Genomic DNA, 72,089 nt, shown 5'->3' with positions numbered 1-72,089 from the left:
TCTGAAAGTAACGGAGCCTCCACCTCTCAGACAGACTCTACCACAGAAACCAAGGAGAAAGAAGAGGACGTAGCTTACCACATTAAATATGAAGAGTGAGTAATAGCTTCTTATGCTGCCCATCTGCTCCTTAGAAGTAATATACTTTCTGTAGTGACATCTACTGTTTAACTAAACAACTGCTAGCTGGCTTATTTCTAACTAAAATAACTTCTAGAGGTGACATTGATTTGGTTAAAGGTGGCATTCCATTATATCATTTCAAGGAGGTTTGGTAGTATCAAAAAATGGATACTAGACATGTGATTCTCACTATAATGTATAGCACAATCTAATCGCTTCTACTTATGTTTTATGTTTTCTTGTCACTTGTGGTTGCCAGCTGCAGTGTTAAAAACCTTTGCTGCCTTAATTAAGAGTGATGGGTGGCACTCCTTTAGTTCCACGCTATCACTGTCCATGTTTTTCCATTAAATATTTCCAAACAGACAAGTTGCCCTAACCAACTGACCAGCAGTGCACAGCCAACATGTGGGGGAAAGGGGAACGCTCTGTCTCGGTGTCTCCATGCAGCCAGAGAAAACTCCAGTTACTCCATCGCTTTCTCTGGCATATTTTAAAAGGATTTACAACCCTAGGAAATGTGTTGTTGGAAAAGTGTTGCGGTTTTGAGAAAGGTGGCTTCAGAAATTGACAGTTATGACTAAGATTTTTTTTTTTTACTACAGAAAGCCTAGTAAGCATAGATACAATTGAAACCAGATTCTTACATATACTTTAAAGAAGATACAGCCTCTTCTTTCTTCGCTGTTTGACACTGAATCAGACTAAGCCTTCCTGTTCTAGGTCAGTTCGGATTACTGACATTGTGTCAACATTAGGCTTATTTGGACATGCTTGTTCAGCTTTATTAGTTTGGGTACATTGTGGATGCGAAAATACACAGCATCCACACTTTTCGTACATATCCGTCCTAAAATCGGCTTATCAACAAATTCCCGACCCTTTTTTTTTTTTTTTTTTAGCTGAGGAGGATGCAACGTAAATGGTACACCGGAACAAAAATAATGTCTTCACAATATTGCAGATAGATTATCTGACAGCAGCAGTGATTTTGGGAACTGCCTTTTACATTTTGTATTTACTGAGATTTGTCTAGGTAATTTGCTGCTTGAGGTGGTGTCAGATGGTGACACTGGATGGTCTTTCAGTGTATCCCAGGATGATTTCAGACTTCAAACCCACTGCATTCACAGATGTCCTGGGGTATCTCAGAAGGTAATTTACGAAAACGTGAATGCATCTTTAGTGTGTTTACACTAAAGGTGCACCGATCAATCAGCCCAAAATTCCTTAATTTTGGGCAATTGGCCGATACTTTTATGTGAAACCGATCTTATCCACCGATCTCATCCCCTGATCTTATCTACTGATCTTATCTACTTGTCTAAACCGCAAATTTTGTTTGTTTTTAAATGTGAAAAATTAAACCCTAAAGGAACTGCAGTGGTCTAAACTTTTCATTTATATTTGAGAGCACTACCTCATGTGCAGTTAAAACAAGTTTTTATTGTTTCACGGGTATTATTAAGTTTTTTTCAATAAAATACGATTGGAACATTGAAGATGTATTGTGACCTTATAACACCTGACAGTGTCAGTTATAAGAATTCGGTTTCGGCCAAAATCGGTCACGCTTTTTAAAGATCAGTGATTGTAACTGGCCAGAAAACTGCAATCAGTGCACCTCTAGTTTGCCCCTGTGTTTAGCACTTTTCAGATATGATCACATCACTCAGGATGCACATTAATGCCAGGTGTGAACAGGACCATTGACTTCGTTTTCTTTAAGGTACTTTGGAACTAATTTGGTGGTATTAGTGTAATTTTACATTTGGAAGACCTTTGCTTAAATTTCTGGTTAATGCCTTGAGTTGTTTCTTCAATATTTCTACATAATGTTCTCTGCTACCAGCTCTATACTTCACAGTTGGGATGGTGTACCCAGGCATGCAAACTTTCCCACACATTTTTTCCTCCAGATAACAGATAACTTCAGATGTAACGGTGATCATTATTGCCAAACACTTCAATTTCAGTTTCATCAGACCACAGAACATGTCTCCAAATTCTAAGGATTTTTTGCCTGAGTGAAGCTGCTAATTGTAATCTAGCTATTTATGTTACTTTTGGAGGAATGGCTTCTTCTCTGAATGGCCGTTCAGCTCAAGTTGGTACAAGACTCGTTTCCTTGTGGATAATGACTCTCTTTGACCATCTTCAGCCAGGATCTTCACAAGGTCTTTTGCTTTTATTCTCTGGGATACCTTCAGGCGTCTGGCAATTGTACCCAAGCGTCGTCCACAGTTGTCCTCCTGATATCCTGATTTCTTTTAATTTTACATGATGTCACACAAAAAAGCAGTGCGTTTCAGGAATTGCCTTAAAGTACATACAAAAGTGTGTACCGATGTGACTTAACCGATCATCTGATTTTTCACAAATTGTTTAAAGGCCTAGTATATTTGGTGTAAACTTCAGACTTTTGAAGAGAGTTATATAAAGTAAAAAAAAAAAAAAACTTTCTCTTGTTATTCTGGCATTTACCAAATATAAATAGTTTTGGTAATTTAAACTGATTTGAAACAGGATTTAGTTTCAGACAGTAAAAAAAAAAAAAGGTTATGTGTATGTAAATACCTGGTTTCTATGTTGTGTGAAGTATTTATGGCCTTTGTAGCTGAGACCATCTGTAATGATGGCTTTGCTGGAACTGCAGGCAGCTTTTATTTTTTCTGGCGGCGTAAAAAGATGGAAAACATGGGTTTGTGTTGTTGATGCTGCAATAATTTGAACTCTCTCGCATTCCCCTTTTCCAGCGACTTCATTCAGAAGCCGATGTTTCCATGGTAACCCGAGTTCTCCGGAGCATTACTTCTTCGCTTGCCTCCTTCAGCTTTGTCTGTAATTGCTGTGAACATGAGACCGGTGAGACGTTGCCTCCTCGCTCTCTCTCTGTCTGTCTTTGGCAGGGCGCGAAGGTGTTTCTGCCAGAGATTGTTATACCACAGTAATTATATCAAGGTTGGTTTGCGCATCACTTTGTGTTTTTTTTTTAATTTTTTATGTAGACTTCATTTTTCCTTTGACGTTTCTCAATTGTCCATTGAGTTTTATTTGTTGTGCTGTCAACAGAAGGACTGGAGAGGTCCTGCGGTGAAAATCCTCATATCCACGCTATCAACAGTTTTATTTTCAGAATGCATTTATATCTTTGATTTTTGCTTCATTTGTGTAATCTGTTGCTCCTGATTTGCTATATTAATTTTGCAATAAGTCAGTAGAAACAAGAGCATTAGAGAGGGCTTATAGACGATCCAAAACCCAAAGATCCCTGAATGTGACAGTTTCTTATTACAGTTAATCATGGGACAAAGTGCGTACTCTGAAGAAGCAACAAGTAAACTTAAATTATATAATAATTCTCATCTTACACTCTAGTAGCAGCCTTCTTAACATAGTCTTTTGCTTTCTCGGGGTGTTGTGTACTTATCTTTTCTGCTACGAGTAACTGGGTTTTTTCCATCACTTTGACTGCTTGAGAGAGAATAAAAATGGAGGGTGGGTAAGATTTCTCCATTTTCTCACACCATCGCACTTCCTCCACCACTCTAACACCTGCCGGCGTACTCTTGAGAGAAACAAACCAGTCCTTCCCATTAAACTGCCATGTCTTTGGCAGCTTTTCCACTGAACATAATGAGCCACAAAAACAAAGGGAGCAACACGTTCGGAGAATGTTCGCACTGTATGTTGTGTGTGCACGAAACTTTTAAATATTTTGGCATGGTTAGATTTTTTGCCTGAACTGAAGATCTGGCCCAGTCTCTTTGTGAAGAAAGTAATAGGCACAAGTTTTATGTTTGTATTTCAATGCCTTACAAAGGGATTCATACCTATTCAACTTTTCAACATTTGTTACACTGTATTTTATCTAAATTAAAACATTAACCATTTAAAGGAAACCATTGGCTTCGGACAGAATTTATTTCTGCAGGTTGTGTTGCACAATCTGTTGTAAATGGCTTTAAAAGTAGACAACTTGACAGCTGCCATTTGTGAATATTTGCCAACACTTCATTCAAATTCAGCTCTTCCAGACAAATTAAGATGGCCTTTTGATTAAATCAAGTACTTACTTTTTGCTTTTTTTATTGGAAACACACAACTTTGTAAATATTTCCAATAAATAGCTGTATGAGCAGATTTTTATGAGTATCTGCTAACAGATCACGAATGTGTTTGTTGCTATGTTCGAACATTTTCTTCATTTTGTTTTTGTTTGATTTCTCAAGAGATCTACCAGATGTCTGGTTGGCTTCAAAATCCCCACAAAAGGGAATGTTCTGAACTATTAAACAGGTTAGAATAGTGACATTTAGCTCCCTTGTGATACAAAGGCATAGCTGGAGGATTCGTATGTAAAGTCTTGTAAACTTGTAGTTATGCAACAAGTTTTTTTTTTGTTTTGTTTTACAAAATACAGCAGTCCAACATTCAAAATCCTTGTATGGAAAACAAACCATTTCTCATAGCAATTAAACTCATCTACACCAATTTAAAAAGATTTTTTACAAATAAATAAACAGACACTTAGACAAACGGAGTCAGATAAACAACAGTTTGTTTTCTGCTACAGCGATGAAGCCAACTTTAGCCAACTGCTGTATCTGTAACATCATCCTCCTTGTGAGTGTGTGTTTTCATTGCACTGTTAAAGTGAACTTTTCCGACCTTAGTTGGCTGTATTACGAAACACTGTTTGGTGCTGCCTTCCCTCTTAAAACTGTTCTAAAGTCAAGCTGATACTGTGAGTCTGGGATACTTTATTCTCTGATTTAAATCAATCAAGACTAAAATGCGTTTAGAGGTTTCTAGTTGTTTGAGAGTGATCAAAACTGGATGTCATTGATAATGGTGCCATTACTTTTATTTTTAACAGTCTAGTTAAGATTTGGTGGGACTGTTATTGTTATACAGTTATTGTTATAATATAAAGCACTTAATATATCAATACCAGTCAATCGACTTCATGTTCTCACATCCACACTGATGCCCATTAGCTCATTCATTAAACACAAGTTACAGAAGTAAGAGGTGTATCAGCCAAGAGGAATACACTGCTTTAAAATTCTAGACGTTCAATAGGGATGATTTAAAAGTGCTTAGTTTTTCTGGAAATAATTCTTTTAGAGTCAGGTAAATGTTTTTGCTCAGCCTGGATTGCATATAACCAATATAGAGTCAAATTTGAACGATTCAATTTAGCTTCCTAAGTTTTAGTCTCCAGCAATTCTCACTTTAATTATCTAAATTGACTTAAATACGCCCACTCTCAACCCTTACTGCAAGTGTAAAACTGACATTTAGTCGTGTCATATGACTCTGTAGTAGCTGCAGATATTAACTGACAACAATGTTGTTTGACATTAATGAAGGCATGTATAATAGTGAAGCTGGACAGTGGATTAAACAACTCTTTCACTGATAGGAGTGTCCCTATAAGGCAGCAGTTTTGAAACTGGAAATGCTCATCGGCCAGGTTAACTTCGATTAGCAGTACAAGACTATAACAATTTCTTAGCTTTTTGCACATTCAAACACTGAATCAACATATGTACTAGTGTACAGTATTGGGAGTACAAAACGAAGGCACTAATTTGAAATGGTAACTTTGTTGATAAAAACTGTAGAAAACAGCCTAATACTATGTAGACATTGTAGCAGTTTTTAGTGTTGATCTGGGAGGAAATATTTACTCTAGGTAAGTTAGGTTTAGTCCAGGTTATTTATATAGGACCAGTTTATAATAAATGCCACCAAGGCACTTTCAAAACAAACCGATCCAGTTCATATACAAAATCCATAATCAAATCAATCAAATGATACAGACAGAAAAAATTCAATGACAAATTTCAATCTCGTCCTAGTTAAAAAACAGTGCGGTCAAATTCAGTTGGTAAAACGTGATCTATTTAAACAGTAACCAAACCCCAAATCAGCTTTTTTTGCAGATAAACTAAATAAATTGGGCTTTAAGGGTGTTACTGTGCAATTTTTTACATTGTCATGTAAACTTGTTTAATTTTGCAATATTTGTACCAGCCCCGTCTTCGAGTATAAAACCATCTCACTCAGACACGACCCCAGCATCACTCTGCTCTCTCTCTCCTTGTTTAAATATGTCAAATTAAGCTATCTGCCACTTTCCCTCGTCCCCCTGACGACACCTCCGCTTAACTCCCTCCGCTCATCCCCACACTTGGCCGTGCCAAATCATGTGTAAAGCCTTTAGGTTTTAGTTATATTTAAAGTACCTGTGACATGCTCTTCCCACAAATGCAGAAATAAAGAAAAAAAACAAAAAAAAAACATCTTAATATTGAAGGAATCGGCCAGTAAATGACATGATATCAGGATTAAAGACCTGATAAAAGAAAATTGGGACACAAAATAGGCATATTTCGATGGTAAATTCTGCAAAGTCGCCCGGAAATGTCGTCAAAAGGGAAGTCTGGTCATTTATTGTGTGAGCGTCAATAATAAAGGTTCAGGTAGAAGCCAAGTTGTGTTAAAAACTGCGTTAATATAGCGAAACGGTGCATTACTGGTGGTGGCAGCAATAGTACGACCGCAGCTGTTAGTCTGCAGTATTTTCCTGAAGCAAAGAGGATCAGAGCTGGAAAACTGATGAGGGACAGATGCGCTGGTTCCACCAAGCACAGCCAAGTGTGATCAGAGGACTTCTCGACAAACTGTTTTGAACAAGAAACCTCTGAATTCACAAGAGAAATGATGTTAGAGGTCAGGATATCTAACAGACGAAGGAAAATTTTGAAGCAGATGCTATAGCCACGAAATTATTACTTTTATTATTAACAATAATTCGAAATTATTATTATTTTTATTATTATTAAAATCATATAAATTACACGTCCATACGATATATTTAAATAAATGTTTCTCTAAAGATTGTAACATAATGTTAAAATGACACCAGGTAGTGTCTTCAGATCTTGAATCATCCCTTGTGTCTGCTGCTGCTCCATGCTACTTAGCGTCGCCTCCGGTTGTTTCACTCAGTGCCTTATTTACTGTAACCCTGGGTTTACACTGTATCTGCTCCGGTCCAGTCCGCTGCGATGCCCGGAGGAGCTCCAAGAACCATAAGCAAATCGCGCAATAAAAGCCAGTGATAAATGTGTCAGCAAGTCCAAAACAACTACAGGTCCTTCTCAAAATATTAGCATATTGTGATAAAGTTCATTATTTTTCATAATGTCATGATGAAAATTTAACATTCATATATTTTAGATTCATTGCACACTAACTGAAATCTTTCAGGTCTTTTATTGTCTTAATACGGATGATTTTGGCATACAGCTCATGAAAACCCAAAATTCCTATCTCACAAAATTAGCATATCATTAAAAGGGTCTCTAAACGAGCTATGAACCTAATCATCTGAATCAACGAGTTAACTCTAAACACCTGCAAAAGATTCCTGAGGCCTTTAAAACTCCCAGCCTGGTTCATCACTCAATTAGACGGCCGTCCGCACGCCACAGCACTTGTGTTCCCTCAATCTGATAAAAGATGACTTTCTTCTCCTGACTCTGCTGTGTCTCTCTGTCATAGTGACTAAAATATATCTAAAGAAATATCAGATTCTCTGCTGCTGTCTGTGTTGCTGGCCATTGTAGCAGCAGTCAGTTTACCTGCTGCGGTTCCCCTTTGACGTCATAAAAAAGCGCAACAAAATCGCAAGAGGAGTAGTCTTTTTAGAAAATTATTGTATGACCATATGTCTCAACAACAGTTCATTTCAGTAGAATGAATTTGCTTTATAAAAAAATATTTTATCAATGTTTCGTTTTCATAAATGTAATTGGATGTATCATGAAAATTCGATGTCACAGGCACTTTAAGGAAGCCCAGTTGATTGCATTAAGTCATTGAATCTTTGTAGCAACCTCTGCACTGGAGCAAGCATGTGGTGACAGTGGAAAGAACACGACTGACTTTTACCTGGAAGAATCCTCCAGCAGAACCAGGTTCTGTATAAGCAAACATTTACTGTGACCGATTGGACGCTTAGGCAGAAAATTTACTTGTCTTTAGCCCTAAAAACACATGTTAACTATTTAGCTACTGGCAGCAATGATTGGGGTCAATTTTAATCACGATCATCCCTGCAGTATTGATGTGTGCAACATTGCAATTGGATACAATATTTTTTCACCTGTTAAGTTTCAAATTTCATGCATTGACACTATATTTTGCAGGTCAGATAACCTTAAATGTTATTGGCGGAGATCTTACAACTTAAAGAGAGTGTTGGGCACATTGTTATAATGGAAAAAAGAAAACATGTTGGTTAATAACAGCTGATATTGTCATTGCAATACTTATGGATGGGCTCCTAATATTTTGTAGCAAACGTATCTGGGGGGAGGCAAACTTGGATTGATGAGATCATTTTGGTGTGCAAAATGTATTAGGGGGTAATTTTAATACCAATGTGTTCCTGTTGTAACAAGTCAGCTTGGAGAACAGTCGAACCTGAAGCTCTGCACTTCATATGAGGGCTCGTAATCGTACCTCACTGTTAAGGATTGAAGTGGTTTTAATGTAAGGATCTGCTGAACAAAGAGGCTTAAGCTCGTCTTAATAGGGTCTTGATTTGAATCAGCAAGGACCTAAAATAAAGAGACCTGTCAGTGTATAGAGTGAACAATTTATCTAAGAATGAGCACCTGAGTTTCACAGAAAAAAAAGGGTTTTAGTTGTAACATTGATACTTAATTTATTGTTTTATTTTGCCTTAGATTTTTCTTCCTGGCCCCTGTTTTTGTTTCACCTTTTGCAGAAAGCAAGTAGGATTTATTTGTTGCAACTTATTCAGCAAAGAGCAAATCTTGTTTCAGAATTTATGGCAGAAAAAAGCTGATTTTAAGAACATTTTTGATACAATTTAACTCTTTGTTTTATCTTGCAAATATATGTACAATACTGTATATGTTCATCCAGTAGTTTGTTTAGTATGTCTCTAGTTAAAGACCAAAAGTGGTTAATGGTATTGCTGTGGTTGCAACACTTCACTTGCATGGAATGCATCTGAGAGCAACGGTCCATGCTGTAACCCCGGGCTGCACTGAAGTTCCTGTGAATCTCTGCCAAACCGTTTGGCAGTAGATGCCTTAACCAAAATGTTCTGTAATGACAGCTTTTTTTTCCTCGTGGTTTGGTCTGGTCTGCTTTTCCGTGGATATTAGAACTTATTAGAAAGCATTTTGTTTGTTTTTCTGAAGCCATCATGTCTTAGGTGGGTGTCTTAGTTCTAGATGCACTTAAACTTTGTGAAATTGGTCACCAGCAGACGCTCTTGGTTACATGGGACAGGGTGACCGACTTGATGATCTCCTTGTGCAGACGAACATTTGTAACCATCTGGATTTTCGTACCTCTGTTGAAACTAGATCCATCTGGAGGCCAATGTCTGTTTATTTATATAGCACATAAAAACAAGAAAAAGTTGACCAAAGTGATTTACATTTTAGACAAGTGGACAGATATGAGGACAGTAAGTGCTAGGAAACACAAAACTATTAAAAACCAAGTAAATCCAGAAATACATCATAAAACTATCAGCTTAAAAAGAACCTCAAACTCTGGTAGAATCAAACGATAAGGAATAAAGATGATAAAGATGGATCTTAATTAATTCAGACTCTAGTAATGGAGAAGTGTCCTATATGGGAGATGTAAAATAATCTAAAACACAACAGCTAGGCCTATAACACGCATTTAGCACACTGTAAGCCTGGTAGCATTGACTTGATGAATGTTGAAACGTTGCGTGATTACATTAACCTGTTATCTGTTTAATACTCTATTTATCTGACAGCCATGCAAGGTTTAGCAAGTAACTCTGGGTATTTTTAATCTTCTGAATGTATTTTTTTTAATTGCTTAGGGCTGTAGTGACCACCATCCTCAGAAATCTGACTTGCTGCAGACTTCTCTCTCTGATCAAGGTTTTTGCAAAAGGCCTTCATCATGACATTACAGTGAGAAACATTAGTGTTTTATCCTGCAGATAATGTTTCTCAGATTGTAAAAGCATGAACAATTGTCAAATTTGTAAGGATCAGAAACTTTTGTTTAGACGTTCCTGGTGTCCAGCCTGGTTAAATAGTTTTATTTGAAGCATTGATGCTTCTGAGTAGAACAGGTTCAAAGAGGACCTCTGAGTGCTATGCCTTGGAGCATCGGCGTGCCCACCAGACACAGCAGACATGAGTTGATTCATAGAAAATTTGGGTTGCCTTTAAGAAACGCCCAGAAGCAAAAAGAAAAGCCTCAACTTGTACGTTGCAATGTTTTTTGTTTTTTGTTTTTACACCTAATCTCCTGTGGTAGAGATGAAACACAGCTAATCTAGAAATATTACTCTCTGTACTGTCAAGAATTCATTTCCGGAGTCCAGTCCGCCGAGATATTCAGAGGTTGGTTCCAGGAGAGCAACCTTCCTGGTTGAACAACAGCTGTGTCGGGAAATTCCCTGTCAACAGTCTCCAAGACATGTGGAAACTGATCCAGCTGAGATCCAAATTTTTGTTTGCAGGGGGAGGTGACACAGCAGTCTGGTTTTGGATCAAAGTGAAGAATCCTCTCATCAGTTTTCTTGTAGCGGTTTGGTGACGGACCAAGTTGGCTCCCTTGGAGTCCATTTCTCTTTTATCCTCTCTGAACGTCTCCCTTGGAGTTATGTCCAGTAAAAGAAAGCCAAATCATGTGTAAAACCTTTGTGTTTGAATTTGAAAGATAGAGCCTGTGATAAAGTTAGTCCTTTAATCAGTTTACGGCTCACTAAACGTTCATTCTCAGCTCCCTTCAGAATGTCTCCTTGAGGAATTGCTGGATTTCATGTTTGTTTTTGTTATGTTTTGTTTTTGTTCCTTTCCCCAATTAATCCTTAAAATGAATCCTTAAAATAGATCAGTGTGATTTTTTTTTTTTTTTTTTTTTTTAAAGGTAGTTATTGGTTCTTTTAGTGACAAACTCCAGTATCATCATTCAATTTCAGATGATTTAAATTCTATTAATGTCAGCGATTAAGAAAAAAGATTTTCCCTTACATTTATATTTGATGCACAAGACAAGTCAATTTTTTTTTTCAAGAGACTTATAGGAATGTGTGGTTGCATAAACTATTAGCATAGCCACTGTCCGTTGCTACAGGACCTTGTGTAGCTATAATAATAGCTCAGAATTAATTTGGTATTTATAAGTTGTTCTTGGGTCTGGAGCAGTGGCTGAGAGCTTGTGTGGCATTAAGCTCAGGCCCCTGTCCCTCCATTGTGTTGCTGTCTGTTGTCCGTCCGTTTGTGCCGTTGTTTCAAACTGGATGGCTCTTTTGTTGTTTTTTTGTGTGTTTCATTTTGGCATGTGTCTGTGTGTTTTTGTGTTGCTGCTTTTCAATTCAACCCACTTCTCTCAAAACCATGTTAATCCTTTGGACCTAAAAAAGGAAATCCCTGCGCCATTCCCCGGCCGTCCACTTCCTGGGAATACGCTCATTCTTAAACTCTTATTCAGTGTCGGCTGGTAATCATTAGTTAGTTGAAAGCTGCTTGAATAAAGTCTCTTTCAGCAAGAAGGGCATACTTTACGACCACATCGTCATTATATTCTGGAAAGTAATTATTTTACCGGAGCTGAGTGGTTTACATTGAGTCTGCGTCAATGCAGACTGTAGAAGAACGATATTTAAAAACCGTTTTTTTTGTTTTGACAGAGACTATGTTTGTCCCTATATACAGTTTTTTCACCTTTTTTACTTTAGTCCAGAAACTTTAGTCACGTCGCCTTTACTGCTGTGAATGCTGCTGTCTGAAACATTTCCCAGAAACTGTTTTCGGGTTGTACAGTAGATGACTCAAGCTCAGTCATGACCCTCTGGACTTGTTGCTTACTTGTATGTCTGACTCTGAGCAGGAACAAGAACGCTGGCATGCTGCAGCTGTTGTAAAATAATTTAGATTTTCTTTTTTTTTTTACCTCAGCTGCTGTATTAATATGTCAGTAGTATGTGATTTGTTTTAGAAACAGTATTTCAATATTTCAACATTTTTCCACAGCAATGCATGGGTAAGGTCCGGTGAAAATGGACACACATCCGTAGCTGGCCCAATGTATGATCACCTTAAGACCTTAAGAGTATTGAAAAACAAAAGTCACATGCTAGACCTGTAGACCCCAACTTCAGGTAGTTAAATAAAACGTTGTCAACTTAGGTTTACTCTTTAGACATTAAGTACGTTTTTGAGTAAAGTCACTCAAGTTATGTTTTGATATTTATTCAAATCAAGAGGATCTATAAAATGTGTCAAAAATTCCTAGATTAACTGATGGAAAGTTGCAGAAACCCTCCTAGTGACACCATATAATTTTTGATGGATGGATGTAACTGAAGCAATGCAGGGGCTATACACTATTTTAACAACATTTAGGCTTTTTTAAGTTAATAGTGTGCCGTAAGCAGTATGTGGCTTCTTTTTCAAATCAACACATACTAGAGACAGCTTTCTCTAGTATGAGAGTCCCATACAAGGCCTTAAGAAGGCCTTGTATGGGACTCTGCAGACTAGCATGGGCTTGCATGGTCCTCCAGATGAAGGTTAAAATCTCTTATAAGTCTTTAACTTCATGCATTATACGGTGAAACAGATAGGACAGGAATTATGTCAGTGGTGACATATAAAGCTTCATGTTCCTTTAACTGTATCTCCACTGTTTTCCAGCTACCCAGAGAATGGTGTAGTGGAGATGCGATCAGTAGACGTAAGGCCCCGTGCCAGGACCCTGCTGCGGTGGGACCAGCTCCAGGTGGGCCTGCAAGTGATGGTCAACTACAACATGGAGACCCCAGATGAGAGAGGCTTCTGGTACGATGCAGAGATAGTGGCCATAAATCAAACGTCTCGCACCAATAAGGAGCTTCGAGTCAATATTCTCCTGGGGTGAGGATGTTGCATCCTGAGATCAATACCATTTGGATGTTAGCTGGATTTTATTTTGTTCTCTTGTCATGTTTTGATTCATCTACCTTGTTATGTCTTCCCGTAGGGGCCCCGAAGATGTAATCGGAGATTGTAAGATTCAGTTTTTAGATGAAATCTACCAGGTGGAGAAGCCAGGAGCTCGTCCCCTCTCAAGCGCAGACGGACAGTTTAAACGTATGAACTAGTCTTTCAAAAGTTGTCATGCTCTTTGAAGTTTTTCCGCTGTTCTGTCAGGTATAACGACAAACTAAAAGGTATTTTCCCGGGCTTAGTAGTGTTTAATTGTAAAGTGGATGAACCAGGATACATCTTTTTCAAGGTTTTCTATAAATAAAAATCTGAAGACTGAGGCATGCATTTGTATTTCACCACTGTGAGTCAATACTTTATAGAACTACCCTTCACAGCTTCACAGCAGTTCCCATCACAAGTCTTTTAGTGTATGTTCCTACCAGCTTTGCACATCTATTTTTGCCAATTCTTCTTTGCTAGATAGCCTAGACTCAGTCAGATTGGATAGAAAGCATCTGTTAAGTCTTGCTACAGATTATTAATTTAATTGAATTTAGGTCATAAATTTGACTGGGCCATTCTAACACATGAATATGCTCTGATGTTAACCGTTCCAGTGTAGCTCTGGCTGAATGTTTAAGGTTGTCCTGCCTGAAGGTGATCTTCTATCCTTGTCTCAAGTCTTTTTCAACCTCTGTCGGGTCTAGTTTTAATTAATGCTCTGCAGCTTCATTCATCCTCTGACCCACGTAACTTTATCCCTGACCCGTCTGGTGTGTTCCTTGGTCTTTATTATGCGGTTGGTTCTTTAATGTTCTCTGACAAAGTTCTGAGGCCTTCACAGTACAGCCGTGTTTGCTCTGAAGTTTTAGGGGTATCTGAGTAAAAGGGGGGTGAATTCATTGGACACTTTTCAGAATTATATTAGCAAAAATGCAAAAACCGTGTATTTTACTTCCACTTCACAGTTATGTGCTCCTTTGTGTTGCTATGTTGCGTCAGATACATATAGAAAAGTTCAAATCCTGTCAATACTTTTGCAAGGTACTGTTTATTACTAGTAATAAATATGTGACTATGGGTAATTTCGTCTCGTTTGCGGCTCAAGGGAAGAGTGGACCCGAGTGCAAGCACTGCAAGGCCGACCCTGAGGCAGAGTGTCGATTCTGCTCCTGCTGCGTGTGCGGCGGGAAGCAGGACGCTCACATGCAGCTGCTGTGTGATGAGTGCAACATGGCGTTCCACATTTACTGTCTCAACCCACCGCTGGCCACCATCCCAGATGACGAGGACTGGTGAGAGAGCGACTGAGAGCAGCAACTTCAGTCATTTTACAAATGCTAATTAGATGGAGTTCAGCGTGGGCTGAAGTGTATTTACACCGTAATTAAATGCTGATTGATAGTAAAATCAATTTGAAATAGTTGAATAATTCACCTATAGGTTGCAGTTAATTTAATACTTTGCCATTTGTTGTAACTAAAACAGCACAAATATTAGTTATGATGATATACCACTATAGTTCCAGCTCTTTGTATTTTAATTGCTGTGAAACAATGCTTAGCATTTTATCAACTGGCTTTAAGAGAGCGTAAAAAAACTGAGGATGAAAATAGAAATCCCAACATCTATTCATGTTAAAATTAAGGTTTTATAAAGTTTGACCAAAACAAGTTTGCAATTTGCTAGTGCAGATGACAGATAAAAGATGAAGGCATTTTAGTTGCTCTGTGGTTTGTTACTTAAGTAAGAAGATGTGTTCGGAGAAATTCCTTAAATTCAATTTTTTTTCACCCCAGTGTGTTCCTTATGTGTGCCGATTTTTTTATTTTATATGTGAATCATTTTTCTTTTACATAAGGCAGTGGCTTCATCATTTCATATATTCATAAATATCTGCTTATTCTTTGGTACCTGTATAACCTGACGGTACATAATATGTGCTTTTAACTTTAAAATGTGCTAGATTTTCTACTTAGAATTGCAGTAACTGTCCTGTAAAAACTCTGAGTTTTATACATTTCTCACAGATATAAATTTAATTTCTCAATCTCTTTGTCTCAGAATAACACCAGCATGTACAGCGTCTTCCACAAATATTAGCATATTGTGATAAAGTTCATTATTTTCCATAATGTCATGATGAAAATTTAACATTCCTATATTTTAGATTCATTGCACACTAACTGAAATATTTCAGGTCTTTTATTGTCTTAATACGGATGATTTTGGCATACAGCTCATGAAAACCCAAAATTCCTATCTCACAAAATTAGCATATCATTAAAAGGGTCTCTAAACGAGCTATGAACCTAATCATCTGAATCAACGAGTTAACTCTAAACACCTGCAAAAGATTCCTGAGGCCTTTAAAACTCCCAGCCGGGTTCATCACTCAAAACCCCAATCATGGGTAAGACTGCCGACCTGACTGCTGTCCAGAAGGCCACTATTGACACCCTCAAGCAAGAGGGTAAGACACAGAAAGAAATTTCTGAACGAATAGGCTGTTCCCAGAGTGCTGTATCAAGGCACCTCAGTGGGAAGTCTGTGGGAAGGAAAAAGTGTGGCAGAAAACGCTGCACAACAAGAAGAGGAAGATTGTGGAGAAGGGCCGATTCCAGACCTTGGGGGACCTGCGGAAGCAGTGGACTGAGTCTGGAGTAGAAACATCCAGAGCCACCGTGCACAGGCGTGTGCAGGAAATGGGCTACAGGTGCCGCATTCCCCAGGTCAAGCCACTTTTGAACCAGAAACAGCGGCAGAAGCGCCAGAAGTCCAGTGTCAAGTACCCACAGTCAGTGATGGTCTGGGGTGCCGTGTCAGCTGCTGGTGTTGGTCCACTGTGTTTTATCAAGGGCAGGGTCAATGCAGCTAGCTATCAGGAGATTTTGGAGCACTTCATGCTTCCATCTGCTGAAAAGCTTTACGGAGATGAAGATTTCATTTTTCAGCACGACCTGGCACCTGCTCACAGTGTCAAAACCACTGGTAAATGGTTTACTGACCATGGTATCACTGTGCTCAATTGGCCTGCCAACTCTCCTGACCTGAACCCCATAGAGAATCTGTGGGATATTGTGAAGAGAACGTTGAGAGACTCAAGACCCAACACTCTGGATGAGCTAAAGGCCGCTATCGAAGCATCCTGGGCCTCCATAAGACCTCAGCAGTGCCACAGGGTGATTGCCTCCATGCCACGCCGCTTTGAAGCAGTCATTTCTGCCAAAGGATTCCCGACCAAGTATTGAGTGCATAACTGTATATGATTATTTGAAGGTTGACGTTTTTTGTATTAAAAACACTTTTCTTTTATTGGTCGGATGAAATATGCTAATTTTGTGAGATAGGAATTTTGGGTTTTCATGAGCTGTATGCCAAAATCATCCGTATTAAGACAATAAAAGACCTGAAATATTTCAGTTAGTGTGCAATGAATCTAAAATATAGGAATGTTAAATTTTCATCATGACATTATGGAAAATAATGAACTTTATCACAATATGCTAATATTTTGAGAAGGACCTGTACAGCGTCTTCCACAAATATTGGCTCTCCTGCTGATGATCTATGAAAAATCATTAAGCAAATACTTTTTATGGATACTTTCTGTCCTCTATCAGTGAGCTTTAGAGATATTCTTTACTTCCATTGCCATCGTCTTCACTGTACATAGTGACGTGTGTCAATAATTGTGGAGGGAACTATGTTTTGGATTTTGCATGACTCTTTTCATACCCTAAAGCTGTGAGACATTGAAGACCTAGCAGGAAGTGATTTCCTTTTATTCTGCCAGGTACTGCCCAACCTGTAAAAATGACACCAGTGAGGTCGTCAAGGCAGGTGAGAAGCTCAAAGCCAGCAAGAAGAAAGCCAAAATGCCTTCGGCTACCACTGAGAGGAGAAATTCCTTAAATTCAATTTTTTTTCACCCCAGTGTGTTCCTTATGTGTGCCGATTTTTTTATTTTATATGTGAATCATTTTTCTTTTACATAAGGCAGTGGCTTCATCATTTCATATATTCATAAATATCTGCTTATTCTTTGGTACCTGTATAACCTGACGGTACATAATATGTGCTTTTAACTTTAAAATGTGCTAGATTTTCTACTTAGAATTGCAGTAACTGTCCTGTAAAAACTCTGAGTTTTATACATTTCTCACAGATATAAATTTAATTTCTCAATCTCTTTGTCTCAGAATAACACCAGCATGTACAGCGTCTTCCACAAATATTAGCATATTGTGATAAAGTTCATTATTTTCCATAATGTCATGATGAAAATTTAACATTCCTATATTTTAGATTCATTGCACACTAACTGAAATATTTCAGGTCTTTTATTGTCTTAATACGGATGATTTTGGCATACAGCTCATGAAAACCCAAAATTCCTATCTCACAAAATTAGCATATCATTAAAAGGGTCTCTAAACGAGCTATGAACCTAATCATCTGAATCAACGAGTTAACTCTAAACACCTGCAAAAGATTCCTGAGGCCTTTAAAACTCCCAGCCGGGTTCATCACTCAAAACCCCAATCATGGGTAAGACTGCCGACCTGACTGCTGTCCAGAAGGCCACTATTGACACCCTCAAGCAAGAGGGTAAGACACAGAAAGAAATTTCTGAACGAATAGGCTGTTCCCAGAGTGCTGTATCAAGGCACCTCAGTGGGAAGTCTGTGGGAAGGAAAAAGTGTGGCAGAAAACGCTGCACAACAAGAAGAGGAAGATTGTGGAGAAGGGCCGATTCCAGACCTTGGGGGACCTGCGGAAGCAGTGGACTGAGTCTGGAGTAGAAACATCCAGAGCCACCGTGCACAGGCGTGTGCAGGAAATGGGCTACAGGTGCCGCATTCCCCAGGTCAAGCCACTTTTGAACCAGAAACAGCGGCAGAAGCGCCAGAAGTCCAGTGTCAAGTACCCACAGTCAGTGATGGTCTGGGGTGCCGTGTCAGCTGCTGGTGTTGGTCCACTGTGTTTTATCAAGGGCAGGGTCAATGCAGCTAGCTATCAGGAGATTTTGGAGCACTTCATGCTTCCATCTGCTGAAAAGCTTTACGGAGATGAAGATTTCATTTTTCAGCACGACCTGGCACCTGCTCACAGTGTCAAAACCACTGGTAAATGGTTTACTGACCATGGTATCACTGTGCTCAATTGGCCTGCCAACTCTCCTGACCTGAACCCCATAGAGAATCTGTGGGATATTGTGAAGAGAACGTTGAGAGACTCAAGACCCAACACTCTGGATGAGCTAAAGGCCGCTATCGAAGCATCCTGGGCCTCCATAAGACCTCAGCAGTGCCACAGGGTGATTGCCTCCATGCCACGCCGCTTTGAAGCAGTCATTTCTGCCAAAGGATTCCCGACCAAGTATTGAGTGCATAACTGTATATGATTATTTGAAGGTTGACGTTTTTTGTATTAAAAACACTTTTCTTTTATTGGTCGGATGAAATATGCTAATTTTGTGAGATAGGAATTTTGGGTTTTCATGAGCTGTATGCCAAAATCATCCGTATTAAGACAATAAAAGACCTGAAATATTTCAGTTAGTGTGCAATGAATCTAAAATATAGGAATGTTAAATTTTCATCATGACATTATGGAAAATAATGAACTTTATCACAATATGCTAATATTTTGAGAAGGACCTGTACAGCGTCTTCCACAAATATTGGCTCTCCTGCTGATGATCTATGAAAAATCATTAAGCAAATACTTTTTATGGATACTTTCTGTCCTCTATCAGTGAGCTTTAGAGATATTCTTTACTTCCATTGCCATCGTCTTCACTGTACATAGTGACGTGTGTCAATAATTGTGGAGGGAACTATGTTTTGGATTTTGCATGACTCTTTTCATACCCTAAAGCTGTGAGACATTGAAGACCTAGCAGGAAGTGATTTCCTTTTATTCTGCCAGGTACTGCCCAACCTGTAAAAATGACACCAGTGAGGTCGTCAAGGCAGGTGAGAAGCTCAAAGCCAGCAAGAAGAAAGCCAAAATGCCTTCGGCTACCACTGAGAGTCAACGAGACTGGGGAAAGGTAAGAAAGGGGAGAATAATACGGGTGGGACAGATAGCTGCTCTGTAAGGGAAGGTCTAAGCATTCACTTTAGCAGCAACTGGATAAACTGTAAGGTGAAAACAAATTAGGAGTTGATTACTAGAAAAAGAAGACTCAAGCCATCAGACATAAGCTCAAGATATGAAACAATAGAAACATTTTGCTGGATTCTTATCTAGTCTTGAAAAGTATGGAATAGTAAAGAATTTGCATTTAATTGTGCTAAAACAGAGTATGGACGTTTAGGTTTCCAGGTCTCCGATATCTAAAAGCTAAAAATCTGAATTTCTCAAAAGAAGGACATTTATTTTTTCATTGATTTGCAGCATCAAAATGTAAGTTTTCTTCAGTCTAAGCTTTTGAGTTCTAATTAAATAATAGATGCACACTCATTAACAAAATCAATAAAGGCTGTAGACCCTCGTGGAACATGGTTTAAAACTGGACACTTGGTTCTTAATCTGGGTCTGGTTCAGATGCCAAACCCAACATAGAGATGATTGAACTGTGAAATAGCTCCTTACTGCACTGCTAAATCAGAATCCAGTCTCTGCATTATGGTGTTTATTATTTGTGCATCATGCAAATTATGAAACCCCACGAGATAAACTTTGTGCTAAAATATCAAAGTGTTATAAAAAAAAATTATGCCAATAAATACCTTTAACTAAGGAGGTAGAACATAAATGCTGAACTTTTATTGAAATGAGTTCTTTAAAGAGATTATTTGTTATGCATTTTTCTGAAACCTCCCCAGTCTTCTTGTGTGTACAGTTTTTGGCTCTTTTCGGTCATGAAAATGCCGTCTCCATGACGCTCCTCTTCATGGTGTGATGTGAACAATGCCATTAGGCTCCATTTAGCCACTTTCCTGGAACAGCCCGTGGAAAATAACTCACTTCTTTACCAGAATGTTTTTTTACGTTTACTAATTGAAAACAGCCCGCCTTATTCACTTGGATACATTTAAGTGCTCTGAGTCACACAGTGTTCATGCTTGACTTTAAAACTGTCACGACCCTATAACTCTTAAAATAAACCACTTTTACTTTATTGTCGGACTTTAAAACTAATTTGTAACATCTGAATCTGGACCCTAACCTTCTAAATCTCTGACCTTATCTTTAAATACTTACTGCAGCTTTCTCTTCATTTGATTTGATTTTCACCCTTTTCTAGGGGAACCTTAGAGGTGCAATGTAAACATTTGCTGTTCAACTGTTTCATCACGCTGAAAAGCTCCCTTCTTTGATGTAATTGCAGGGTATGGCCTGCGTGGGGCGCACTAAAGAATGCACAATTGTTCCCTCAAATCATTATGGACCTATTCCTGGCATTCCTGTGGGAACCACCTGGAAATTCAGAGTGCAGGTTGGTCTTTTTATTTCTTTCTAGTAAGGAAAAACAAAGCGGTATACATTTTCTCTCCCTTCACGACTGCCTTATTACTCAGGTGAGTGAGGCAGGCGTTCACAGGCCGCACGTCGGAGGCATCCACGGGCGCAGCAATGACGGCTCCTATTCGCTGGTGTTAGCCGGAGGCTTTGAGGACGAAGTGGTGGGTTTTTACTCTTGCTGCTGGTCAGTTCAGCCACACAGGAAGCACAGGGATGTCTCATTTGCTCCATTTCTGTTGTTGTGTCTGTGATCATCTGTGGTAGGACCGGGGAGATGAATTCACCTACACAGGCAGTGGGGGTCGTGACCTCTCAGGAAACAAACGGATTGGAGAGCACTGTTTTGACCAAACGCTGACTCACATGAATAGGTACAACACCTAAAAATATCCCTTACTTTAAAAATCTGACTGCCAACATGGATTATACTCTAATAGACTTGTTTGGATATTTGCTCAGTTGATGGAGATTTGAATCCGCGTTCTGGAGATAAAACATTCTGTTTTGACCAATTGCAGGGCATTGGCCTTAAACTGTGATGCACCCCTGAACGATAAAGATGGAGCCGAGTCCAGAAACTGGCGGGCAGGAAAACCAGTGAGAGTGGTACGCAGCTCTAAAGGTAGACGCATCAGCAAATATGCTCCAGAAGAAGGAAACCGCTACGATGGTATTTACAAGGTATCCTGTGGGGTTATGCATTTTAAAAAATGTGCTTAGTTTAAATAATGCAGCTTAAAATGTAGAGATGGTGCAGAAACGCTGCCATAGACTACTGTGGGTTTTAAAGTGTTGCATTGCGATGGTCCACAGGTAGTAAAGTACTGGCCGGAGATCGGAAAGTGTGGTTATTTGGTGTGGAGGTACCTGCTGAGACGAGACGATCTGGAGCCAGCACCGTGGACCACTGAAGGACTGGACCGGATAAAGAAACTGGGCCTTTTAGTTCAGGTTAGACTGTTGCTTATGCAGTGGAGAAGGTTAAGTGTGCAGCTGACAATTCTATGACATGTTTCTGGTTTTTAAAAAACGCAAATGGAATTAAAGCAAATAAATACAGAAATTTTAATTTGCTCCCATACAGATTTTTTTGTCACACAAACATTTCTGAGATCATCAAACAAATTTTAATATGAGACCAAGATAAACAGAGTTAATACAAAATAAAAATTTTCAAATGATTTAAATTATTAAGGTGGAAAAGCTGTACAAACCAACTTGGCCTTTCATGAAACAGCCTCCCTTGTGAGGTGATGAGTATGTACCCGTGTCGCGTGCGCTACCCCTGTGCCACCATCGCACCTTAACCGCATGTTTTGGCTAAATCTTCTGAATAAAAAGAACACAAAGGCTTGTCTCACATTTGCCAAGTTTTTCAATAAATATTTCTGTAGACTGACGAAAGAAAGTTGTGACTTTTTAAACGCTGTGCTTCCCATTACATCTGACAGAAAACTAATAGGATTTGTTAAAAACAACATAATACTGATAGTCAAACATGATGGTGGTGGTATAGGGCTGCTTTTCTGCTTCAGAACCTGGGCAATTTAGCAAAACGTGGGCCAAATTTCCTCCACAGCAGTGTTAAAAGACTCTTGGCTAGTTATTCCAAATGCTTAATGGCATTTGTTGCTGCCAGGGTTGTTAATTAGGTTTAGGGGAACTTGCATTTTCACATGGGGCACGTTTGTTTTGGACACGTTCTTTTCCTTCAGTGAATGAAATCATCATTTGAAAACTGCATTTAATATTTATGCAGGTTATCTTTGCCAGAACATGTGTTTAAGGGGCAAATACATTTTCACAGCACTGTGCACACAGAAAAGGTTCTCTTAATCGTCTTTTCCTCCAGTACCCACCAGGCTATTTGGCAGCAATGGCCAACAAAACAAAGAAGGAGGCCTGCGCTAGACCTGGTCGTGGCGGTCGCAGTAAGCACTATCCTGGAAGGGGGAGGCCACGGAGGCGAAAGATTAAAACGAAAGAGGAGGAGGAGGCGAAGGAGGAGGAGGAGCAGGTGGAGGAGGAGGAGGGGGGCGAGCCTCCAGAAGCCCAGATGAAAGAGGACGCACCACAAAGTAATGGAGAGCAGAAGACAACCGGAGAAACTGGTGGGTGCTTTTAAAGATGATGCTCACAGCAGGTCAGAAAGGGTGTTGTGAGAAGAGGACAGGTGAGACCAGTGTGATCACTAAAAACCTCTTCAAGATGCCACATTAATTTCTCCAATAATCTACATATTAACTGTCACACTCTGCTTCATTGTTTATGTAATAGTTTTTCTTACCTTTCAGTATACCAGCATGTTTTTGCTGTGCAAAATTTGCTGCTGAGTTTGAATTATCGTGCTGTCTCTTTACCAGAATTGCAACCAGAGACCGAGCCTCCACCTAAACGTGTCAAGATAGAGGAGACCTTTCAGCTGACCGAGCAGCAACAGCAGCTGATCCAAGATGACACAGCCAATAAGAAGCTCTGGGATGAAGCCATGGAGCACCTTAAGGAAGGACCGGTATAACTACCAAAACATTTTAACTTTATCTATATCAGGAGCCAGAGCTGGCATCACCTTGTATGTGCGAGGGAGAGCAGTCAGTGTTACACAGCTCCGCAGCTACACTGCATTTCTATAATATTTAGAAACAAAGACATTTTAGTTGTCTTCAGCATCTTGTGTTAATGAGTAGGATGATTAAAGTAATTAGCATTAGTGTGAAAAAATTACTTGGCACAGAAAAGTAAGGAAATTTGTCCTGGACAGTTATATTTTCTTTGTTTCCCCTCTAAAAAAAAGCATCTGAGGCTTGAGTAGAAGCCACAAAAACTTGCTATATCCCCTCTGCCAATGCTAAACAGCTTTTGGTGGAGGCAGTGTGATGGTGTGGGGAAGTATGTCCCTCACTGGGAAAAAAAAAACATTCATTGGAGGTAATCACCATGCAAAGAGATATGGAGATGAGATTCTGTTAACCTTAGGGATAAACGCTATCCTCCAAGATGCCAGTGCCCAGCCCCAGAGAGAGGGGTTTATCAGAGACTTCTAACTCCTAACTCCTTGAACATTTATGGCATCAGCTTGGGCGTGCTGTTCGTCCTAGAGGGACCAACAAAACCACATTAGCTAACTTGTGAACAGTACATGTTAAGGAATGGCATTCCGTCCCACAGCAGTGTTTGACCAAGCTAGTTACCACCAGCAGGAGGAGGTGGTGCCAGGCTGTTGTGGTTATGTATGTTTCTATCACACACAACTGAGGCGTCAGTTTGTTAAATGAAGAACTTGTTAAATTACTAATATTACATTTATAATTTACTCTTTAAACTTAAATCATTTAATTTAACAAACGGCATCAAGCAAGAGTCAGTAGCAGAATAAGCTATGTAATGTCGCACCATTTAAGGGATAATAAACATGCTTTTCAACTGTAAATGTTTTATTGCCAAGAGGCATTGTTGCAACAAAAAAACAATAAATCAAACACAAATCTTCTTACTTGTTGTGTTAAGTAGATAAATAAAAACCCTACATCACCCAGAGAAAGTAAGGGTTACAAGATGGTTGCTGATGTTTTTTGGTTTGGAACTTTTTTTGGTTTCAATAATAAGATTTGAGATTACTACATCTATATTTGATACTCTAAAAACATCTGAAATTGTTTTCCCTTAAAAGAATTTCCTGCGAAAGCTGGAGCAGATCTTCATGTGTGTCTGCTGCCAGGAGCTGGCCTTCCAGCCTATCACCACCGTCTGCGCACACAACGTCTGCAAGGTATATGTTCTGTGCATCCTACTAGATGTTCTTTATACATAACTCCTGTAAAAAAAAAAATTCCAGTTTCCCATAATTACCCTGGCATCTTGTGTCCTCAGACTTGTCTGCAGCGGTCATTTCGGGCAGCGGTGTACACCTGCCCCGCCTGCCGCCACGACCTAGGCAAGGACTATGCCATGAACCAAAACAAGAAGCTTCAGATTCTGCTCGACCAGTTCTTTCCCGGCTACAGCAAGGGCCGATGAGGCCTAATTTACATGTATGAGTAGAATACATGCACATAAGCATCCATTCTGTGCAACCTCGTATACTGTCAAGTACTTAGAGCTCCACTTTGAAATGCATTGCACTCACATAATGTACGTACCCACGGGCAAATGTATTTTGCATTTACAGCCATTTATGTATACAATCATCTACACACAATCCACCTCAGTTAGAGACCGACGTCATCTACTGAACTTGGACCGTCTCCATTTACATCACCAGACTAAAATCCAAACTAAGGACATTTCCTCACCTTGCCACTCCAGCCACAAGAAGTGGGCACAAAAACAAATGCACAAAAAGCCCCCTTACCTTACCCCTTACGTCTCAAGATCTTTTCTCCCTTGCAGTTTTTTTTCCTTCCACTACGTTGCCCGCTGGCTGTTAATTGACACGCAGTACATTGTTGGGGTGCAAATTCATTCTTGAAAGCAACATTTAAATTCCTGCCAACCTGCATTTTACGTACTGTACCATGTATGCAGTTTTACACAAACATGCAGAGGTCATTTAAAATATTCTCTTACTTGCCATGTGGCAGTTTATGGTGCTAGAAAAGGGTACATTTGAGTGAGAGATTCTCAAAGTAAGGGGTTTTACACACTATTTTGTAAAAATGAAGCACTATATTAGTGACTCGTGCTATACGCTTGTTTCTAGAGTAGTCTGGTTCTGGTCCATTTTCCTGCATCGTGTCTGGTGCACATGTCACTTGAAACCGTCTAATTTCTTTCTATTGAGCTAACGGGAATAAATAACGCTTCACCTAGGTCAGAAGGGGAAGAAAATGGAAATTAGCTGTTTCGATTTTTTTGTGTCTTTTTAGGTTCAACATGAAGCTAGAGGAAGCACTTACTTAAACTAAACTTAAAGGTAAAGGGGTGATTTGTGGGAAAAGTGTTAGGGGTAAAAATCTATGCTGAATAAAATCCACCAGACATTTCTTGAACATCAGAAGAGTGTACTTTGGTTTTTCTCCTTATTTACCACACAAATGCTTTAATGAATGTTGTTTGCAGTGATGTCTGAAAGGCGAGACTGTGTTTGTCCTTGATGTTACCAGGTTACCACATTCAAGCAAGAGTTTTTTCAAAGATATTTTGATCAAAATGTTCTCAGCAAATATTTATCTGCTATTCTTCTGCTTGTTGCAGTAAATGTTCACTGGTGAGCTTTTAGTATCTGAAAAGTAGCCCAACAAGTAGTCGCATAGCCATGTTTGGATATGTTTGTCACATTCCAGCCAGAAAATGGTGTCTCAGATTGTGGGAACTGAGATTTATACAACGGCAGCACACTTCTACTCCCCGACAGGGTCAGACACCTTCGTGACGGGCGCTAATACCTGAAAGAAAGTAAAATGGATTAGTGTTGTAAGCTTTGTCACCATTAGGCATGGTTACCGGTATGAAGGTATAACGGTTTTAAAATCAGGTGGTTTCAAAAGTGTTAGTTTTCCATTGTGCTGTAGCTTCACGCTCCTCCCCTTACACCTGTTGCAGCACACTGCCTGATAGCTGGCTGAAAGAAGGCTCATAAACATTTCCCTGTCTTACAGGAAGACAAATTTGGTCGTTTGAAAATATTTGCATCTGTTTGGCAACTGACTGCAGGCTAGCTATCCCAGCAGAAAGCCTTACTAATTAACTTGATAACATAAGCCTCTTCTACTTCTATTACTCTGCAAAAAAACAAAGAAAAGTATAATTTCATGCAAAATAAGTTTGAAAGGTTTTTAAGATGTTTTTAAGTAATGTGTTAGCGTTTTGTGTAAACATTGTAAAACTGGTACTTTTACTTAAGTTCATCATATAGTGAGATTTTCATCAGTACATGCTTAGTCGATATTTGAAAAAATAACACTTAGTTGCTCTTTGGTTTTAATTCCATGTAAAATAATTTTTGCCTTCGGTTATGCAGCGTAGCGCATGAGGTCTTTTCTATTTTTCGTTTTTGTTTTCTTTCTTCTGTGCCAGTTAATGGTCTGCTAAATTGCAAACCCAAAGGTCAAACAGAATATGCTTCAGGTCGGTATATGATTCTTATTGTATGATAGCCTACAGTAAAAACACCATAGTTCATATTCACACAAAAATAATAAACAAATATTTATAAAATTACCTAATTTCTTCTTTTTGAAACTGAAAAGCGACAATTATTCCTATTGCTATGGAAATAATTCAACATGATTAATAGAGTTATAATATTATCTATAACATAGACTTTGAGCAAAAATAGAACATGAACACTCGCAAATTTAAGTATAAAAAACCATGTTAGCTGGGTATTTACCCGAGCTATCTACACAGGAAGCTAGCCTGCAGTTGCTTAGCTGACATGTGCTTCCAAGCTGCCAAATGTCATTTTAAAAGAACACCATCTGCGTTACTTAGTTTTCACAACAAGTAGCCTCATTACAGCCAGCTGGCATCTAGTGCACAGCAACAGCTAGGGAAGGTGCTTTATACAGCTGCAATGAAGTCTGGTCACCCTAACGCGTTCTCCGGGATTTACTCTCAACGAGAAAATCCGGCACATGCCTAAGCTGTTCTTTCTTAAATATACCAGTATAAACCTATAACGGGTGCATACTGTAGGTATAGTAGGTTTTAAGCAAAGAGTGAACAACAGGGCTCTTAAAATTTAGGCAAAAGAGAAGTGGTAATCTGGGTGTGTCATACCAAAGAGGGCAAGAGGTTCTCCATAAAAGCACAGAATGAGAAAAATCCCAAAATAGATCTGCAAACCTCTAAATGGACATTATACAGACCAAAGTGTGTCTGAAAATGAGCCAATCATAAAGGCAGCTCTACTGCCTCAAGCATCATTTAACATACTGATGTTAGTAGCTACATGCTAACAGAGTCAAGTGCAAGACTGGGTATGTTCTGACTAAAAACAATACCTGTGACAAAGCAAAAAATCCTCGGCGGCTGGTTATTTCATTAAATCATACACTTTTTGCTCATATTAAAGAAAGGATGGTGCATTAGAAAAAGGCATTCGTAATATATATATTGATCAAATATCACAATGGTATCAAAACTATTATTGGTTTAAAAACATAATAAGAGGGGAAATGAATTTCTTTCTTTGTTCTGCTTGTGTACAATTAATAAGGATCTATAACTAGAAGATTTATTTTATATTTTTTTGTGTACACGGGGTCACAGAAGTATGTGTAGCCCCAAAATAATAACCTTGGATCAACCGGTGTGACCATTATGTCCACTGAAAGATTCCCACATTTTTTAAAAATGGGAATAACCAAAGCTAAAACCATGTCAGAAATTAAGCATTTATTATTATGGGTGAAAAAAAACATTTTTTGTATTTAACTTGTTAAAACCAGAAAACTAAAAGAAATTAAAAATGAATAATTAATTATTAGCTAATTTTAATTGCTATAAATGGATATTGTAAAGATCTTGAAGAAGATTCTCACTGTTTTTCATTCTTTTGATCCTTTTAAGTCACATTGACTTAGATCTTTTCCAAAGTTTTATAACCCAAAGCTTTTAGTGGTCATGTAACTCTTACATGTTCAAAATATGGTCCATCTTCATCTTTGTCTACTATTTCGAGCTATCAGAGATCACTAAATATGTTTTCTTTTATACATTAGCATATATAAATGCAAGCTGATCTTCTGTAGTGACTGAGACAGATTTGCACCTGCTGGTATGGTACTTCAAAATGACCCAGGTTGGCAGGTTTAATGGGAACCAAAATAAATGCGATGGAGAGCATAGGTGGCGTTTTCTGCGCTGATCTATAACGTTGCCAGAGGTCACATGCAGTGCCGAAGTTCAGATAATGTATCGGATTAGTTTTGTTTGGGTGTGGGGGGAAGAGAAAATGTAGCCCATTTTCAACAGCAAGCTCACCAGCCTTCGTGGCAAAGCCAGGTTATGTGTGAGGCTGACTTTATGACACTTTTGTTCAGTAAGCCTTTCAGACTCACGTTTCTGTTCATATGCAACTCAGCGACCACAGTCGTTCATCTGCAGGCTGTTTGTGGTGATGTCCTTGTTTCTGTTCAGTCATTCAGGATTTTTTTTTTTTTTTAATCAGTAACATGCAAGTACAAATTCTACTACAGTCTTTAAAGCTAAATGTGATGTGCATTATCTTGTTGAGATTATTTTATTTCCTGCATTGGCTGATAAGCTAGCAGCCCTGCTCTCTCTCTGTTGTGACCTTTGCTCCTTTGCTCCTCTCTTTTTCTGCTCTCCGTGAACCTATAGTACTAACTTCTAGACGTCTTGTGGACGCTTGGCTTCAGTGCTGTGTTGTTTTATTTTTTTATTGCACTCTACTGAAAATTTGAGCAATCCCATTAGGTTTTCCTAGAATGCTTATTGTTATCTCTGTCCGTACTCCAATTTTCTACTGATTTTTTTAGTTGCTAACGTTTTGTTTTAATCATTAGTCAGTTTTATGTTGGCAGACTCAAACATCTGCAGCACATGCCAGTTTGGAAAGTTTCATTGCTTCATATTGTGATCTGAAATTTTATACATGTCATAATAATACTTGATATGTACCAATTAAACATTTGGATTCAAGAAAAACTGTCTTTCCTTCTTTTTTACGGATTTCATAAAATCAAAAATTAAGATCATATTGCCCTAGCTGCATTAAGGTTTGGAGGTACACTGAAATGAATGTTAGTTTCCAATTAAAACCCTAATAGGGACATATCATGCTGTTAAATGCTTCCTTTTCACAGTTTAATCATTCAGTTGTGGTCTATATAAAGTGGAACTGCAATGCTTTGATCTGACTTCCTCATTGTAGCTCCACAAGCTCCTCTTTTACCCCTGTTCTGAGGTGCCATCTCCTTAATTGCTGTTGAAGCATTTCACGTCCCGCCCCACTTGAGGTCAAAGATCGCTCCACTTTAACCCGGTCGGCCATTTTTGTAGTCTGATAACAAAGATACAATTATCGAGCACAGCAGAAACAAGACTAAAACGGCAAAAACAATGCAAAACTGTTTATGTCTCTTCCTCGGGCTGACTTTGAAAAAAGCAATCCATGCATTTATAACATCAGGTCTGGATTACTGTAATTCTTTGTACATAGATTTAGACCAGGGTTCCCTGCAGCGTTTACAGAAATGCCCAAAACGCTGCAGCCTGCCTGCTGACCAGAACAAAGAAGCATGAATCTATCACCCCTGTTTTGTGCAGCCTTCACAAGCTTCCTGTCAACTTTCGGGTGAAATTCAAGGTTTTATTGATTGTTTTTAAGTGTTTAAACTCTGTGGGCCTGACTTATTTAAGTGAGCGGTTGCAGCCTTACATTCCACCCACAGCCCTGAGGTCAACTGACCAACTTCTGTTGGCTGTTCCTAAAGCCAGGCTAAAGTCCAGAGGTGATAGAGCCTTCTTTGTAGCAGCACCCAGACTGTGGAACTGTCTCCCTTTGTCATGTCCTCTCAGTCCTTAAGTCAGTTTAAGTTCAATTCAATTCAGTTTATTTATTTAGCGCCAATTCACAACACATGTTGTCTCAAGGCACTTCACAAAAGTCAGGTACATACATTCCAATTAATCCTAACCATTGAACAGTGCAGTTAGATTCAGTTATTTATTCAAATTGGATAAAAAGTTTTTCTATCTAAGAAAACCCAGCAGATTGCATCGAGTCAGAGATTTGTAGCATTCACTCCTCCTGGATGAGCATGTAGAGACAGTGGACAGTTCCTGGTGTTGACTTTGCAGCAATCCCTCATACTGAGCATGCATGTAGCGACAGTGGAGAGGAAAAACTCCCTTTTAAGAGGAAGAAACCTCCAGCAGAACCAGGCTCAGTGTGAGCGGCCATCTGCCACGACCAACTGGGGGTTTGAGAGAACAGCAGAGACACAAAGAGAACACAGAAGCACTGATCCAGGAGTCCTTTCTATGGGAAGGAGAAGTAAATGTTAATGGATGTACAGGGGTTGGACAATGAAACTGAAACACCGGTCATTTTAGTGTGGGAGGTTTCATGGCTAAATTGGATCAGCCTGGTAGCCAGTCTTCATTGATTGCACATTGCACCAGTAAGAGCAGAGTGTGAAGGTTCAATTAGCAGGGTAAGAGCACAGTTTTGCTCAAAATATTGAAATGCACACAACATTATGGGTGACATACCAGAGTTCAAAAGAGGACAAATTGTTGGTGCACGTCTTGTTGGCGCATCTGTGACCAAGACAGCAAGTCTTTGTGATGTATTAAGAGCCACGGTATCCAGGGTAATGTCAGCATACCACCAAGAAGGACGAACCACATCCAATAGGATTAACTGTGGACGCAAGAGGAAGCTGTCTGAAAGGGATGTTCGGGTGCTAACCCGGATTGTATCCAGAAACCACGGCTGCCCAAATCACGGCAGAATTAAATGTGCACCTCAACTCTCCTGTTTCCACCAGAACTGTCCGTCGGGAGCTCCACAGGGTCAATATACACGGCCGGGCTGCTATAGCCAAACCTTTGGTCACTCATGCCAATGCCAAACGTCAGTTTCAATGGTGCAAGGAGCGCAAATCTTGGGCTGTGGACAATGTGAAACATGTATTGTTCTCTGATGAGTCCACCTTTACTGTTTTCCCCACATCCGGGAGAGTTAGGGTGTGGAGAAGCCCCAAAGAAGCGTACCACCCAGACTGCTGCATGCCCAGAGTGAAGCATGGGGGTGGATCAGTGATGGTTTGGGCTGCCATATCATGGCATTCCCTTGGCCCAATACTTGTGCTAGATGGGCGCGTCACTGCCAAGGACTACCGAACCATTCTTGAGGACCATGAGCATCCAATGGTTCAAACATTGTATCCTGAAGGCGGTGCCGTGTATCAGGATGACAATGCACAAATAGACACAGCAAGACTGGTGAAAGATTGGTTTGATGAACATGAAAGTGAAGTTGAACATCTCCCATGGCCTGCACAGTCACCAGATCTAAATATTATTGAGCCACTTTGGGGTGTTTTGGAGGAGCGAGTCAGGAAACGTTTTCCTCCACCAGTATCACGTAGTGACCTGGCCACTATCCTGCAAGAAGAATGGCTTAAAATCCCTCCGACCACTGTGCAGGACTTGTATATGTCATTCCCAAGATGAATTGACGCTGTATTGGCTGCAAAAGGAGGCCTTACACCATACTAATAAATTATTGTGGTCTAAAACCAGGTGTTTCAGTTTCATTGTCCAACCCCTGTAGCTCCTTTAGTCGTTTCATCTAGAAAGAAAGAATAGATAGTTTTCAAGGTTAGAGTCTGAAAGAGAGCACATAGAGTTAGTCAGGGTAAAAGCTCAGTCAATTGCCATGTCAAGGAGAGAGAAAGGGTTAAACACTGAAAGACAGGGCCAATTGGATCATCTGTAGAAGGTGAGCATTAAGTTGTTGCCATCAGAAGCTTGGACAATGCCCCTCTCCAGAAAGGTGTCACAGGTAGACACAGAGTCAGTCCAGGTGTAGCTTCTAGGAAGAGAAAAGAGAGAGAACATAAAGTTAAAAGCTGAAATAACAGCAAAAAATGCAAAATTGGAGAGTAGTGTGAGAATGTAGCGAAGAGGGTAAAAGTGGTCATTATGTCCTCCAGCAGCCTAAGCCTATAGCGGCATAACTACAGAGATAGCTCAGGATAACATAAGCCACTCTAACTATAAGCTTTATCAAAAAGGAAAGTTTTAAGCCTAGCCTTAAAAGTAGACAGGGTGTCTGCATCACGGACTAAAACTGGGAGCTGATTCCACAGGAGAGGAGCCTGTTAACTAAAGGATCTGCCTCCCATTCTACTTCTAGAGACTCTAGGAACCACCAGTAAACCTGCAGTCTGAGAACGAAGTGCTCTGTTAGGAACATATGGAAGAATCAGATCTCTGATGTATGATGGAGCTAAATCATTAAGGGCTTTATATGTGAGGAGGATAATTTTAAATTCTATTCTGGATTTAACAGGGAGCCAATGAAGGGAAGCTAAAGTAGGGAAAATATGATCTCTCTTTTTAATTTTCATCAGAATTCTTGCTGCAGCATTTTGAATCAGCTGAAGGCTTTTAACTGCATTTTGTGGACATCCTGATAGTAACGAATTACAATAGTCCAGCCTTGAAGTAACAAATGCATGGACTAGTTTTTTAGCATCACTCCTGGATAGGATATTTCTAATTTTGGCAATGTTCCGGAGATGAAAGAAGGAAATCCTAGAAACCTGTTTAATATGGGATTTAAATGACATGTCCTGGTCAAAAATAACACCAAGGTTTTTTACTTTATTACCGGAGGTCAATTTAATGCCATCCAGGTTAAGTGATTGACTAAGCAGTTTTTTTTTAAAGACTCCGGTCCAAAGACGACAACTTCTGTCTTGTCTGAATTTAGAAGCAAAAAATTTAAAGTCATCCAAGTTTTTATATCTTCAAGACATGCTTGTAGTCTAGCTAACTGGTTGGGCTCATCAGGATTTATGGATAAGTAAAGCTGAGTATCATCAGCGTAACAGTGAAAATGTATTCTATGCTGCCTGATAATTTGACCTATTGGAAGCATATATATAGTAAAGAGAATTGGCCCAAGTACTTAACCCTGTGGTACTCCACAATTAACCCTGGAGTTTAAAAATTATTTATCATTTACATGAACAAACTGGAATCTGTCAGACAGATAAGATTTAAACCAGCCTAGCGCTGTTCCTCTGATCCCTACAGCATATTCCAGCCTTTCTAAGAGAATATTGTGATCGACTGTATCAAATGCAGCACTGAGATCTAACAGAACCAGTACAGACACAAGTCCATTATCTGAGGCCATAAGAATATCATTAGTGACTTTCAGCAGAGTTGTTTCAGTGCTATGATGAGCTCTGAAGCCTGACTGAAACTCTTCAAACAGGTCATTGCTGTATAAATGCTCACACATTTGATTAGCAACTATTTTCTCAAGAATTTTAGATAAGAATAGAAGATTGGATATAGGTCTGTAATTTTTCAAGTCATCTCGATCGAGCGAAGGTTTCTTAAGTAAAGGTTTAATTACAGCTAACTTAAAAGCCTGTGGTACATATCCATTTACTAAAGATAGATTAATCATATCTAAAATGGGGCTGGTAATCAGAGGGAACACTTCCTTAAATAATTTGGTTGGGATTGGGTCTAACATACAAGTTTAAGGTTTAGATGAAGCTAATATTTCTGATAACTCAGGAAGCTCCACAGGATCAAAGCAGTCCAAACACAAATCAGGTTCTACAGTTACTTCCAATGTTGTCTCACTTGTTGAGGATGAAGTAATCATCTTCGGGAGTATGTCAAATATTTTATTTTTAATAGAATCAATTTTATTTAAGAAGAATCCCATAAAGTAATGATTGCTGAGAGCTAAAGGAATGGATGGCTCAACAGAGCTATGACTCTGTGTAAGTTTAGTAACTGTACTAAAGAGAAACCTAGGATTATTCTTGTTCTCTTCTATTAATGATGAGAAATAAGCTGTTCTAGCTTGGCGAAGTGTCTTTTTATACAAAAGTAGGCTATTTTTCCAGATTAAGTAGGAATCCTCTAGGTGTGTAGAGCGCCATTTTCTCTCCAATTTTATAACATTGTGCTTTAAAGTACGCAGCTCTGAATTAAACCAAGGAGCCAGCCTCCTATGAATGATTACCTTCTTTTTCAAGGGGGCTACATTGTCTAATGCATCATGCAATGATGAAGAAACACTATGAACAAAAGAATCAATATGTGAAGGGGAACAAACAAAATTATTGCCCTCCATTGTGTTTTTCTGTGATAATGAAGAAATTAAAAGTGGAACAGATTCTTTAAAGGTTGTTACAGCATTGTCTAATAATGATATACTATAATTAAATTTTCTGTCAGGTGTGGAGTACTCGGTTAAATTAAACTCAAAGGTTATTAAAAAATGGTCAGACAGGACAGGATTATGAGAAAATATTATGTCTTTACACTCAATGCCAAATGTCAGCACAAGGTCCAGAGAATGAAGACAAAGGTGGGTAGGTTTGTTAATGTTTTGAGCAAAGCCAATTGAGTCTAAGATAGCATTAAACGCTATATTTAAGCTATCACTTTCAGTGTCAACATGAATGTTAAAATCCCCCACTATAATAACCTTATCTGTATTTAACACTAAATCAGATAAAAGTTCAGAATGAAAACGTATTTCTTTACCATGGCCTTCAACACTAGCTAAAATTAGATAAGAATGATCTACCTTATTAATCCCAGAATTGGGGAATTATTGCATTAAACTGTGTGGGTTAATACACTCAGAAACCGAACATTTAGATTTACTGCTATGGCATTCTTGAGCTTGGACTACAAAATTGCAGCAAGAAAAATGGCAGATACGCGAAATTGGTTGGCTGGAAATCCATGACCTGGTTTGGCAGCTCCGCAGTAAATACCTCAGACTCCAAGTGCACAACAAATTGTATTTAAAGACTAAACAAGTGGATTTTGCATGATATGTCCCCTTCAATACATATCCACAGATGTGGAATTAACCATAGGAATCACAAGTTGGCTCAACCAGAAACAAGAATATTAATCAAAAAGATTTATATATAATTAAAAGGTTCCACTCAATACATTAGAACAATATGGTTTTAGGACATGTGCAAAAGTTATTTAAGAAACAGGCAGCAAGATGTGAAGTTTAGTACTCATCAATGAGAATGTTTGCCCATTATTCAGGAGTCCCCCCGGGGGTCAGTGTTAAGCCTAAATTATTCATATTGTATGTGAATGATATATGCAGATGATCCAAATGTTTTGTGCTCCGAGTTTAAAACAGCTTTTGGAGATGAGCACACAAGAAACAAGTTCTAAGGTTAAATGTTAAGCTTTAAAAAAAACTAATTTGTACAATACATGTGAAAACATGTGTTGGTGTAATAGATCAGCAAACCAGCTGAAAGCCACATATACCAAGTAAAAATATCAGTATGCACTCTTTTGTCGTCGGTCAGACCAGTGAAGTGTGCATAACCAACTTAAACAGCCAGTGAGTGGAAACATTTTAAAATCCTCATTTTACAAACCACAATATCAAAGGGTTTAGTCAATTTTCACATCTGATTGTCAATGGTAATGTGTAGCTCAATCCTCTGCAGCCCTCTAGTGGTAAAAGAAAAGCATGTCAAGCCCACTGCTTGGACTCGAGCATCCAATTACTACATGAATCAAAAAGCACAAGAGAAAGGAATGGTTTTCTTTGTTTTATTAATCACAGAAGCACAACAGGTACCACTATGCAAGAGATATTCAATAACATCATGAACAGAAGAGTTAAAAGAAATGCTAATGCCAGGACAGAACCCAATCCAGTCACAGCATTTTATTTCCAACCTTCAAAACAAAGTTCTACAATATTGTTCGATACACATGGCATGAAAAAAAAACAAAAGCTATATGGATTATTCACTTTTGTTTCACAAAGTACCATCACTCATTAGACCTTCAATTTTATACCAAATCACTTTCATACACATGCATTGGCTTTCACCTGTTTTAATCCACATCTAGAATAAAGTGTTTCATTATCCAGCTAGAAAGTACCAATAATTGGGGATGATTAATCAATACAAAGGGTATTACTGTGACAAAAGAAAGCTGGTCCCGTTGATTAGTAATTCAGTCAAGAGAGTATTTAGGACATTTAAATAACACAATTTAGCCAATCTAACAAGAAAACTGGAGTACCCGAGTGTAAACCTGATGACCTTTTCATTGTACATTCAAGAAATGAAAACAACAAAAAATCCTCCAACTCAAGTTTGTCGTGAAATAAAATTTAACTAGTTAAAACTGAATTGAGTAGCTATGAAAACTGCTAAGGATTTTATCAGAACAAATCCCTGTTTTTATGACCAGATTAATATAAACATACATATATAAATGCTGGAAACCAAAGATACACAGCTTATATATTTCCTTGATCACAAATCATGGAGAAGTGAGTACTTTTATACAGAAAGCTACAGCTCAGGATTCAACACAAAACAGCTATGTATGTAAATAAAGCCGCAACTGTAAGATAATGGGAGCACGAAAACTACGGGGTGGAGATGATGTCAGGAGGGCTACTCGTCGTCTGAGGAGTCCCTGTCGAAATTATAGGCCATGAAGAAAACGTCAGGTCGAGGAGGGACGAGGGCATGGCCCGGTTTCACGATCTCAAAGCCCAGAAAACTGAAGGTACGCACCAGTTTAGCTGCAAGAACAAGGCAGGGATGGTACATTCACATTTACAAAGCAGCTACCACAATAATGAGTATTTTGAGCAAACAAAGGTGAACGGTTCAAATGAGACACATACCACGATCATCTCTGTTCTTGTAAAAGCAGACAAACACACTAACAACTTTCAGATGTTCTTCAGCATACTCCAGAAGAGCCGCAAAACTGCAAAGAGAAAATTAAATGTACATTACATAAACAAAAAGAAAATAAAAAATCAAATCGGGCTTTTTCAGCTACATAAGTCGTACAATGACCCTACCATAACCAATAAGGATGGGCTATGTGGACTATAACAATATTTTGTGGTATTTGTGATAAAAGTTGAGATAAACTACAACTTCTCTTCAGTCGTTTTTTTTTTTAGCCTACTGGCTTTGACCGCACGTCACTGCGGTCAAAGCCACAAACAGAATTACTGCTATTAAAACAAACCGAATTCAAAATGTAAAGAACTGATTTTTATTACTAAACTGCACATTGTAACTACATTTAACAATGCATTTCCAATGTAATGATGTTTATTCATGTTCCCATGAGACCAAAAGTGGGAAAAACAGTAAATTTAACAATCAAGATTTAGGGGCTGTCAGACGTCATTAATTGGAATTGATCGTCATCATGATAAATCAAAATTCTTAACACAATAAGAATTTATTCACAAGAACGATGAATGTTACCATGAATGTCCATTCCTAATAACAAACAGACACCAAAACAAAACAGTTTAAAGCCTGCAGTTTTCTGTTCTCACCTCTCCTTGCTGCCTTCTGGAAGAGGGTCAAGAGGTACCTCCACATATAGTGCACTGCTGCTTAGGACAGCATCCCACTGTATTGTCTTTGTAGCTGTGGGACGGCTTTGGAAGTGGAGAATCCTCGGGCACCCATTCCCTGCAGGCTCTTCTGTTACTGTCAATTTTCGGTCCTAAAATACCCATAAAGTAATGTTTGTGAAAGCAGCTGCTGCTGACATGAAATCAATGCAAAACAAGACTAAAAATGACAAATAACTGAATCCCAGGTTTTAATCAAACATGGCAGAATCAGATGAAATGGTTTTGTTTTGTAGATCTGCTCGATAAATCTACTTTAATAATCTGTTATAGACTGATGATGACAACTACTTTTGAAGTGCTTGTACCAAACACGAGTGCATTATTCTTGCGGAGCTCATTTCTTTTCGTTGACTTACTGAGTAGAGCGGCCGAGGTGAAGGCGCATGATCCCGTGTGCCTTTCCCTCGCCCACCTGGGATCTTCAGGGGTGGGAGAGGGGCATCAGGAGCACCACAGAGGCCCCGGGCTGCGGGTACTACTACAGTGCAGGGACAAGCTACAGCAGGGAGTAGAGAGGAGGACAACAGGACAAATGTTCAATGTTGCTTTTTAAAGAATTTCATAATGTCCAAGCATCCTATCCACAATATATGACAGGAAGAAGGCTACGTCCAGACTCAAGTGAAATAAATATTTCGAACGGTTAAATAGGCTATCAAGACAGCTATGCACCATTATTTTCAAATGTGAGTTAATATGCGTCAGCGGAAAAGAGGAAATAGACTGGCTATACAGATAAAAGTCCATGGATTGTGAAAGGCTCACAGCGAGACAAATGATTTCTTTTTCTTTAATACTATGTAAAATTTTATTCTAGTAAATACATTTAGGTTGAACCCAATAACATGTTCTAGTTTACAGTAATGCCTGAATCATTTAATCTGTAAACAATGCAACAAAGAACCCACAAATTCATTCCCCAAAAAAATAATCCGGTTCAGGGGTTGTCCAACTTCAGTCCTTGGGAGCTACTATCCTGAAACTTTTACAAGTGTCCCTTCTCCTAAACACTTGAATCAAATGAATGAATGGTTAACAAGACATCTGCAGAGCTGAATGACATGTGAAGAGGGAACTCAGCCATCAAATTGATGTACCATAAATAATCTTTAGACAACTCACAGAGTCAAAATAAAGTCATGTTTGTCCATCAGTTGTGTAATCATTGACCAGACAGTGAGACCAAACCAAACGTGATCACTCATGCTTTCAGGTCATTTTTCCACCCTTTTCTCTTCTCCTGAACTGACAACAGTTTTTAGAAATTACGGAGGGGTCATCGGGGAATTTTTTTTTCTTTTGCGTCACCACGCAATACTTTTGTGTTCGCTCGCAAAACGCAATAGTCTTTGCGTTATCTCGCAATACTTTGTGGGAGACCCGTTTTTTGATTTATTGAGTTTTATTTTGAAATCGGCCTTAAATAAAAGGTATCTTCAATCAGACTTAAAGACAGTTATTATCCACATGCTGTCAAACTGCTGAACTCTGGACAATAAAACTGCACGAAACCACATCCGACACTTTTTTTGCACGCCACTTTTGTTTTTATCGTGATTTGAACGTTTCGTCTTATCTAAGCATTTCATCGCATTGTTGACTACGTGTTAACCTGAATATGACAAATAAACCATACCGATGCCATATCTGTGCTGTTTGTTTTGTGAGCAGTTTGTCATCTGTGCTGCTGTTCCGAAATGCACAGCTTTCTCAAGGTGATTAACAACTTTTGCGATCGAACGCAAAAGTATTGCGTGGCGACGCAAAAGAAAAAAAAAATCCCCCATGTCCCCTCGCGGGCTCCGTAAAAAATAACCTAATCTGAATTTGGTCACAATTTACTTCACCGTTCCGTCAGACCTTAAAGATAAACAGGCCCTCCTGTTTGTTCACATATTTGACGTCAACTCTCTGACCGCTGTATTGACTGCTACCTACGTCGATTGGGGTTAATACATATAAGGCATTGTTATCGGTTTTAAATTGACTTCGCTGTATAATGGTACAGTAGTTCTTGCATTTATATAGGGAAATAATACCAACAGAAAGGCGTCAGTTGATGAAGTGTGGCTAATCAGTTAGCTTGCTAGCACAGAACGCTATCGTGACGCAACGCAGTTCGTGGTGCGTAGCTACCGTTTAACACCACTTAATTTGTCTGTCGAGACGCAAAATAACAGTTTAAAGTCTAAAACTATTATTTTAACAACTTTAGAACCAAAACTGCCACACACCATGATAACGGGTAATAATTAAGCTGTCAGGTACCATACTAACCGTAAATGCCGTAACTTCCGTTTTTTATGTTCTTCCTAACCACCCCTCCCCCACAGCACCGTTAGCACTTAGCTACGCGATCAACGTTTTTCACCGTTTACTTACTTCCCAATCATGTCACAGATACCGCTATTTAAATTCGCCATGGTAGTAAAGGGCTGCAGTTTTCCTTCTTTCTCGCGAGCAAAACAATGACTGTTTAGGATCCGCTGGAGGTTGGATTTTACCATCCGGCCTCGATAGAGACACGACTGGCTGACTGCTCTCAGCTATGCTAGGCTGGGTAATGATCGCCCAGTGGGGCTGGCAGCAGTTTTAAGGAAGCCGACAGAGGTCTAAATCAAAGTGGCGAAAATGACACAACACTGCTTCCTTTTCTGCTTCAGAATATTTGATGAATAAATCTGTAACAATTATCGTTTCGTTTTATGATCACATTGTTATAAAACCCGAAAAAAAAAAAAAATTTGCATGTGGTGGTTGTTTAAAAAAACACATTAATAAATAAATGTTGGATTATTAGTAGAATTATTTTAATTATATTGTTTTAGATAAGCATATGTCGGTGTTACTGCAGATCTTTTTTTTCTCTGACTGAATCTATAATGGTTGATAGATCTAATTTATGTTTCTCTAACTTTTGCTAAATATTTGACAATTTGATCTGCAAATTCCTGTTGAATTATGATCAAACTGCACTAAAAGCAGAAACAATTATACAAGTTTAACATTTAACCATTAAAAATCCGAAATTCATTAGAAGTTGTGTAATAATAGTAATAATAATAATATTATTATTATTAGTAGTAGTAGTATTTTTCTTTCTGGTATATAAATTCCGCTGTTTAGCATTATAGGGATCGTTTAAATCATTTTGTTTTATTTCACACTAGTAAACATAATTTATATTAGTTTTAATATGTTAATATTCCAACTACACATAGATAATATTTAATACAGTGTTTACAACACCAGCTACCTTAAATAGTTTTCATTTACAGTACACACATCATGTTTGTTTTTTTATATGTCTGTGCTGTGGATTTTGTGGTAATTGTGATGGCACAAAAATGCATATGGTATCACTGATCATTTATTGGGAATCTGTGTTGGTGGCTTTGAAAATAGCATGCAGACTTTGTAAAAAATAAAAAATTAAATTACATTAGATACTGTTCAAAGATTTCAACCATCCTCGCCACAAAAGAAACAACTAACATTATGTGTTAGATATTTAGGAGCCTTTTTAAACTGAACGATCAATAGTTTTATTGTCAAAAATATGCTATAGTATTTTTAGTTTGCTCTTATGGAGGTGTAATTTCATTTTGTTCACTAGAAAATTAAAAGTACCACCCAAATGAAGGGGGTGGGTGAAACAATAAACTTTTATTTTGAAAGAAAAAGTAGAAGACGCAGACACACTTATAGCTTTATAATCGCTGTTCAGCTAGCTCCTGCTAACATGCTAGCTGAAAAGTGAAACGGGAAGCTTGTAATAATAATAATAATAATAATTCAGTTCCGGGCCCGACCTGTTACCAGAATTACTAAAGAAACATCCAGTATGGTCATAGGTGTCGTAAAATGTATAAACTGTTGCCTTATTTATAGCAAACAAAACTGAGTCCTGTTTACATTTTTGAGGTGAGCTTTGTTAGTGTAAATGCTGAGTCATTGTAAAAAAAAAATTCAATTATTATTTTGCGTTAAGTTGGTCAAAAATAAATGCAAAAATAAATTTGGCCTTGGCTTTGTGATTACTAAAAACTTGTAACTGTAGAACTAAATCCACGCAGCATGATCCTACTACCACCATGCTTTATAATGAATAAGCTAAAGAAACGATGATGCCTTCTGGACACATTTCTCTTTCTTGGCCAAAAAATATGAACATGCTACCTTTCTTACACGCATTCTGTTACAGGTGCATTTTGTTAAGCTGCATTTTTCTCAACTTACTTTTCTGCGCGCTCTACTTTGTGGAATTTGCCACATAAATTAGCATTTTGGAGTTGGTGACAGGAGGATTTCCTCTGGACCTTTTGTTAAGTGGGCTCCGTCAGTTTCTACAGATTTGTTGTGGTGTCGCTCCTGTTGCTAATATAGGCAATTATGCCATGGCTCCAGTTCAGAAGACATTTGCAACAAACTGTAAAGTGTAACCTCTTCAGTTTTGTCACATTTTGCCACATTATGACAACAAACTTCAATGTTTTTTCTGGTGTTTAATGTAATAGATCAGCTCAACGTAGCTCATAACTGAGGCATAGAAGGAAAATAAAATCTGAAAATGTATTTAGCATTTTTATACATATTTGTCTCTGTTTACATTGATACTCTTAATTAGTGTAACCAATTGCATTTAAAGTTCCTCTCATTCATAAATAGTTGTGTGTAAATTCATATAAAAATACATACAGCTGTTCTGTGAAGGCCTCAGAGGATTGTTGGAGAGCATTAGATAGCAACCAGCAGGGGCAGGCGGGGGTTGAAATTCAGCCCGGGAGCTTGGTTACAGATCTGCTTGGAGATAGAATTAAATATGTTTGAAGGGAAATTAATAATTTCTTATATTGTTTTCAGATGTCAAAAGCCAAGGTTTGTTAATATAATCCTTAAAAAGACATAATGCCGACACATTCCCACACACTGCACCTGTACCTGGCACTTCAGTGGTTCCTGCTCTCCTGCTTCTCCTGTTCCTCTGCCTCATCCTATCCCTCTTTCATAGGTCGACAACCACATCTGACACTGTCCTTATCTCGTACTCGTCGTCTTCCGCTTATCTGGGACCGGGTCACGGGGGCAGCAGACTCAACAGAGACGCCCAGACGTCCCTCTCTCCAGACACCTCCTCCAGATCCTCCAGGGGGAGCCGAAGGCAATGCGGACCAAACTCCTGCTCCGCTCGTACGGGGACCGGATGGCCCCTAATAAAGGGCCCCCGCTTCCATACTCCTGGAGCACCCCCCACAGGGCATCACGAGGGACACAATTGAATGCCTTCTCCAGGTCCACAAAACACACGTGAACCGGTTGGGCAAACTCCCATGAACCCTCGAGCACCCTGTAAAGGGTCCTTATCTGTCCTTATCTGCTACTGTACAACAACAATGATACAACAATGATACAATTTATAGCACTTTTGCAAATAGGCCTAAGTCATAGTGACTTTATTTGTATTTGTCTTGAGTGGGTAAAACAGCTAATGAAAAATCCACAACAGGACAACCAGATGTAGGCTACAGTGTATACTTTTTTAACTTTGAACACAGGCTTTCTCCAAAAATGGTTTCTTTTGCAATAAAGAAACATGTCATTTTCTGTTCAGCGTTAGATTAAGTATTTCTGCACGTTTGGTGTAACATTGCTGATAGGCAGCCTTTACTGTTCTTTGTGCTCTGAACACACCCAAAAACACAAACACACACTATATGCTAAGTATGGGATAACACTGCATGTTAATCTGCTTTAGTGCTGCTGCTTGGTCCCTCATCACTGCCCTGGGCTCCTTCACCAAAGAAGGAGCCACAGGTGCAGGCTTTTCACCGGCCGATTCGGCCTGGAAACGACCAGCCATTCGGGAGACCTCCCGAACCTCCCAATACCCAACCCGCCCCTGGCAGCCAGGACCATGAAGATCAAGGAACACACCAGAAAGGTCAGAGATAAAGTTGTGCAGAAACTTAAAGCAGTGTTAGGTCTTCAGACATTATATAACAAGCTGTGAACAGGTCATAGAGTACTGTTCAATTTATCATTTGAAAATGGGAGTATTGGATAACTGCTATTTAACAAGACATGGCGAGGAAGCAACATAAGGAAAGCATTAATCCGGTGACAAGCAGCCAAGAAGCTCATGGTAACTCTGGAACAGCTGCAGAGATCCACAGGAAAACGTTGTTGAAAGAAAACCATCAAAAGTACCAATTGCAGTTTTCCACAAACCATATAAACCAGCAGCCATGTGCAGAAAGGTGCACAAAATGTGTGCGTGGAAAACTAATACCCATAACACACCATCATCCACACCATGAAACATGGTGGTGGGAGCATCAAAGGAGTTGGTTTTGTTCAACAGAGACGGTGAAGCTGATCAAGATTGTTGGGAAGACAGACGGAGCAAACCACAAGACAGTACTTTTAGAAAAGATGGTCGATTCTGCAAAAAACTTGAGGAGACTTTCAGCAGGGCGGTGACCTTAAACATATAGCCATTGCATAGTTTGGGTAAAGCAGGCATAATTGCTTTAATTCAACAAAGTGTGGTATTACCACGTATTGGCTTCTTAAGTATTTAATGTGCAAATTAGAACTACAAACTGTGGTTGTAATATGATATAATTTAAAAAGGGCACCCCTCCTTGAACCGCCACCTTAACGTGGTGGAGGGGTTTGAGTGCTCGAATGATCCTAGAGGCTATGTTGTGTGGGGCTTAAATGCCCCTGGCAGGGTCTCCTTTGGCAAACAGGCTCTAGGTGACAGGTCAGACAAAGAACGGTTCAAGAACCCCTCATGACAACGATTAAATCGAGGCATGTGACGTCGCCTGGTACGGCAGAGCCAGGGTCCCACCCTGGAGCCAGTTCTGGCATCGGGACCCAGCAGAGAGCCCCTGGTGGCTGGGTTGCTCCTCGCAGGACCCGGCCTGGCCAAGCCCGAACGAAAGACGCGAGGACATCCCCCAGTGGGCCCACCACCTGCAGGGGGAACCGTGAGGGATTGGTGCAAAGAGGATTCGGCGGCGGACGAAGGTGGAGACCTCGGTGGCCCGATCATCGGATGCTTAGGCTGGCTCTAGGGACCTGGAATGTCACCTCGCTGGGGGGGAAGGAGCCTGAGCTTGTGCGGGAGGTCGAGAGATATCGACTAGAAATAGTCGGGCTCGCCTCCACGCACAGCGTGGGCTCTGGAATCCATCTCCTTGAGAGCGGCTGGACGGGGAGAACATGCAAACTCCATGCAGAAAGACCCTGGCCGGGACCTTCTTGCTGCAAGGCAACAGTACTACCAACTGCTCCACTGTGCAGCCCTCTCAATTCAATTTATTTATATAGTGCCAATTCACAACACATGTTGTCTCAAGGCACTACACAACAGTCAGGTACATACATTCTAATTTATCCTAACCATCGAACAGTGCAGTCAGAGTTAGTTATTTATTTAAATTGGATAAAAAGTTTTTCTATCTAAGGAAACCCAGCAGATTGCATCCAGTCAGTGACTTGCAGCATTCACTCCTCTCGGATGAGCATGTAGAGACAGTGAACAGTCACTGGCGTTGACTTTGCTGCAATCCCTCATACTGAGCATGCATGTAGCGACAGTGGAGAAGAAAAACTCCCTTTTAACAGGAAGAAACCTCCAGCAGAACCAGACTCAGTGTGAGCGGCCATCTGCCACGACCAACTGGGGGTTTGAGAGAAAGAGCAGAGACACAAAGAGAACAAAGAAGCACTGATCCAGGAGTCCTTTCTATGGGAAGGAAAAGTAAATGTTAATGGATGTAGCTCCTTCAGTCGTTTCACCTAGAAAGAAAGAACAGATAAACTCTGAGCCAGTCTGAAAAAGAGGAAGGCTCCATCCCTGATAAACTAAGCCACTCTAACTATAAGCTTTATCAAAAAGGAAAGTTTTAAGCCTAGCCTTAAAAGTAGACAGGGTGTCTGCCTCACAGACTAAAACTGGGAGCTGGTTCCACAGGAGAGGAGCCTGATAACTAATGGATCTGACTCCCATTCTATTTCTAGAGACTCTAGGAACCACCTGTAAACCTGCAGTCTGAGAACAAAGTTCCCTGTTAGGAACATATGGAACAATCAGATCTCTGATGTATGATGGAGCTAGATCATTAAAGGCTTTATATGTGAGGAGGAGAATTTTAAATTCTACTCTGGATTTAACAGGGAGCCAATGAAGGGAAGCTAAAGTAGGGGAAATACTATCTCTCTTTTTAATTTTAATCAGAACTCTTGCTGCAGCATTTTGAATCAGCTGAAGGCTTTTAACTGCATTTTGTGGACATCCTGATAGTAACGAATTACAATAGTCCAGCCTTGAAGTAACAAATGCATGGACTAGTTTTTTAGCATCACTCCTGGATAGGATATTTCTAATTTTGGCAATGTTCCGGAGATGAAAGAAGGAAATCCTAGAAACCTGTTTAATATGGGATTTAAATGACATGTCCTGGTCAAAAATAACACCAAGGTTTTTTACTTTATTACCGGAGGTCAATTTAATGCCATCCAGGTTAAGTGATTGACTAAGCAGTTTTTTTTTAAAGACTCCGGTCCAAAGACGACAACTTCTGTCTTGTCTGAATTTAGAAGCAAAAAATTTAAAGTAATCCAAGTTTTTATATCTTCAAGACATGCTTGTAGTCTAGCTAACTGGTTGGGCTCATCAGGATTTATGGATAAGTAAAGCTGAGTATCATCAGCGTAACAGTGAAAATGTATTCTATGCTGCCTGATAATTTGACCTATTGGAAGCATATATATAGTAAAGAGAATTGGCCCAAGTACTTAACCCTGTGGTACTCCACAATTAACCCTGGAGTTTAAAAATTATTTATTATTTACATGAACAAACTGGAATCTGTCAGACAGATAAGATTTAAACCAGCCTAGCGCTGTTCCTCTGATCCCTACAGCATATTCCAGCCTTTCTAAGAGAATATTGTGATCGACTGTATCAAATGCAGCACTGAGATCTAACAGAACCAGTACAGACACAAGTCCATTATCTGAGGCCATAAGAATATCATTAGTGACTTTCAGCAGAGTTGTTTCAGTGCTATGATGAGCTCTGAAGCCTGACTGAAACTCTTCAAACAGGTCATTGCTGTGTAAATGCTCACACATTTGATTAGCAACTATTTTCTCAAGAAGTTTAGATAAGAATGGTAGATTGGATATAGGTCTGTAATTTTTCAAGTCATCTCGATCAAGCAAAGGTTTCTTAAGTAAAGGTTTAATTACAGCTAACTTAAAAGCCTGTGGTACAAATCCATTTACTAAAGATAGATTAATCATATCTAAAATGGAGCTGGTAATCAGAGGGAACACTTCCTTAAATAATTTGGTTGGGATTGGGTCTAACATACAAGTTGAAGGTTTAGATGAAGCTAATATTTCTGATAACTCGGGAAGCTCCACAGGATCAAAACAGTCCAAACACAGATCAGGTTCTACAGTTACTTCCAATGTTGTCTCACTTGTTGAGGATGAAGTAATCATCTTCGGGAGTATGTCAAAGATTTTCTTTTTAATACAATCAATTTTATTTAAGAAGAATCCCATAAAGTCATGACCTCTAAGAGCTAATGGAATGGATGGCTCAACAGAGCTATGACTCTGTGTAAGTTTAGCAACTGTACTAAAGAGAAACCTAGGATTATTCTTGTTCTCTTCTATTAATGATGAGAAATAAGCTGTTCTAGCTTGGCGAAGTGTCTTTTTATACAACAGTAGGCTATTTTTCCAGATTAAGTAGGAATCCTCTAGGTGTGTAGAGCGCCATTTTCTCTCCAATTTTATAACATTGTGCTTTAAAGTACGCAGCTCTGAATTGAACCAAGGAGCTAGCCTCCTATGAATAATTACCTTCTTTTTCAAAGGGGCTGTATTGTCTAATGCATCACGCAATGATGAAGAAACACTATGAACAAAAGAATCAATTTGTGAAGGGGAACGAACAAAATTATTGACTTCCACTGTGCTTTTCAGTGATAGAGGAAATTAAAAGTGGAACAGATTCTTTAAAGGTTGTTACAGCATCTTCTGATAATGATCTACTATAATGAAATTTTCTTTCAGGTGTGGAGTACTCGGTTAAATTAAACTCAAAGGTTATTAAGAAATGGTCAGACAGGACAGGATTATGAGAAAATATTGTTATGTCTTTACACTCAATGCCATGTCAGCACAAGGTCCAAAGAATGAAGACAAAGGTGGGTAGGTTTGTTAATGTTTTGAGCAAAGCCAATTGAGTCTAAGATAGCATTAAACGCTATATTTAAGCTATCACTTTCAGTGTCAACATGAATGTTAAAATCCCCCACTATAATAACCTTATCTGTGTTTAACACTAAATCAGATAAGAGGTCTGAAAACTGATCTAAAAATTGAGAGTAAGGGCCTGCTGGACGATAGAAAACAACAAACAGAAGCGGTTTTAGTGCTTTGCAATTTGAATGAGGAAAACTAAGGATTAAATATTCAAAAGAGTTGTAGCTATTGATTGGTCTGGGACTAATCAATAAATTGGACTGATAGATGGTTGCTACTCCTCCTCCTCGCCCGGTATTTCGAGGAATGTGAAAATTTAAATACAGGTCCTTCTCAAAATATTAGCATATTGTGATAAAGTTCATTATTTTCCATAATGTCATGATGAAAATTTAACATTCATATATTTTAGATTCATTGCACACTAACTGAAATATTTCAGGTCTTTTGTTGTCTTAATACGGATGATTTTGGCATACAGCTCATGAAAACCCAAAATTTCTATCTCACAAAATTAGCATATTTCATCCGACCAATAAAAGAAAAGTGTTTTTAATACAAAAAACGTCAACCTTCAAATAATCATGAACAGTTATGCACTCAATACTTGGTTGGGAATCCTTTTGCAGAAATGACTGCTTCAATGCGGCGTGGCATGGAGGCAATCAGCCTGTGGCACTGCTGAGGTCTTATGGAGGCCCAGGATGCTTCGATAGCGGCCTTTAGCTCATCCAGAGTGTTGGGTCTTGAGTCTCTCAACGTTCTCTTCACAATATCCCACAGATTCTCTATGGGGTTCAGGTCAGGAGAGTTGGCAGGCCAATTGAGCACAGTGATACCATGGTCAGTAAACCATTTACCAGTGGTTTTGGCACTGTGAGCAGGTGCCAGGTCGTGCTGAAAAATGAAATCTTCATCTGCATAAAGCTTTTCAGCAGATGGAAGCATGAAGTGCTCCAAAATCTCCTGATAGCTAGCTGCATTGACCCTGCCCTTGATAAAACACAGTGGACCAACACCAGCAGCTGACACGGCACCCCAGACCATCACTGACTGTGGGTACTTGACACTGGACTTCTGGCATTTTGGCATTTCCTTCTCCCCAGTCTTCCTCCAGACTCTGGCACCTTGATTTCCGAATGACATGCAGAATTTGCTTTCATCCGAAAAAAGTACTTTGGACCATTGAGCAACAGTCCAGTGCTGCTTCTCTGTAGCCCAGGTCAGGCGCTTCTGCCGCTGTTTCTGGTTCAAAAGTGGCTTGATCTGGGGAATGTGGCACCTGTAGCCCATTTCCTGCACACGCCTGTGCACGGTGGCTCTGGATGTTTCTACTCCAGACTCAGTCCACTGCTTCCGCAGGTCCCCCAAGGTCTGGAATCGGCCCTTCTCCACAATCTTCCTCAGGGTCCGGTCACCTCTTCTCGTTGTGCAGCGTTTTCTGCCACACTTTTTCCTTCCAACAGACTTCCCACTGAGGTGCCTTGATACAGCACTCTGGGAACAGCCTATTCGTTCAGAAATTTCTTTCTGTGTCTTACCCTCTTGCTTGAGGGTGTCAATAGTGGCCTTCTGGACAGCAGTCAGGTCGGCAGTCTTACCCATGATTGGGGTTTTGAGTGATGAACCCGGCTGGGAGTTTTAAAGGCCTCAGGAATCTTTTGTAGGTGTTTAGAGTTAACTCGTTGATTCAGATGATTAGGTTCATAGCTCGTTTAGAGACCCTTTTAATGATATGCTAATTTTGTGAGATAGGAATTTTGGGTTTTCATGAGCTGTATGCCAAAATCATCCGTATTAAGACAATAAAAGACCTGAAATATTTCAGTTAGTGTGCAATGAATCTAAAATATATGAATGTTAAATTTTCATCATTACATTATGGAAAATAATGAACTTTATCACAATATGCTAATATTTTGAGAAGGACCTGTAATTAGTAGGAGTTGACTCATTTATAATAACATAATCCTCTTGCTGCAGCCAGGTTTCTGTAAGGCAAAATAAATCAATCTGATTGTCACAAATCAGGTCACTAACTAGCAGTGTCTTTGAAGAAAGAGATCTTATGTTCAGTAGGCCACATTTAATTGTTTTATTTTTCTTTTCGGTCTGAGTTGTGTTTATTTTTATGAGATTTTCATGATTTCCTCCTTTTAGATAATTTTTTAATCTATTCAATTTTGGCCGTGGGCGAGACACTGTCTTAATAGGGTAATGGGTGGGTAGCAGTACAGAAGCTGCAGAGAGGAGTATTAAACTACGACCCTGCTTCCTGGTCTGAACCCTGGGTTGTCAAAGTTTTGGAGAACTAATAAATTCGGCCAGATTCCTAGAAAGAAGAGCAGCTCCATCCAAAGTGGGATGGATGCCGTCTCTCCGGATTAGACCAGGTTTTCCCCAAAATGTTCGCCTGTTATCAATGTAACCCACATCGTTTTCTGGACACCCCGAACCCCGGTGGATGAGAGGGTCGCATCCCTGCGCCTTCCGGTTGGGGACAAGTCTCTGACTGTCGTTTCGGCCTACGGGCCGAGCGGTAGTGCGGAGTACCCGGCCTTCTTGGCGTCACTGTCAGGGGTGCTGGATAGTGCCCCTCCTGGGGACTCCATTATTCTGCTGGGGGACTTCAACGTCCACGTGGGAAACGACAGTGACACCTGGAGAGGCGTGATCGGGAGAAATGGCCTCCCCGATCTGAATCCGAATGGTGTATTGTTGCTGGACTTCTGTGCTAGTCACAGATTGTCCATAATGAACACCATGTTCAAACATAAGGGTGTCCATCAGTGCACTTGGCACCAGGACACCCTAGGCAGGAGGTCGATGATCGACTTTGTTGTCGTATCATCAGACCTTCGGCCGCATGTTTTGGACACTCGGGTGAAGAGAGGGGCTGAGCTGTCTACTGATCACCACCTGGTGGTGAGTTGGATCCGCTGGAGAAGGAGAAAGCCGGACAGACTTGGTAGGCCCAAGTACATAGTGAGGGTCTGTTGGGAACGTCTGGCGGAGCCCTTGGCCAGGGATGTATTCAACTCCCACCTCCGGGAGAGCTTTGACCAGATTCCGGGGGATGTTGGAGACATAGAGTCTGAGTGGACCATGTTCTCCGCATCTATTGTCGATGCTGCTGCCCGTAGCTGCGGCCGTAAGGTCTGCGGTGCCTGTCGCGGTGGCAATTCTCGAACCCGGTGGTGGACACCGGCAGTAAGGGATGCTGTCAAGCTGAAGAAGGAGTCCTATCGGCTGTGGTTGGCTTGTGGGACTCCTGAGGCGGCTGACAGGTACCGTGAGGCCAAGCGTGCCGCGGCCCGGGTGGTGGCAGAGGCAAAACCTCAGGCCTGGGAGGAGTTCGGTGAGGCCATGGAGAAGGACTCCCGGTTGGCCATGAAGCGATTCTGGCAAACCGTCAACCGCCTCAGGAGGGGGAAGCAGTGCTTCGCCAACACTGTTTACAGTGGGGGTGGGGAGCTGCTGACCTCCACTAGGGACATTATCGGGCGGGGAAGGAGTACTTCGAGGATCTCCTCAAACCTGCCATCACGCATTCCCTGGTGGAAACAGAGGCTGGGGACTCGGGGTTGGACTCTTTCATCACTCAGGCTGAAGTCACCGAGGTGGTTAAAAGGCTCCGCGGTGGCAGGGCTTCGGGGGTGGATGAGATCCGCCCTGAGTACCTCAAGTCTCTTTATGTTGTGGGGCTGTCATGGTTGATATGCCTCTTCAACATTGCGTGGCGGTCGGGGACAGTGCCTCTGGACTGGCAGACTGGGGTGGTGGTCTCCCTTCATAAGAAGGGTGACTGGAGGGTGTGTTCCAACTACAGGGGCATCACACTCCTCAGCCTCCCTGGTAAGGCCTACGCCAGGGTATTGGAGAGGAGAGTCTGGCTGATAGTCGAACCTTGGCTTCAGGAGGAGCAGTGTGGTTTTTGTCCCAGCCGTGGAACACTGGACCAGCTCTATACCCTCTACAGGGTACTCGAGGGTTCATGGGAGTTTGCCCAACCAGTTCACATGTGTTTTGTGGACCTGGAGAAAGCATTCGACTGTGTCCCTCGTGATGCCCTGTGGGGGGTGCTCCAGGAGTATGGAGTCGGGGGCCCTTTATTAGGGGCCATTCGGTCTCTGTACAAACGGAGCAGGAGTTTGGTTGCATTGCCGGCACTAAGTCGGACCTGTTCCCGGTGCATGTTGGACTCCGGCAGGGCTGCCCTTTGTCACCGGTCCTGTTCATAACTTTTATGGACAGGATTTCTAGGCGCAGCCAAGAGCCGGAGGGGGTCAGGTTTGGGGACCAGAGGATTTGGTCTCTTCTTTTTGCAGATGATGTGGTCCTGCTGCCCCCCTCTAGCCAAGACCTACAGCATGCGCTGGGGCGGTTCACAGCCGAGTGTTAAGCAGCTGGGATGAGGATCATCTTCTCCAAATCCGAGGCCATGGTTCTTGACCGGAAAAGGGTGGCTTGTCCTCTTCAGGTTGGAGGGAAGTTCCTGCCTCAAGTGGAGGAGTTTAAGTATCTCGACGTCTTGTTCACGTGTGAGGGAAGAATGGAGCGGGAGATCGACAGACGGATCGGTGCGGCTGCCACAGTAATGGGGGCGCTGTGCTGGTCCGTTGTGGTGAAGAGAGAGCTGAACCGAAAAGCAAAGCTCTCAATTTACCGGTCGGTCTACGTCCCTACCCTCACCTATGGCCATGAACTTTGGGTCATGACCGAAAGAACGAGATCCCGGATACAAGCGGCTGAAATGAGATTCCTCCGTAGGATGGCCGGGCACTCCCTTAGAAATAGGGTGAGGAACTCGGCCATCCGGGAGGGGCTCGGAGTAGAGCCGCTGCTCCTCCACATCGAGAGGAGCCAGTTGAGGTGGCTCGGGCATCTACACCGGATGCCTCCTGGACGCCTTCCTCGTGAGGTGTTCCAGGCACATCCCACCGGGGGGAGGCCCAGGGGACGGCCCAGGACACGCTGGAGGGACTATGTCTCTCGGCTGGCCTGGGAGCGCCTTGGGCTCCCCCCGGAGGAGCTGGAGGAGGTGTCTTGGGAGAGGGACACCTGGGTGTCTCTGCTGAGTCTGCTGGCGGAAGACGACGAGTACGAGTTAAAAAGGGCAAGGTGTATAGGGCACTTTTGCAAAGCACTGCATTTCATTGTTCTATTTTTGTCTGTTGTATTATTTAGAACTTGTAATTGGATCTATGTTTAATTTTTGTTACATTTTTTGATGGTTAGTATTTTTTTCAATTTATCTGGTCCTAAAACTTACAACACAGTATCATTAAAGTTTAACGCGCATATATCCTGTCATGTTTTAACATCTACATCATTTGTTCCTTATGTTGTTTACACAGAACACGTTTTTGCCAAGAAAAACCTACCTTAAGCCAATAAAGTATCTTGGATTTTACTTTGAACTGAGACTCATTAATAATTAAACTTTTTACCTCAGGCTGCTACTAGAATGGAGTAGTATTTAGGCATGTGTTGCTGTGTCCTAACAATAAAATGTGTGGTGTATTATTTACTTCTTTGCCAAGGCTTGTCTTCCTTCTTTTTATGCGCATTCCTGCGCCGCCCTCCCTCTCCGTTCGATTTGTCCCACACTGCGACCCGTCGGTCGTCCGAGAGAAATCGCCTCGGGGCGCCGCCGATGTAGAACTGACTGAAAAAATGGAGAGCGACGCGGCCGTCCGGCGAATAAAACCCCTTGTGACCCATCGTTACGCCACGCAGGACGGAGAAAGACCCAGCGACCGGTGCGAGGATAACGGCTACAGCGACGACCCGAAGAGGAAGCCCGAAGTGAGGCTGCTGTTGCTGCCGGAAGGTCTAGCGGCTGCCCTGCTCTCCGGGTTTGTGTTGCTGCTGTGGGGACTCGTTCATCTGTCTCTGCAGCAGCTTGTCATCGGGAAGCCGAGCGGAGAGTTCAACGCAGAAAGAGCCAGGTGTGTTTGCTCCTTATTTCAGTTCATATTTATGTTTTATAGCCGGAAGACAAGAAGGTTAACCTTTCTCCTTGTTTGAGGTTTAGACCCTCCTTAGAAAGTGCTGTTGTTTCTTTCTTCCGGGCTCACCTTTACCTTCAAGCTCCAGAGGAGACGACAGGGTTTAATGGTTTGAGTCGGAAGAGAAAAATATGGAACAACTATTTAATTTTATCTTTCACGAAGTAAATGTTTTTGCAAATGATATGAGAGAAATCTGTTTTGGTTTTACAAATCACCGCTGAATTGTAAAGGGTAAAACAAAACTGCAAATAAACCTCAATGAATAAAGGTTAGCTTATTGTCAACTTATTTAAATGGGTTTAAACAATTAAACCTTAATGTGAGTACATACAAAGCCTTGCAAAAGTGTCCATATCCCTTAAAACCCTTTTTGGTATCCTAGCGGATAGATCAGGGATGTCAAAGTCAAATACACCGAGAGCCAAAAAACCAAATTTGCTACAAGCCAAGGACCAGACTGGTTAAATGTTTATTAAAACATATTGAAATGATTGCACATAGCCTATTGAACCAAGACCTAACACAGAGTACATTATTTAATAATTAAATGAATAAAGCAATATTTTGTTATGGCTCTGTAAGTAACCTCAAGGGGAAACATTTTCAACAGGCAAACAGCAAAAAATTCAATTGGTTTGAAAAACAAAGTATGTTTCTTAATATCAAGATGAATACATAAATAAAAGTGCGTGCATTATAAACTTTATATTGCATTATATTCTTTCATTACAGCCAAACTTTCTCCACACAGAAGACACACAGGTTTGCCTTTTGCCTCCGTGAACATGTACTCTGCCTCCCACCTGGCTTGAAACCCCCTGTTCTCAGCGTCCACCTCACGTTTAGCCATGTTTGAGGAGGGGGGTACCTGAAAGTTGATCTCTGCTGTGATTGCTGATGAACAATGAAGCCGCTTGTGCGCGCTACAGTGACTTCGCGGACTACCGTTGCATTGTGGGGAATGTAGTGTGGTGCGTGCAAAATGCCAGCGGGCGGCTGTGGCCTGCAGGCCGGTTCTAATAGTAATTAAATATCATCCAGGGGGCCATAGATAATTAATTCGCGGGCCGACCTTGACTTTGACATATGTGGGATAGAGCAACAGAGTAGTAAATAATTATCAAGTAGAAATAAAGTAATACATGGTTACTGATTATTTTGACAAATTAAATCTGGACAGAGTTTCATGCATTTGTATCTAGGCCCCCTTTTACTGCAATACCCCTAAATAAATTCTGATGCAACCATCCACATTCCAAAGTAACATGATTGCACTGATTTCAGTAGGAAAAAGGAAGAGCTTGTAAACAACTGCAAACCGACCTACATGTGGCTGTCTGCCCAAACTGACAGACGAGAAAGGAGAGCAATATTAAAGCAGTCAAGAGGCTCTGGAGGAGCTGCACAGTTTTACGGCTTAGGTGGGAGAATTTGTTAACAGGACATTTATTAGTCATGCATTCTGCAAAGTCTGGCCTTCGTGGAAGAGTGGCAAAAAGAAAGCCATTATATATAGAGAACCACAGTAAATTCTGTTTGGATTCTTCCACAAACCTCGTAGGGGACACAGGAAATGTGTACAAAGGTTATGCAGGGAAGCAAAGTAACGCTGCAAGCCATACTGAACACACGATCCCCACGGTAACTGAGTGTTTCAAAACAGGCAGTTTAAAAAAATACTAAAATAATACTTATTAAAAGCAGCTGCAACCTTTTTAAGATTAAAGGATCAGAGCCTTCAGTATGCAGTTTTTAGTGCGGGGGAGGGGGGCGTGCAGGGATTATGGCACAAAATCTGAGGTCAGCGCAACTGGGGTTGAGCTTTTAAAAGGATTTGCTATCATTTAACTGCTTGCTGCAATAATTAGTGCTACATGTGAAGTGATTTAGACCTATAAGTTTCTATGTCTGCAATGTGGAAATCCAGATTTAAACTAGAGGTCCAATTCAGACCATTAAAAGACTGCTGAGCAAATGGGGTAAAAGCAGGAACTGTAACATAATCTGCTGACACTTAGGTTGCTAGAGGAAAACGGCAGAAGATGGTATTTCTCTTCCCATGGTTTGATGACAGAAGTTTTTTTGCAGGTGATCAGCAAATGAGCTTGATAGTATCTGGGTGGTTTTGTACCCATGTAGGCAGCATCTGACAAAGCTGTTTTAAATGCTCTGTTTGCTTAATACAAAAACGCAGTAGAAATATCAGGGTTTCTTTCTCCTGTGCACATGAACATTTTTGTTTTATTTCCTGGCTTGTTTATAATAAAATAATGCTCGCCATGATCGGATTCAAGCAAGGCAGGCAGCAGCTCATGTCTTCTTCTTCCAAGTACTTTTTGTTTTACTTTCATTTAATTTTGAACCCTGTTGTTTTGGGGGTGGGTCCCCTTGTTTTTAGTTTATAATGGAGACTATGCACAAAATAATTAATGATTAGTGTCCATTGAGAGTGAAGAGTGCTTTCCACGGTTTCTTGGCTGTTTCCTCTGTTTTAATGAATGATGTTTAGTGAGACACAGCCTGGATTAAAAGGTTTGATGCTGGTTGTTTTTCTCACAAACACACACAGGGTCTGTCTGGCAGCGTCTTAGCTGGGCTGAGCTGCGGTTTAACCTTTCATGTCTGACGGTGATCTCTTTCTTCTTTTACTTTAGACAACACTTGGAAAAGATCACCAGCGTCGGACCTCGCCCCGTTGGCAGCCAGGAGAACGAGGTCCTGACAGTGAACTACTTGTTGGAGCAGATAGAGAACATCCGAGTCAGGACGGCTGCAGGCCCTCATCGGCTCACAGTGGACGTTCAGCGTCCCACCGGCTCCTTCTCCATTGACTTTCTAGGAGGGTTCACAAGTTTCTATGACCGCGTCACCAACATCGCAGTGAAGCTGGAGCCCAAAGATGGTGCCCAGCACCTCATGCTCGCCAACTGCCACTTTGACACGGTGGCCAACAGCCCAGGTATAAATTCATTAGTTGGGTCCTTTTTCACGTGAGGGATTCAGGGGCAGCCCAGAATGTTTTCAAAGGAGTGGCCAGAGAGGGGGGCACACCAAAACTGATGAGAGGGGTACATCTGCAGACTGAAGTTTAGGCCTTAAACATTAGTTGGTTTATTCGATTGGCCCTGCTTTCCCTCTGTTTATTTTGTGTTTTTCCTCACTCTTTTACTTACTTTCGGCTGCTGCAAAGCGAGGCGATAGAATGAATAATAATGCGATCTTCAGTCATAAAGTTGAGGTTGCAGAATTATATTTAAAATGGTGTCTGTTTCTATTATGTACGTGTATAATTCTATGTAGAAACGTAGCTAATCAGATACACCCATGGAGACATGCTCATCCAATCACGTGATTCGCTTTATTAATCCTTCTAATATAGAACGTGTGCACAAACATGACGTCAATTATAAGTAAATTTGTATTATTTTAAAATGATTCTTTTTCCATTTCAATTTAAATATAGAAAATGATGTATTTATTTATTTATTCCTTTAATGCTATTATGTTCGTACAGGAAAGACTTATAGGTTACGAACTAGTTGTATGCAGATGTGTCAGACTGGTTAGTTGGGTTAGACTGATATGAACTACAATAAAAGCCCCCCAAACTAATCACTGTGTTTACATGTTAACACTAAAACAAGACTAGATGTAATAATTTTCAAAGTTAAATTCCTTTAAACTCACATGCTGTCCCTTTTGATGTCTTCGGCCACGTTCTTATATTTCGGTTACAGAGACTCAATGCATTCGGATGAAAAAGACCCTTTAATATTTTTGTGCACTGTGCATTACGGACGATATTTGGACCACCCGGTGTTGAATTTACAGAGTTTACTCTTGCCAAACGACTGGAGAGAAATAGAGGTGTTACTATGCAGGAGGTTTTCACTGTTTTCACTCCGCATCCTGCTAGCAGGTTGAAGATAATAGTTTCTCAGATCAGACTCGCATACAATCACACTTGGAGTCGCACGTAAACACAGCCTTGCAGGTTAGAGAAAAATAAACCCAAACGGTGTGGACCAGAAAAATAAATATACATCAGAAAATCTGATATCCTGGAATTTCTAATAAAAATAATAATAATGGAGGCGAACAAAGAGCCCGTGCATGCTCTTGAACCGTCTATTACACTGTTTTAATTTATCTGTTGTAGGGCTGCAACTGACGATTATTTTGCTAATCGATTAATATGTCAACTATCTTCGATTAATAATCGCATTGCAAAAGGTGCTTAATAGGAGATTGTTTTTACAGGATTTGTACCAGGTGAAGCTAAAACTACGCCACTTTAGGAGTTCTGGATAGAGCATATTTAAAGACAAAGAAAGTTTTTCACCTTAAATGCAAAATGTATATATTTTTGTACAATTATGGCCTAATTATTGCTCTGAGTGGGTTGTTCTTTCAGCAAATGGCATGTTTTAGAGTCCGCATACTCCAGTTAACCATGATTCGATTACTAAATTAGTTGATGATTATTTCAATAATCGATTAATCACGATTAATCTGATTAATTGTGTCCGCCCTGATCCGTAGACCCTCACAGAGCTTCTCTGGAATGAGGGGGCGAAACAGGAAAGACATCCAGACCCACAGTTATCCAACCTCGCCCTGCCCCCACCTCCTAACAAACCCATTCACTCTAGAAAGCCGAAGCTCATGATGTATTTGACCTTTAGTTGACTTTTTCCCCTTATTTCTAAACTTTTGTTCCTTACCGTTAGTCAGTCTAATCTGTCTGAATCACATGCGCTTGTCACATGCTCCTTTCCTTTCTTCCTGCTCTGACCCTGATTCCTTTGAGCCCTGATGACCAAACATTTTTTTCCTTGCTGAACCTATTCCTGCCACGTTCTGGTCCCACTGTTATCAGAGTTATCACCTCTCCCGTCTTTGTTCATTCCTATCAAGCGACCCCATTGGTTTGCATGATACACATTCGCATCCCTCTTTATGAAGGACTTCCTGCATGTGTTTCCCGGTATTCACATTTGTCCAATAACTCGGTGTATTGTTTTTGTTCCTGTAGCACGTTAGCTTGTGTACTCGTTTCAGGCGCCAGCGATGATGCGGTGAGCTGTGCTGTGATGCTGGAGGTCCTCCATGCTTTGGCCAACCAGTCCACTCCTCTCCACCACGGCGTAGTCTTCCTCTTTAATGGAGCAGAGGAAAATATCCTACAGGTGAAATGGATCAGCACGTGTGGCAAACCTTGGCTCTAATACTAAGTTTGTTTGGCTATGGTTGTTTTGTCTTCCTTGTCTCAGTTATCTTTATCTCTTTGTCTTCCTCTTGTAAACAATTTTATTTCAGGCCAGCCATGGTTTTATTACCCAGCATCCCTGGGCTAAACTGGTTCGTGCTTTCATTAACTTGGAGGCTGCAGGTGTCGGCGGGAAGGAAGTTGTTTTTCAGACAGGTTTGGAAAGATTCATATGTAGGAAACTGATGATTTTCAACCAGTTTGTGATGTGCTCTATACACACATATATGTATGTGTGCGGCCTTTTTTCCCACAGAAGATGTTTTGGTTTGTAAAATCTGCAGAGCATGTTTTCCTTTTAATGAGGTTCAGAAACTCCTGCTTCTTTTTACACATTTCTGCAGCTTCTAATCTGAAACTAGGTTTTATTCTTTATTTATTTATAATTCATATGCATCACACATTATTATAGCTTTTATTCTAGCATTACAAAAACCATTAAAAATGTTTTCCTATCCCTTAAACTTTTCCACATTGTGTCACTTTAGAACTACAAACCTTAATGTATTTTAGAAAGGTTAGATTTGAAAACCAAAGGTATTGCTTTTTTTTTTTTTAAATACAAAGGATATGTAGTTTACCACCAAAAATCTGACAAGCGTGGCTGTAGATGTGTTCAGCCCACTTTTTCTCTGATACCCCTTAACAAAGTCCAGTAGAACCAATCGCCTAGTTAATAAAGAGTCCACCCTTTTGTAATTTAATCTCAGGATAAATCCAGCTGTTCTGTGAAGGCCTCAGAGGTTTGTTAGAGAACATTAGTGAACAAACAGCATCAGGAAGACCAAGGCTTACCGCAGACAGGTCAGTGATAAAGTTGTGGAGAAGGTTTAAGCAGGTTTAGACTCGAAACCCAGTTCTGACGCTTTGAATGCCTCACTGAACACCATATAACATGTGACCAATAGTGTGGTTTAACTGCAAACCCACCAAAACACGGCTAACGCTGCACATTACCTTGAACATTTGATGGTGGTGGCAGGGTCATGCTGTGGGGAGGCTTTTCTTCAGCAGCCATGGATTAAATTACACACTGGTGGACTATTTACTAATTAGGTGATTCTAAATGCAATTGATTGTAGTGTGTTTTGTTTAGAGTTATCAGAGGAAAAGACGGTTGAATGTAAATGTGTCAAAACATTTTAAAAACCACATAATTTCCTTCTACTTGCCGGTCATGCATTATTTTGTGTTCACAAACATAAATGATTACAATACATTGCGGTTTGCGGCTGTAACATGACAAAATGTTAATAAGTTCAGGGGTGCGAATACTTTTCCACCATCTAAACATCTCAGCAGCCTTTTATCAACTTTACTCCTGAAGGGCCGGAGAACCCGTGGCTCGTCCAGGCCTACGTTCACGCAGCTAAACACCCCTTCGCCTCTGTGGTCGGACAGGAGGTTTTTCAGAGCGGCGTCATTCCCTCTGACACAGACTTCCGCATCTATAGGGACTTTGGAAACATCCCAGGTAAGACCAATCCCAGTGCAGAACTAAATGATCAGTGAAATAAAGTTGCACCAGATAATTTGTTGACCTTTATCTTTTTTTTTTTTTTTTTTTTACAGGAATTGATCTTGCGTTCATTGAAAACGGATTCATCTATCACACCAAATACGACACAGCCAACAGAATACTGACAGGCTCAATACAGAGAGCTGGTATATATCTGATTTCCTCTCAATCCATCCATACATATATCTGATAATGAACTCCCTTGCTCATAGATTCAGTGGGTTTAAAGCTGGTTATTTTGTCTACTTGTTTGCTGCTGGTTAATGATCTCCTGATGTCAATCTCTGAAAAGCTAAAAGACACAAACCTCATTTACCTGAGGTCTCTGTGCTGCTGTTATTCAGCTTTTACTTAGCAAAAAACGCAGCCAGTCAGCACTAAAGGCTCAAGACGTTTGGCATGTGTCCTATCTCACTCAGCAACCACTGGACATCTCCCTCCTCTTCCTCCGTATGCAACAGCTCGACAGAAATGGCATAAATTATTAGAGAGGGGCAAACAAGATTTCAGAGGGAGCAGCCGTGTATTTTTAGTGTGTGAAGGAGGAAGAGCTTTGTAAGGTGGAGGGCAGGAGGAAACACTGATAGCTCTGCTCTTTTTGAGGCTTATGATAGAGAAAGGAAACAAAATGGGGCAAAGTACAAAACTGAAAGTGCTTTCATTTCTTTTTTTCATGCAGGAGAATTGGTGTAGAAGCATTTCACGGTGATTAAAATAACACTTTTAAAGGAATACGGTTATTTTTGTAAACCTGATTATGTTGAATTCAGAAAGGGAGGCTGTGGCTACATCGCAAACAGTGAGACTTAAAGGAACAAGGAGATGTTGTTCTCTCAGTTGTTGACCACAGCGAACCTACCAGGCGGAAGAACAATGCAGCATTGTTTTAAATGCGTGGTTGCGTGTCAAGCATGCTGACGGAGGCAGCTCACACACACACACACACACACACACACACACACACACACACACACAGACACAGTTCAACATGATGTAACCAGACGTTGGTGCTAAACTGTGACTTTTTCATAAATCAGCTGCTGTGCTGCTGTTGTGTAATACGAACAACGCCACATGCTTTTTTACCGTCATCATTTCCCACACATGAGAACACTTCTGCGATGTTTTCCTGACGTTGGTTTCAGTTACATCTGAGGGATTTAAAACCCATGTGTGAGAAAGTGTTTATTTTCTTTAGACAAAATCGAGCATGTGAGCATGAAGCTGTGTTTTACAAAGTATTTTTTAGGAGAGTTGTGTCAAGAGCATCACTGTTTATGTGCAGGATTGTGGTTGTGTGTGTGTGTGGCCAAGTAGGTTTGATTTAGATCTTAATATGTTCATCCTTTATAACTTTTTGAATTGTGATTAGCAGCAAAGCAGCCTTTATTTTTAGATAAAAGCAGATGTTTTAAGGAGCTGCAGCTGATTTACAGTTTATGGTTTCATTACGACAGGAATGACAGTGTGGGAAACCTCCTCATTTTCCTGTTCTGCCGATCATTTAACAACTCTGTCTGTCACTAAAAACGGGGGTTCTTTTTTGTTCTATGGTGGAAAGTTAACGTTTTCACGTTTGCAATGTCCTCAACGCTTTTAGGCACTACCTAGTAAGGATATGTAAAGCCTTAAAATGAATACCTTTCATGACATAATTTATTAGTAATGTTTGGGTAGCAAAAACCACTACTTTAACATCCTAATTTCCCCCTTTCATAATCACATGCATGAATTTCTATACCATCTGTTTTGATTGTTCTGAACCTACTTTTGTGCACACTCGCTGCTTCTAGGTGACAACATCTTGGCTGTTTTGAAGCACCTGGTAACATCAGAGAAGCTGGCGGACTCCTCAGAGTATCGACATGGGAACATGGTGTTTTTTGACCTCCTGGGGGTGGTTGCAGTTGCCTATCCAGCTCGCATAGGCACCATCGTCAACTACATGGTCGCCTCAGCCACCTTCCTCTATCTAGCCAAGAAGGCGTCTCTGCCCGGCAATCGAGGCAGGTCTCGGTTTCTCTTGTGGACGAAACGTCGTGTCACTTCCTAGGTTTATGTTTCTCTTCATGTTACATTTCTCTCCATCTCTTTTTAGGTGGCCGTTATGTTTGGGACCTGGCCTGTGCCACGGGTGTAGTAGTGCTGGGCTGGTTCGTCACCCTGCTGTCGGTGCTCATTGTCGCTCTTCTCATTACTCTGTTGGGCCACTCCATGTTCTGGTACACTCACTTTTATGCTGCCATCTGTTTGTATGGAGCTGCAGCCACTGGGAAGATGATCCTCATCCAGACTTTGGCCAAGAACCTGTACTATGGAGTGAGTCTGTTTTCAGAGAGTTTTCTAAGTGACAGTGAAGGAAGCATTCAGAACCAAACTGCTTGCACATTTTCCGAACATCTCCGCTGTGAGTTGCTGCAACAGGCCGTGCTGAGCATCGTGTGTCTCCCACACAGGGTGTACGTCTGGTGGAGCTGGGCAGTCTGTATTTTGACGTCAGCTTGCTGCTGTGGGGCTGCAGCCTGGTGTGGCTCACCCAGCGGGGCTTGTGTTCCGCCTATGTGCCCATGCTGATGGTGGCGTTTCCCCTGATTACCAGACTGCTGCTGATGAAGGAATTTAAACACCGAGGTAAACATTTGTAAATCATCTCAGCTACATTTAAGCCCAAAGTTATTCATACCCCTGGCAGATTTAGAGGTATATTATGGTCTGCAGTGAGCTGTTCAACAGGCTTGCTGCTGGAAGAAAGCCAGCTGTAGTTTTTTTTTTATTTAGTTCCTGCGCAATGACTTACTTATTTGCAACTAGAAATATTTCCAAACAGCAGAATTTGTCTCTCTTGTAAAAGGAAAACTGTAGGAGCCTTCTTTCAGCCTGTTGACAAGCTGTACACAGAAACAGGTGGAGGAGGGGTATTTCTATATGTCACTCCGGACACAGAGAAACAATAACTTTTTTTTAAAACTACTGTCTGATGGCAGTAGCTCAAAAAGTCCATAGTGAGAGTGTGAGGAGCCACTGATATTGTTCATTAATATTGTGTTTTTTTTACCCGTTCTAAATCGGAAGCATTTTTGGCAACACTTTTGTTATTTTTACAAAAGACAAGACGACTGCACTCTGCTTAAGCGGGGTGGGGTTGTGCATGTAAACGTTGGCAGAATCTGTCTTTAGAAAAACGACACAAACTGAGATGCATTTCTAGTTTTTGTTCTTTAACTGCAGATTTATAGGACATTATTAAGGTCAGATCCAAAAACAAAAACAACAACGAGGCTTATTTAGATGTGGGATGAAAAACAGCAGCTGAGCTTCCTGACAAACCGTTTTTTCCTCCAGGAGCATCACTGAAGTACAGCGGGTTGTATCTTTTGGGCCTGGCGCTGCCGTATGTCCACTTCATGTTCCTCATCTGGGTGGTGTTTGAGATTTTCACCCCGATCATGGGCCGCAGTGGCACAGAGATACCCCCCGAGGTGGTGATGGCCTCTTTGGTCACTTTGGCAATCATTGTCCTCTCGTCTTATTTTGTAAGCAATTACACAAAAATCCACAACACTTAACTTAAGAATCTGAATTTTATTTTTCAAACCTAAAATATTGAATTTCTAATATCTTCTACATAGTTTGCACAAATAACAATATTGCTCACCTTTTTATTTATTTCAGAAGATTGTGGTGTATATTGCTTTTAATGCACATATATTTGCTTCTCTCAGCTTCATTTTATCTACTTGGTGAGGAGCACAAAGTGGATCCTGGCATCTCTGGGCTCGACGTTTGTTGTCATGTTCCTGTTGGTGTCTGCCGGCCTCTTCTTCCCTTATTCTGGGAATCCAAACAGCCCCCGGCCAAAGAGGATATTCCTGCAGGTTCAAAGTCACAACACGCATTTGTTTTCAGCAGGACCATTTGTTTTGCATGATCCATTAGAAAGGCATGGACGCAGCAAATGAGATAAGATGGATTTATATAAGAGCAACATCTTCTTTCTGCAGCATACGACTCGGACTTTCCACAACCTTCAGGGCCAGGTGGAGAGCAGAGACTCTGGCATCTGGATAAACAGCTTCGACTTCACAGCAGTACAGCACATCACACCCCACATCCCCGAGATCAACGACAGCATCCGGACCCACTGCCGAGAGGACCGACCCTTCTGTGGGTACCCCTGGTTCCTGCCTGTGAAGTTTCTCAGCAGGTCAGAGTGACAATCTGACTGCACACTGATTGTTTCCATGCCCCAAACTTGACTTGACATAGAGCTTTGGTGTATTTGTAGGAAGAACTGGTACCTTCCCGCCCCAAACGTGTCTCCAGGTTCTCCAGTGGAGTTCAGCCTTCTGTCCAAGGAGGTGACAAGCTGGGGAACTGTCAAGATGACCTTCAGTGTGAATGGTAGCAAGCATTATATTAGACAAATCAGACACCCAGATAATTCATGCAGTTAAAAGTGAAGAACTGAACTTGAAAGGGTGTCAACCGAACAAAATTTGATCACTTATTTGTGAGCATTTAGGTGAGGGTAAACACCTCTGTCCCTTATGTCTCATTTAGGACCCAGCCACATGTCTCTGTATCTGATGCCTCACAGAGGAGCCAGTCTTTCCACCTGGTCTCTCGGTGATGGGACGCCTCAGTTTGACCTGAACGGAGAATATTTTGTTTTTTATTCCCATGGCCTCGATGCCCCTACATGGACCTTTTGGTTCGAAATACAGGTAAAGTCCAAAACAGACATTTCTGTTTGTCAAAAGTAAGTTTTCGGGTTAAAGTATCAGCTACATATGTCCTGATCAGCAATTTTTATACGAGTCATTTAAGACTAGGCGTTTACCAAAATGTGTATGCAGTTAAACAGCACACTGTTTAATCAGTATTGCATGGTCTACATTAGTATTGTGATTGTATAGCACTTAACTGACAAACTCTAACATTTTGGACATTGCAGTCTCCATTTTACTTGCAGGATGACCTTAATATGCTGCTCTAACACAGGGTTAACTGTGCTTCTATCATCTTCTGACAACACGTGACCTGAAACACAACTGGCTTCTAAAAATACATCTAGTCTGACACATGCAGCTTCATCAATAGATAAACTCACATATTGCTCCTGTTGAAGTGCTAGCTTAACATTAGCATGTTTTCTCTTTGTTTTGACATGACTTATTGATAATGAGCCTTGTAACATATTTCCATATGGTCCTAGTTAATCATGTTGGGACAAATTTTCCAAATAGCTTCCTAAACTCAACACTTTGCTTTGCAAGTTGTAACATTTAGACTAATGTTTCTGTGGCTCTTCTGAGACAGTTGCAAAAATGATCTGAGCACTGGCAGAGATCGTCACGTGACACAGACGGGGGCTGCAGCGGCTAATATTGTCTCTCTTTAACTGAGAACAGCAAAGGGTGAAAAAGACGTCAATTTTCAGGGAAAACCCAGATTTGTTAGATGAATAAAAAATCACCATTAACGGTGGTCCAGGGTTGAGCCTTGATGGGGGCCTGGATCTGATGCCCAGAATTGGATCAGGACATCCCTACTACCTATTTCCTGTTGGTGTACCGCATAGCTTTTTAAAATCTTCCATAATGCTGTCATTCTAACCATTCTAACCTTTAATTTATTACAACATTGTTGGGAAATCATTTAAATCGATAAAAATGGGATGAATGTAAAAGGTTTGTTTTTGTCAAACTTCCATCCATCCATCCATCCATCATAAAAATTATAAATGTTTAGGAACTCTTTATTTAGATTTTCTTGCATGATGTAATAATTGCTTCCTGGCTTCAGAGGACTAGTAATTTCTCTTGCTGACATTGATCAGGGATGATCTGCTCACCATTTACAGTTGAATCTGATTTAAATGAGTTGCAGACATTACATCTTCTTTATTGAACTTTTTTTTTTTTTTTTTACTTGTTAATAAAAGTTGACCGTAAATCAGGATCATACATGTTTAAAGAAAATGTCAAAAGTAACAGATCATTGTGGCTCAACTGTGTGTTTCGACATGAAACTTATTCCAAACACACATCAACGAAGAAAGGAGTTGTATCACTTTTCTGGACCAAGTCTTAGTCAGAAGATCTGAAAATGATCCTTCTCAGATTGGTAACATGATCTCAATAAAGTGTTAAATATTTGTGTTACACAATTGTCAGCCAGATATTTCACTTTCTCTCCGAACTGATTTCTGATTTAGACATTTCTGGATTTTCAGCTTAAAGCCTCAGCCAGTAATCTCTGCAGGACATTTGCTCCGTTGAAGAACATGGTTGTGAATGCATAGTTTCACCGTCACATGAAAGTCTTTAAAGTCCAAGTTCAGGGAGTTTAGTTTGATTACATTTAACAGTCCACTCTTCTTCTGTTTTTCTTCTTTGTTTGATCTAAAGAGCAAGCAGCTCAGTGTAGGGGTGAAGCTGTTGCTTTGGGTTTGGTTCCTCCCATATGGAGTGATTCATGGTTTTATTTTCTGTCAGCCCCCTACAGAACCGGATCCAGCCGGCCCGGAGGGGATGATTTCAGTTGCCATATCGACCCACTACTTCTTCGGCGAGGACCGACGGACTGCTCAGCTGGAGGAAATCCTCCATAAGTTTCCCACCTGGGCTTTTCCCTCCTCCTGGGTCAGTACCTACGACATGTACCGGTACTGAGGACCTCTCTACTAAAACAGAGGAGCTGGGATGACCCACTGAGACATTTCAGAGAGCGGCCCTGCTGCCTTTTAACTCGGACACAGAAACACAAACCAACACCCGCGCTGCGCCCCGGCTTGCCTGAGAGAGACCTCTATTACTGTGTCGGCGGGCTGAGCAGCTGACTGAGCAGGATCGGCGCTCAGGCCACCACAAGCCTCATGCTCACTACTCGGTTAGTGAAACAAAGGAGTCTTAAGTTTGTATTTTTTGTACTCAGCTGTGCCTTTACATTCCACGCTCTTCTTCTCCCACATTTCATCCCACTCATATGCTAGCACTCTCCTTGAATGATTTACGTCGCATGTATCAGTCGCTCCGTTTACCAGCAACCCTCCTGAGCTGCCGACACACTAAACGTGACTCTGGATTCCTCTGCAGATATCCACCGCCATCGGTTCAGTAACATACTGCTTAGGATGAGTAATGTCAACCCATGTTGGCTTCTTTTTATGAAATGAAAAAGGAGCTATTCATGCACTGCATCCATTAGGAACAAATATATGTTGCATATCCCAACGATTAACCATAAAACTGCTCATCTTTCCTGCCTGTGCTGCAGATTGGCAGCAAACAATCCACGGGTTTAAATGAGGGAAGGTAACGTCTGCTCAAACTGACAGAGGGTGTGCAACAAACACAAAACGAGCTGGCTGAAGTTTCCCAGGGTTTCTAAAAGTCCATGAAAAACAACATTTAAATGTTAGCTTTGGAACCAACAGAAAGAAATGAGAAGAATCAATTTTTATTAGTTTTAAACTGTATTCCCTGAATCCCTGAACAAAGTTCTGGATTCACACTGAACCAGGTCCTTCTGTTTTGTTCCACACTGAAGTGATGCTTATTTACATTTCATCTTGCTGTAATTTTACTTTTCTGAAACCTGATTAGCCTTAATGGGGTCTATAGCAGCACCAGTCATTTTCTGTTGCTTTACTAAATCTCTTTTTTGTTTCACTTTTGTTTTTTGTTTCACTATTGTTCTTCTGTATCTTTCTGGCACAAAATGAATCTAAATAGTGAAGACGTGTCATATATTAGAGCCAAAAGGTAATTATTTATTAAGTAATTTAACAGAATGGTGACAGTTCTGTGAATTTTAGTGGATAGATAACTTTAACTGCTTTTTTTATTTTACCACAATTTGTTAGATTTCTGGATTGCAGCCTTTAAATAGTAGCTCCAAAAAGTTAGTCAAGGCATTCATCTTGAATCTTTATGTTTTTATGCAGCAGATTTACTTTACTTTGCCGCAAATGCACCAACATGTTTACCATAAATAAAAGTAATTACAATAAGTATTGCATCAATGCTCAGCTAAGCCAACTGTTAATATCTTCCAAAAAATGTCTGTATATTTTATACAGTCAGTCAGTCAGTCATTTTCTACCGCTTATTCCATAGTGGGTCACGGGGGAGCTGGTGCCTATCTCCAGCAGTCTATGGGAGAGAGGCGGGGTACACCCTGGACAGGTTGCCAGTCCGTCACAGGGCAACACACATACAACCATGCACACACTCATTCATACACCTAAGGGCAATTTAGAGTGACCAATTAACCTAACAGGCATGTCTTGGACTGTGGGATAATTTTAAATATCAAGGAATAAAATCTCAAACCAGTATTGTTTGTTTTGGACAATAATTATACATAAGTGTTAGATTTGACGCATTATGTGTTAAAATGGTTAAAATCATTAAATAATTCCTTCAAACTCCTAAAAAATAACATTTCTTAGTCATAGAGATTCATTTTATTTGCCAAGAAAGATTTACAAGACGTTTGTGTACTTGTTTCAGCTCATGTCCTTGAAAACGATGACCATTAACATTCATATGCAAATGTAAAATTATTAAACGAGAAATAACCTGCTGTCACCTGCCTATGATTAAACGTTGACATAAGGTGCGTGCAAATGTAAAACAAAAATCCACTGGTGCTGCTAAAGGAAGCCTCTAATGTAAGCCGTTGGGTGTCCATCATCCAACCCGGCTGTTAGCAGAGGGTTTGTCCTTACGACACACACGGATCAACCGTCAGGGTCCAACACCAACATTACAGTCTCTAAAGCTTTTTTAGCTGATGATGTTGAGATGGTTTTGTCAGGTTATAAACTAAATCAGTATGATTGATTGTAGGCTCCTCTGTTCTCCAGCAGGTTGATCTGATCGGTTGCTCATTGGTGCATTCAGGGAGATTTTTTGTGAGATTGCTCCACGAACTGATGTGTGGGCTCCACCTTTAGTGTAATTAAGGTAAATTCAAGTTGTTGAAACTTTGGGAGCCCCGCCAATACTTTTTTTTGCCGTGATCCAAGTCAGCCGTTTAGCTTTCTTCATGCAGAACAGATGGTGGGACGGAAGGAGGCTTTCAGTTTTCTGCCTTCAATGATGCACAGAGATTAAAATCCCTCTACCAGGTTCATGTTGGAGGTTTTTTATGCTACGTATAAGTGCAACACATGATATTCTGCTCCAGATGGCGTTTAGTGTATTATCAGAGGAAAGCAAATGAATAGAAATGAACAAAATCAGCTGCTGTATAAAAAAATGCAATGAGGCGAACGCTCTTGTTGAAGCTCTGTGCTTGTTGTCTTCATCTGTAACAGTCCTGAAACTCCTGGCACGGATCTCTGTCTGTCTTTCTAGTACATACATTTTCAGCCTTATTCAGGACATCTCCACTCCAGAAGGAAATTGGTTAGGGTGTTCAAGAATAACCCAGGAACATCCAAGGCTTAAGCCTACTGTAAACTGGAAGCTGCTGGAACACCAGTGTCAATGTCCATAGTGTAGCAAGTTTAACATCAACATTAAATAAGAACGAAGCACCTGCTCCAAAGGCACCCAAAAACATTGTATGCACTGTTCTGCATGGTGGTGGCAGGATCATGGTGATGGCTTTTTTTGTTGCTGCTAGTTTTACTGGTGCCTTGCACAAACTTAAACTCAGATCAACAGCAAGATGGTTGAAACGGTTGGTGCTTCAGAAGAACCGTGATCCCAAACACATCCAAACCGGTTTTGGAATAAATAAAAGGGGTTAACAGTCGGACCTGTAACGGCGCCGTACAAAAAACCTGTGGACAAAACTTAAAACAACCTATTTTAACGAGCTGTCAGAGTTACAGCAGCAGCTTGTTGAGGTCTACAAAAATAGTGCTGCGGATGTATGGATAATTTCACACTAAACGGAAACTTGTGCACCCAGCTTTTGTTTAAAAACAAATCATTACAGTTGTATGTTGTGTAATCAGGTCACTTTGGTTGGAAGAAAAAAACGCTTCAGATGAATCTTAAAAATCCAGAAATGAGTTTAACATTAATGTGGGAGAAGAGTGTGACCTCTGATCAGAGACAGAAAGATGGTCTGATAGAGGATGTCTTGGGGTCCATTATCAGACCATCCATAGATCATCTACTATCAGACCATATTACAGTCATGGATAATATTATCTCCTTGTGAACATCTAAGTCATTAAAATTAGACAGCAGAGGTGATGTAGGTAGACATTAATGGGAAACTGCATTAATTTAACTGTTTAGTCCATTTGCGGTATTAAATAAAAGTACTGTAAGTGAATATATATTTTTAGACTAAATAGAATGCATATACAAGCTGTTAAATAAATCTTTATTTTCTTTGAACAACACGTATTCAGAGGTCCAGAGTATTTCAGAATGTTTTACTGTTCTCCGCTGTTTAATATGAGCATGTTAGACATGAGAGTTGTGAAATGACCCCTTCTGCACTGCTGGTGCTCCCACTGTTTGATTACAGCTGCTTTAAAGCCCCACATAAGAAAGTAAGCTTAAAATGAGAGAACTACGGTGGTAATAAAACAGACCAACCATTGAGCTGTGTGTGTGTGTGTTCTGCACAACCTCACACTGGGATGTAGCTTTATAATCATCAAACATCAGGCTGAGAAATCAGCTGCACTCACTGAAATGTCTTAATGTTGATGGATGTCACTTTTTGTTTTGGTTAAATGATTTGATTGTTCACTCAAGCCTGTTTTCCTCAAGTGTTCTGAGCATTAACTGTAAGATGGATTTTTTTTTTTTTTTATCAGCAATAAGACAAATGTTAGTGTTATTAGTGGTGATGTAATTTTATGGGACTGATCTGGTTAAGTGTTTCTGTTGAGAAAATGAGATTTTTACATTATGCAAAAAGGTTGAACTAAAGTAGCACTTGTACAGAGATTAAAATGCTTCTAACTTTTAGCTTGTGTTTTTATTCATTTCAGCATTCTGGCTGCATAACCAAAACCTTTTGCATCCACACAGGATTTGTTCTTGAAACTCTTCAATAACAGCCAGATTTGTAGAGAACACCACTAAGACTTCTCCCATGAACACCCGGGGCTGTGCATCTCTCCAGCTCCTCCAGAGTTACCATGGAGCTCAGTTACACCGTTTTGTTGTTCTATCATAACCCCAATAAAACATGCAGAAGTTTGTGGCTGTAACGCGACAAACGTCTAGAGGTATAAATTGATGGATTAATGCTTCAGTCGAGTCAAATGAGGCAA

General features: G+C 40.4%; 3 protein-coding genes across 3 annotated transcripts in view; 2 read left to right on the top strand and 1 right to left on the bottom strand.

Moving 5' to 3' along the window:
- The window catches only part of LOC124872453 (E3 ubiquitin-protein ligase UHRF2-like), a 42,206-nt gene extending 12,978 nt beyond the window's left edge, over positions 1-29,228 (top strand). The window contains exons 3-16 of the mRNA XM_047372476.1: positions 1-95; positions 12,867-13,085; positions 13,192-13,301; positions 14,248-14,434; positions 19,074-19,197; positions 20,482-20,589; positions 20,672-20,776; positions 20,880-20,986; positions 21,134-21,296; positions 21,429-21,566; positions 22,468-22,726; positions 22,979-23,127; positions 24,286-24,384; positions 24,486-29,228. The exon at positions 1-95 is cut by the window's left edge and continues 219 nt beyond it. Coding sequence (XP_047228432.1) covers positions 1-95; positions 12,867-13,085; positions 13,192-13,301; positions 14,248-14,434; positions 19,074-19,197; positions 20,482-20,589; positions 20,672-20,776; positions 20,880-20,986; positions 21,134-21,296; positions 21,429-21,566; positions 22,468-22,726; positions 22,979-23,127; positions 24,286-24,384; positions 24,486-24,632 — 2,010 coding nt within the window. The 3' untranslated portion in view covers positions 24,633-29,228. The remainder of the gene's footprint in view (positions 96-12,866; positions 13,086-13,191; positions 13,302-14,247; positions 14,435-19,073; positions 19,198-20,481; positions 20,590-20,671; positions 20,777-20,879; positions 20,987-21,133; positions 21,297-21,428; positions 21,567-22,467; positions 22,727-22,978; positions 23,128-24,285; positions 24,385-24,485) is intronic.
- Positions 29,229-35,868: 6,640 nt separating this feature from the next.
- On the bottom strand, positions 35,869-40,317 carry oaz1b (ornithine decarboxylase antizyme 1b). Its single transcript, XM_047373685.1, is given in 6 exon segments — positions 35,869-36,876; positions 36,982-37,067; positions 37,657-37,829; positions 38,097-38,183; positions 38,185-38,236; positions 40,123-40,317. Coding segments are annotated over 6 exon segments (654 nt in total). The 5' UTR covers positions 40,248-40,317; the 3' UTR covers positions 35,869-36,745.
- Positions 40,318-53,556: 13,239 nt separating this feature from the next.
- On the top strand, positions 53,557-71,781 carry LOC124872533 (endoplasmic reticulum metallopeptidase 1). The gene is made up of 15 exons (XM_047372646.1): positions 53,557-53,984; positions 56,702-57,006; positions 59,109-59,236; positions 59,367-59,472; positions 60,644-60,790; positions 60,889-60,981; positions 62,629-62,841; positions 62,934-63,154; positions 63,292-63,466; positions 64,178-64,368; positions 64,558-64,710; positions 64,837-65,039; positions 65,121-65,236; positions 65,396-65,559; positions 67,333-71,781. Exons 1-15 carry the CDS (start codon positions 53,596-53,598, stop codon positions 67,507-67,509), a joined length of 2,781 nt encoding a protein of 926 aa, XP_047228602.1. The 5' UTR covers positions 53,557-53,595; the 3' UTR covers positions 67,510-71,781.
- Positions 71,782-72,089: the final 308 nt, after the last annotated feature.

The sequence above is a fragment of the Girardinichthys multiradiatus genome, chromosome 8 (genome assembly GCF_021462225.1).
Source record: "Girardinichthys multiradiatus isolate DD_20200921_A chromosome 8, DD_fGirMul_XY1, whole genome shotgun sequence".
NCBI lineage: Eukaryota > Metazoa > Chordata > Actinopteri > Cyprinodontiformes > Goodeidae > Girardinichthys > Girardinichthys multiradiatus.
The sequence above is the reverse complement of the archived record's forward strand: the minus strand, read 5'-3'. Positions and strand labels throughout refer to the sequence as shown.

Coding starts and splice junctions, on each gene's coding strand:
- LOC124872533 (XM_047372646.1), top strand. CDS start 53,596: ATGCGCATTCCTGCGCCGCCCTCCCTCTCCGTTCGATTTGTCCCACAC. Junction 62,842..62,933: donor GTCTCTGCCCGGCAATCGAG/GCAGGTCTCGGT, acceptor ATCTCTTTTTAG/GTGGCCGTTATGTTTGGGAC. Junction 65,237..65,395: donor GATGACCTTCAGTGTGAATG/GTAGCAAGCATT, acceptor TGTCTCATTTAG/GACCCAGCCACATGTCTCTG.